Source organism: Physcomitrium patens, chromosome 16, assembly GCF_059467195.1.
Source record: "Physcomitrium patens ecotype Gransden chromosome 16, ASM5946719v1, whole genome shotgun sequence".
In the NCBI taxonomy this organism is placed as follows: Eukaryota; Viridiplantae; Streptophyta; class Bryopsida; order Funariales; family Funariaceae; genus Physcomitrium; species Physcomitrium patens.
The window spans coordinates 2,171,718-2,243,806 of record NC_143425.1 but is presented as its reverse complement, the minus strand read 5'-3'; the positions used below and the strand labels follow the sequence as shown (position 1 = coordinate 2,243,806).

At 30.3% G+C, this 72,089-nt stretch overlaps 4 protein-coding genes across 29 annotated transcripts; 2 read left to right on the top strand and 2 right to left on the bottom strand.

The window, feature by feature from the left end:
• Positions 1 to 12,960: 12,960 nt before the first annotated feature.
• Positions 12,961 to 16,011, bottom strand: LOC112293832 (uncharacterized). Its single transcript, XM_024543738.3, has one exon. The coding sequence runs from the start codon at positions 16,009 to 16,011 to the stop codon at positions 14,092 to 14,094; it is 1,920 nt and encodes a 639-aa protein (XP_024399506.1). The 3' UTR covers positions 12,961 to 14,091.
• Positions 13,259 to 25,515, bottom strand: LOC112293830 (uncharacterized). Of its 21 annotated transcripts, XM_090256685.1 has the most exons (11): positions 24,958 to 25,426; positions 24,296 to 24,430; positions 23,919 to 24,122; positions 23,493 to 23,672; positions 22,995 to 23,251; positions 22,074 to 22,482; positions 21,672 to 21,800; positions 21,150 to 21,340; positions 17,593 to 19,328; positions 16,326 to 17,399; positions 13,259 to 16,065 (listed from the first exon to the last, which is right to left on the bottom strand). In XM_090256685.1, exons 9-10 carry the CDS (start codon positions 19,207 to 19,209, stop codon positions 16,329 to 16,331), a joined length of 2,688 nt encoding a protein of 895 aa, XP_090112811.1. In that variant the 5' UTR covers positions 19,210 to 19,328; positions 21,150 to 21,340; positions 21,672 to 21,800; positions 22,074 to 22,482; positions 22,995 to 23,251; positions 23,493 to 23,672; positions 23,919 to 24,122; positions 24,296 to 24,430; positions 24,958 to 25,426; the 3' UTR covers positions 13,259 to 16,065; positions 16,326 to 16,328. The 21 variants fall into 21 exon arrangements, with proteins under 21 accessions (XP_090112811.1, XP_090112810.1, XP_090112809.1 ...); XM_090256684.1 differs by lacking the exons at positions 21,150 to 21,340; positions 21,672 to 21,800 and adding an exon at positions 20,306 to 20,494; XM_090256683.1 differs by having other exon boundaries at positions 21,672 to 22,482; positions 23,919 to 24,430; positions 24,958 to 25,515.
• Positions 25,516 to 35,897: 10,382 nt separating this feature from the next.
• On the top strand, positions 35,898 to 38,989 carry LOC112293879 (26S proteasome regulatory subunit 4 homolog B). The gene is made up of 6 exons (XM_024543822.3): positions 35,898 to 36,682; positions 37,311 to 37,556; positions 37,773 to 37,942; positions 38,145 to 38,361; positions 38,494 to 38,634; positions 38,797 to 38,989. Exons 1-6 carry the CDS (start codon positions 36,200 to 36,202, stop codon positions 38,878 to 38,880), a joined length of 1,341 nt encoding a protein of 446 aa, XP_024399590.1. The 5' UTR covers positions 35,898 to 36,199; the 3' UTR covers positions 38,881 to 38,989.
• A 24,706-nt stretch (positions 38,990 to 63,695) lies between these two features.
• On the top strand, positions 63,696 to 69,917 carry LOC112293790 (uncharacterized). 6 transcript variants are annotated; one of them, XM_024543632.3, is made up of 11 exons: positions 63,696 to 64,640; positions 65,189 to 65,441; positions 65,739 to 65,888; positions 66,189 to 66,356; positions 66,564 to 66,722; positions 66,962 to 67,114; positions 67,269 to 67,430; positions 67,653 to 67,790; positions 68,136 to 68,319; positions 68,561 to 69,038; positions 69,465 to 69,917. In XM_024543632.3, exons 2-10 carry the CDS (start codon positions 65,234 to 65,236, stop codon positions 69,021 to 69,023), a joined length of 1,785 nt encoding a protein of 594 aa, XP_024399400.1. In that variant the 5' UTR covers positions 63,696 to 64,640; positions 65,189 to 65,233; the 3' UTR covers positions 69,024 to 69,038; positions 69,465 to 69,917. The 6 variants fall into 6 exon arrangements, with proteins under 6 accessions (XP_024399400.1, XP_024399398.1, XP_024399399.1 ...); XM_024543630.2 differs by having other exon boundaries at positions 63,717 to 63,926; XM_024543631.3 differs by having other exon boundaries at positions 63,919 to 64,054.
• Positions 69,918 to 72,089: the final 2,172 nt, after the last annotated feature.

Genomic DNA, 72,089 nt, shown 5'->3' with positions numbered 1-72,089 from the left:
TGATCCAACGAATAGACCTCTAGATATCATAGAAATCCTATCTAACCTCAAATTGTCAAGTTTTGAAACCCTCTTGTGTTAAAAACTAGATATCTCTAAACCATACTATTAGATTATCACAAAATTTTGTATACACTTAACACACCTAATAATCCAAATAATATCAAATTTTTAACTATAGATGTTATACCAATTGCATGAATTAGCCAAAATTACTAGCCTTAATTATATTATATAAAATCCAAATCACCAATACAAACCTTGACTTTGAATAACAATTGCTAAGTCTTCAAAAACCTTCAAAAAAAATCCTTATGCCTTTAAAAACAACTTTAAGCTAGCTCTCAAATTCTATCCTTTGATATTCAAATGAATTCCTATTTTGCCCTAGGCTATCATTTTAGTGGCTAGAGGTTTGATTTCGACCCTGTCTCACAAACGATCGATCCCCGGATATCAATCTAATCTATCCTAAGGATTTTTTAGTCCAATCCTAATCTCAATTTAATCTTAATACCAACTATATTAATTATTATCTCTTTTAAGCTAATTTTATCAATTTATGGTCTTTTTAAGGTAGTAGAAGCATCTCTACAATCTAGAAGGTAAAATTACTAACTAACCTTTAACCTACTAACTATTAAGATAAGAAAATAATCTAAGAGGCTTTTATAAAAGCCATATTTAGATACTTTAAATTATAATTGAACTAAGATAATTAGATATTAATTAGAAATTTAATTTTGATTATAATTTCACTATATAATTGTATTATATGACGACATCAGTAGGTATAAATGATATGCATTGGATTGATTTGTATAGAAATTGAAAATGGTCCAAGCCTTCAATAGTCCAACTTGTCACAAGGACGAGTAGTCTTGATATTGGGATAAAGCAACCATACCTTGTCACTCATGTAGAATGGTGGTTGTTCCTTCGATAGACATTCGCATTGATCTTTTGTTGTTCTTGAGCTTCTTTTAACTATGCCTTCATTGTTGCATATAGCTCTAATAAATGATTTTCCAAATCTTTCTCCACAGGATTATCAACTTATGAAAAGTCAAAAGTATCAAGTCATAGATGATAACCATAATTGGCAAATAAAGATGTTTGTTTTGTAGAAGAATGTACCATGTTATTGTAAGCAAATTTTGCCAATGGCAAAAGAGTTTTCCAATCATCTTGTTGGTAGTTGATGGTACATCTTAAATACTGCTCTAAAACTTGATTAATATGCTCTATTTGTCCATTAGTTTGAAGATGGAATGTCGAAGATAGTTTTATCCATTTTTAAAATCTTGAAAAGAGTCTGCCAAATCTTGATATAAATTGAGTTCTCCTATCTAATATTATAGCTTTGGATAATCCATGATAGCGATAGATATTATCAAGAAAGAACTTAGCTATTTCTTCACCTGTGATAGATTTTGTACATAGTACAAAATGTACTATCTTGGTAAAATGATCTACTATCACAAATATGGAGTCGTAAGAACTTGAGATTAGAAGAATCATGATAAAATCCATAGAAATAGAAGACCATGGTTGTTCTGGAATAGGTAATGGCTGAAGAAGTCTGTAAGATTGATGACAAGGAGTTTTTGATCTTGAGCAAACATCACAAGATTGTATAAAATCTTTGATTGCCTTCCACATTCGAGACCACCAAAAATCCCTGAATATTAGTTTCAAAGTTTTATTATACCAAAATGTCATGCTATTGGAAAGTCATGACGAGCTTGAAAAACACATAATTGAGCTTCACCTTCTAGAACATATAGGCGTTTCTCAAAATATAGTAGATTGTTCTTGAATTCAAACTTAGATGTATCATGAGACTTTGAAGGGTTTTTCTTAATATCACAAATAAGAAGATTAAAAGACATACTTAATTGAATTTTTTTAATAAAAATTGAATCAATAATTAGTCTTGATTTCATTACTCGAAGATGAAGATGCTCTAGCTTCAAGAGAATTTTCCATTGTTGACCAAAAACAACATCTCCTTTCTTTGGTATAAGGTAAGATCGTCTAGAGAGTACATCTGACAAACTTTGTTATTTTTTCAGTCGATAAGTGATCTTGATTTGAATCTTGACAAAGACATACTCCAATGGGCTTGGCAAAAATTTAAAACACATACTGACATAAAATATTCAAGGTTCTTGTGATCCATATATATAGTGAGTGGATTAGGAGTACCTTCTAGATAATGGCGCCATTCTTGAAATGAATCCATGATTGCAAGAAGTTCTTTGTCATACATCTTGTAGTTGATCTTGGTTACTGAAAATTTTCTAGAATGAAAAGCTACTGGGTGAAGTTTATCATCTGTTCCCATTTGTGACAATAAAGCATCCAAAGTAAATTTTGATACATTTGTTTCCATAAAAAAAATGGCTTAAAAAAATCAACGTGATACAAGATTGGTGTAGAAACAAAGGCTATCTTCAAAGCTTTAAATGCTACTTCTGCTTGTTGATTCCATTGAAGTTTGTCTTTACAAATCAAACATTGTCGTAGTATGTGAAGTCTTGCTTGAAAATGCTACAGGCACTTGGCTGTGGAAGGTAGAATAGAAATTGCAACAACAAAATTTTAACTCTAATAGAATACTAACTAAATTCTAATTAGATCATAAAAATGCTAAGCAAGCTTTAATCAAATTCAAAGAAACCTCAAAAAAATTACAAAAAAATAATAAAAAATCTTAAAAAAATATTAGAATGATTACAAATATATCTCAAATATATCTCAATTTAATCTTAATTTAATCCTAATTAAAGTCCTATTAGACTTCATTCAAATTTTAGGCCAAAAACTGACTAAATTTTAAATCTTAATCAAATCCTAATAAAATCCTAAATCCTAAATCAAATCTTAATCAAATCTTAAATCTTAAATCAAATCCTAAATCCTAAATCCTAAACCAAATCCCAAACTTTAAATCAAATCCTAACTAAATCCTAACCAAATCCTAAAAAAATCCTAAATCTTAAATCAAACCCAAATCTTAAATCAAATCCTAACCAAATCCTAACCAAACCTTAAATCCTAAATCAAATCTTAAATCCTAAACCAAATCCTATCCAAATCCTAACCTTAAATCAAACTCTAACCAAACCCTAATCCTAAATAAAATCCTAATCAAATCCTAACCAAACCTTAAATCCTAAACCAAATCCTAAATCCTAAACCAAATCCTAATCAAACCTTAAATCCTAAACCAAATCCTAAATCCTAAACCAAATTCTAAACCCTAAATCAAATTCTAATCAAACCTTAAATCCTAAATTAAATTCTAAACCTTAAACCAAATCCTAACCAAACCTTAAATCCTAAACCAAATCCTAAATCCTAAATTAAATCTTAATCAAATCTTAAATCTTAACTAAACCTTAAATCCTAAACCAAATTCTAAACTCTAAATCAAATCCTAACCAAAACTTAAATCCTAAATCAAATCATAAACCCTAAATCAAATCCTAACCAAATCTTAAATCCTAAATCAAATCCTAAATCCTAAATCAAATCCTAATCAAACCCTAATAATTTCTAAAATAGATTTAAACCTCAATAATTAATAAATGAATCATTGATCTTAATTAAAATTTTCCATACTTCTTAAAAATTAAATTGAAAACAACCACAAAAAATTTGAAAAATATCAGAATTACCAAATAGGCGATAACTTCAAAAACATGCTTGGATATTGGTTGGCATCTTTCTCCAACCTTGATGCCAATCTTCCAAAGCCAATATTTCTTTTTTTCATCATTTGATTGATCTCAAACTTTTTATATGTATAGAAAAATAAGTCTACTATCTTTATTTATAAATTTCACTCCAATCCAACTGGTAGATTGCAAGAAATCTTAAAAAACCCTCATTAGACCTAAAATTTTAGTTTTTAAGTTCTTGACCTTTTTAAACCTCAATAACCTTCAATTCAACCATTGAATTGAGCTAAGATTAACAACACATATTAAGCACAACTATGACTAATAATCTAAAAAATTTCACTTGTATATTTATTACAAAACTCTTGAAATCACTAGAAACATCACTCCTATTTTATTTCATAAATTTCAAGTCATCCAAAAACAAACTTGACTTTGTAAAGCTCTTACAAAGTCATTACAAATCCAAATCATCCAAAACCAATGCTCATAAAAACCTTCTCCAATTTTCTCTCAAATTCCATTCTTTGATTTCCAAAATAATCCTAGAGTTATCGTCGAGACTCAGTTTTATACCTCAAGGTTTGATTTTGACCCTGATTCATAACTGGCCCTCTCCGGATATCAATATCTAGTTTTTCTAAGTAAATTTTGCTATAATTTACTCTTAACTTCCTTCTAAAGATACTTATATCATTTATTTTTCCAATCTACTTTGTTTTGTCTTATTTATGGTCCTACAAATTAAATAGAAGTCACCTTTCTAAAAAGGCAGCATTGGGTCTTTTTAATTTTACTACCTTTTTGACTATTAATTATATTTCTAAGATAATTTGTTCTAATACTTTGAACTAAGATCTCCTATATTATAATAATTTTCTTATTTTTTTATCTATTAGTCATGTTACATCACAACAACGTGTAAGTGGAGCTGCAACTTGAGAGAAGTCTTTGATGAAGATCCAATAGTAGTTGGCAAATTTCAAAAATCATTGACATCTCTTATCGTTTATGGAATCTTCCAATCCATAATAGCTTGAATTTTCTTAGGATACATCATAAATCCATCATTTGAAATGATGTATCCTAAGAAATAAACTTGAGTAGTATAAAATACATATTTTTCTATCTTGGCATAGAGTCCTGTATCTCATAGTTTTTGTAACACATGAAGAACATGGAGTTTACATTATTTTATGTTCATGTTCTTAGAATAGATTAAGATGTCGTCTAGGTAATAGACAACAAAATCATCTAAAAACTCTCGAAAGACATCAAAGATCTTATCTTAATTTAATTTTTTATCTGAAAAAAGATTTCAAATCTTGAAAAACTATGAAGCTTTTTTAGAAGCGTTTGTGGAGGCATTTGAAAAACATGACAAGGCTTGATGGATGAAAACAAAGATTTATTCATTATATCAAAGGTCATACTTTTTATTAGTTTATGTATCTAATTTTAAGCAATTAGCTTGTAACATCAATTGAGATGAACAAGCTTTTATGAGCCAATTCTATTAAAAATTAAGAGATAATAAGAAAGATATATTATTATTATTTGATCTTCAAACACTCAATGAAGCTATTAGCCAAGTAATGAAGTGTAATAATTAATTATTTTAATGTCGTCAAAATCAATGCTCATGGACTTTGACAAAACAACATAATAAAAATTTGTACTTTGCTACTTCAAAAAATACATAAATTCCATACTTTGGAATTGAAGATATATAAATTGATGCAATATAATTTGAACCTCTTATAGTAGAAGAAAAGAAGCATCAATTTGAATAAGACTTATACTTGTATTGTGGTAAAAAAGGCTACAAATCTAGAAACTATTCAAGAAACAATGTACAAATAGGACTAAGAGTGTAATCGTTCAAAGAAACAAAGAGGCCCAAATACAATAGGAACTATGTGGCTAGATATTTTAATACCTCAAATTCATCAAGGTTCCTCTCTTCCTACCTAATTAGCTTATTTTTTTATTATATCTTTATTTCTTAGCTTAAAAAGACTTCAAATAAATATCTTATTAAATTCAAGAGCATCTGCTTGCTTTTTAGATAAGTTTTTCAAACTTCATAAACTTCTTCTCGTACTAAAATCAAAACCTATACATGTAGAAGTAATAGATGGTCAACTTTTATCTTTAAACAATGTTACTCATGAGACCATATTACTAAGAATATTATTTGACGGTCATAGTCACAAAATAATATTCAATATTATTATAACTCTGTCTAATCCTATCATTCTAGGACTTTTGTGGTTAAAAAGATATAATCCATCTATAAATTGGAAGTATCATAAGATTGAATTTCTTATGGAAATCTTTTAGACAAAACCTATTAAGAAGTCATCAACAAGAAAGTCATTATTTTTAGGAGCAAGGGCTTTTATGAAGATAATTAAGAAAGAAATACTATTTGTTATTTATGCAATTCTAGCTTATGAAGAAGCAAGCTTACTAATAGCTATTTTAGAATAATATAAAAAGTTTTAAGATATCTTCAAAAAAAAAAATGTTCACATATTATTGAAGCATCAATTCTATGATTATACCTTTGATCTTTAAGAAGAGGCTCAACTACCATTTGGCCCAATCTGCAACCTATCACAAAACAAGCTTTTGGCGTTAAAAGATTATATTAATAAAAATCTTGTAAAAAATTTTATTTGGCATTCCAAATCTCTAACAAGCATATCAATACTTTTTATGAAGAAAAAACATGGATCTTTGCAAATGTGTATTGATTATCATGGCCTTAATAAAATAATAATAATTAAGAATTATTATCCATTATCATTGATATTAGGGCATTTGAAACAATTTGGTGAAGTTAAGATCTACACTAAAATAGATCTTTGTAGAGCATATAATTTGGTACAGATTGAAGAAGGAGATGAATGAAAGATAATATTTTGGAAAAATTATGGATATTTTGAATATAATGTCATGCCTTTTGGATTGACAAATACTCTAGCTATATTTTAGCATTTGATGATTGATATTTTCTAAGAATTTCTACACAAGTTTGTTGTCTATTTTCTTGATGATATCTTAATCTACTCCAAGACTCCTGAAGAACATAACAAATATGTAAAAATAGTCTTATAAAAGTTATAAAATATAAGATTAAATGCCAAATTGGAAGAATATGTATTCTATGACACAAAAGTAGAGTTTTTTTGGATATATTATATGTAATGAAGGCCTATTGATGGATCCAAAGAAAATATAAGTTATAATAGATTGGAAAACTTCAAAGTGAGTATAGAACATACAATGTTTCCTTAGATTTGCTAATTTCTATGAAATATTTATCAAGAATTATTCCCAAGTTGTTGCTTCTCATACTTGGTTGACATTTAAAGACAAATTGGAATACGAATCTCATGCACAAAGGGTTTTTTAAGATTTGAAGGCATCTTTTACTACAACTCCAATCTTAATGCATCAAGATTTCACAAAGATCTTCTATTTGGAGATTGATGCTTCAAACTTTGCATTAAGAGCAATACTATCATAGATGGAAAATGATAGAAAGTTCCATCTAATTACACTTTATTCTAAAAAAAATTGGCTATAGAAATTAATTATGAAATTCTTGATAAAGAACTTTTTTCAATTATAGATTCTTTTAAAGAATGGCATCATTTATTAGAAAGCACTATATATCCTATGATTGTATATACACATTACAAAAACTTAGAGTATTTCATGAAAACTCAGATTCTAAATTGCCACTAAACTCATTGAAATATGTCATTATCTCGTTTTGATTTTGTAATTATATATCAATCAAGAAAGCAACAAAGACTATCAAATATTTTATTAAAGAAATTATATCTTGTTCTAAAGGCCGGAGAAGAAGCATTTGATTAGTAATATATTATTATCTTAAAGCTAATCAAACCCTGGTCAAATCCTAAATAAATCTTAATCAAATTCTAAATAAATTCTAATTAAATCCTAAACAAATCTTAAATAAGTCCTAATCAAATCTTAGACAAATTCTAACCAAATCCTAGTCAAATTCTAATTGAATTCTAATCAAATCCTAAACAAATCCTAACCAAATTCTAATCAAATTCTAAATACATCCTAAAAAAACTAACCAAATCTTAAATTAAATCAAATCCTAATCCTAACCAAATCTTAAATCAAATCCAAAATCCTAATCTTAATCCTTAATCAAATCCTAATCAATTCCAAGTAATTCTTATAATGAATTTAAATCTCAATAACTAATATTTGAACCATTGATTTTAACTCAAATTTTACATATTCTTTATCAATTAAGTTAATAATAAGTAAAAAAAAATAGAAATGATCAAAATTATCAAATAGATGATAATCTCAAAAATGTACTTTGGTGTCATCTAGCTTTCTTCTCTGACCTTGATGCCAATCTTCTAGAGCCAATTACTCCTAATTGAACCATTATTTTTCTTTCAAAATTTACACACCTGCTAATAATCAAGTTGACTACCTTTATGAAAAAAATTATTTTAATCTAACAAGTAATACGATAGATATCTAAGAAAATCTCACTAGTCCTCAAAATCCTAAATTTTGAGACCATAACCCATAAAAACCTTTACACTCTTCAATCTAATTATCTCATCAAAACCAAATTTATAATACACATCAAGCACAATTACATCTACAAACCTAAAAATTTTCATCTATAGATCTCTTACCAAACTTATGAAATTGTCTAAAACATCAATTCTATTTTATTTTTCAAAAAGCCAAAGTCACTAAAAACAACATCAACTTTGCAAAGATCTTACAAAGTTATTTGTTATCTACCTAAAATCCTCAAAATTTATGTCTATAAAAACATTATCAAGTCTACTCTTCAATTCCATTCTCTAATCAACTAAAGAACCCTTGAACTATGATAGAAGCTCGATTTTGTTCTATGGAGTCTAATTTTGACATAGGTTTATAATTGGTCCTCTCCGAGTATCAATTCTTAGATTTTTAAGATAATTTTTGCTATAAATTACTCTTAAATTCTTTCTAAAGGTGCTTATATTGTTTATTTTTTTAATCTATCTTATTTCACTCTATTATTAGTCTTATAAAGTGAATAGAAGTCTATTTTGTAAAAAATACAACATTAGCACCTTTAATTTTTCTACCCCTTGATTATTATTTATTTTTCTAAGATAATTTATTATAATATATTTAAAACATGATCTTCAAAAATATGATATTTTCTTCACCTTTTCACCTATTAGCCATTTTACATCATAACACCATATGGCTGAAATCTTGTATAACTCCTAATAAAGATCTTATTCTCTCTTGAAATCCTTCACCAAGTTTTACAATAGAAGTTTATTTAAGACCAAAAAATCATGAAATCTTAGCTTTGTTAGATTTAAGAGCCTGAGCACGTTTTATATATAGAGATTTTTTCAAAAAATAAGATATATTGTTAGTTAAAAAAAACTAAACCTATACATGTAAAAGTGATAAAAGATCATTCACTATCTTATAGAGATGTTACACATGAGATTGTTTTTTTAGATGTAGAAATTAAGGATCATAATAGCATAATAATATTTAATATAATAAGATTTTTTTCTAATCTCATTATTTTAAGATTATCTTAATTAGAAAAGTATAATCTTCAAATAGATTGGATTTCTTGTAACCTTAATTTTGTTAACAATTCAATCCAAAATCCTATTAGTCAAGTAGAAATACATGAATCTAGTACATCCAAATCTTTACTAGTAGGTATAAGAGCTTTAATGCATGCCACAAAAAAGGGTTATCTTTTGCTTTATATGCCATGTCTATTTCTGATAGTGAAAAGATGTCAAGTAATCTTTTTAGTTAGTATCAAGATTTCCAAGACATTTTTGAAAAGAAAAATGTAGATATTCTTTGAGAGCATTGTCCTTATGATTGTTCTATTGATCTTCACGAAGGAGCTCAATCACTATTTGGACCAATCTATAGCCTATTACAAAATAAATTGGCTGTACTCAAGGTGTATATTGATGAGAACTTAACTAAGAATTTCATATATTATTCTAAAACTCCAACTAAGGCTCTTATCTTATTTGTGAAGAAAAAAGACAAATCTTTGTGGATGTGTATGGACTATCAAGGGCTCAACAAGATCGCCATCAAAAATAAGTATCTTCTACTTTTAATTTTAAAAAATTTTGATAAATTCAATCAAGAAAAGATCTATATAAAAATAGATCTATAAAGAACATATAATCTAATATGCATTAAAAAAAAGAGATGAATAAAAAACTATATTTTGAATAAAGTATGGACATTTTGAATATAATGTCATGCCTTTTGAACTTACAAATGCACAAGCTGCTTTTTAATATCAATTAAATGATGTATTTTGAGAGTTTCTTAATGATTTTTTTGTCTGTTATTTGGATGACATCTTAATCTATTGTAAAAATATAGAAGAGTATGAAAAAAAACTTAGATTCATGGTGACACCAAAATAGGTTGAAATATCTTATTCATTTGTATGAATATGATATTAATGAACATACATGGGAGCCAATAAAAAAATCTTGCAAATACAATAAAGAAAGTTGAAGCTTTTCATCAACAACATCCATCAAAATCAAGATGAAAAATAGCAAATCTTTGCTATGAAAGAAATAAGATCAAAAGAATATACCAATTTATCTTTTGTTCTTCTTTGTAGCTTCTATATAATTAAGGAGATAGAGAACCAACAACCAATAGATTCAACTCAAGATCTTTCATTTGTAGATTTACTAGATGAGACATTATCACTATCACAACTTTCAAGATGACAAAATCAAGATGAAGATCCTTAAGAACATGTCCTTCCTCGAATAAATGGCAAGATACAACATGATTGATATCACGACCTTGAAAGAGAGTCCCAATGTTTGATAATTTTATTAAAGGTAGAAATAACTTCTGGCGATATTTTAAATGTTTTATTTGAAAGAAGTTACGAAGGCCTCAACAATGATGAAATAATATGGTGGTCTTATTACATTGATATGAGAGACTATTGATGGCTCAGAGGGCCTATCAACCATCTTCAAAGAGAACAAAGATTGAAATATGTGGCAAATATAATTTGCCATATCTTAAATTTTTTCAATATATGAAGATTGTTCTTCATAAACTTATCCTTAAAAAGGAAGTAATATCATGGACATACATAAGTATTCTAGTAAATACCTATATGATTAAGTAAAAGTAGATAAAAGTAAATAAAAGAAGGGTTAATTTCATAAGACCTTTTAGAAAAGCTTCTTAGAAGCTTCATAGATGCTGCTTGATTTTACATGTATTTATAATTGATTGATAGGTTAAAAACTTGATCAACAAATTATCCACGAGTTCATAGCTTGGAAAATAAGCTAATTATATGGCACATATATAAAAAAACTTGCCTTAAAAATTAAGATTCATGTCTTACAAAGTCAACATATTTTGGAGGTCTTATAGGACATTACCACGTAGCTTCTAATTAAGAGTATATATAGAGGTAAGAGTAAAGCCTTCTATATTTTTTTCAATATCTTTTTAGATTTTAGTCTTCTTTGAAGAATTTTTAGTCTTCTTATTTTTGGCAATAGCCATTTTAATTCAATATTATATCATCTTTGAGTGACTTTCTAGTTTTTTTTAATGATACAAAAATGTATTGAGGATTTTCTATCTTTGAGATTTCTATCCTTGACACATAGATGCTGCTTTGATTTTACATGTGTTTATAATTAGTTAACATGTTAGAAATTTGATCAACAAGTTAACCATATGTTGATAGCTTGTGGAATAAGCTTATTATGTGGCACACATGTAAAAAACTTGCTTTGGAAGTTAAGATACGTCTCTTACAAAGTCAACACATTTTAGAGGTCCTACAGGACATTGCCATGTAACTCTTAGTTAAAAGTATATATATAAGAAAGAGTGAAGCCTTCTTTATTCTTATCAATGTCTTTCTAGTTCTTAGTCTTTTTTTAAGACTTTTTAATTTTCTTATTTTTTGGCAATAGCCATTTTAATTCAATATTATATCTTTGAATGACTTTCTAGTTCTTTTCAAGGTTACAAAAATATATTGAAGATTTTCTTTTTTTAAGATCTATGTCCTTGATATAAAGTTGTTTTATCTTTTAAAAATATAAAAACTTCTTAAGAAGCTTCTTAATACCTAATATATATTGGGATCAAGGCTAACAAGATCCTTAATCTTGACAACACATCTTTAAAAACTTTAGTTTAATTTTCTTGGTATTGATCTTATATTCATCTACTTTAATCAAGTTTCTCTTAGCTTTTTTATTGAAGCTTTTTTATTCAACTTCTTATTTAGACTCTTGTATAGTATATTTATGATAATGGTAATCGAACTTATCAGAAGAGAGAAGAGTTTTAATATTATAATGAAGTAACCATGCTTTACAACTAACGTGGAATTGAGATTATTTCTTGCGATAGGTATCCACTATTTTGTGGTAATACAACTAAATGATAAAAACTAAAAATATGGATATGATTATAAAAAAATCTAGTAGAAATATATAGTAAAATAAATAAATAAATAAATAAATAATAAGAAGGTAATAAAAGTTTTAATCTTAATGCTATATTTTTATAAAAAAGACTTTTAATTATTTTATAGAAGTATAAATGAACCAAATCTAAGTAGATAAAATAATCAATTAATATAGGCATTTTTAAGAAAAAATTAAAAATAGGTTTAAACAAAATTTATCTCAAATTATTAAAAATTGATATTCGAAGAGAATTGATTATGAACTAAAGTCGAAATTAGACGTCAAGATACAAAACCATGCACCTATTGTGACTCCAAGATTCTTTGATTAATTAGAAAGTGAAATTTGAGAATTTTAGAATTTGAGATTTTGAGAATTTTTGCAATGAGTCAAGTTCTATCTAAGATTGCATTCTTTCCAATATCTTGAAAGGTTTACTCAAGTTGGATTCACAAATACACTTTTATTTGGAAGTGTTCTCTCTTAGTTTGCACCATTAATGGAAAAAGATTCATAACTATTTTATGATTTGAATTCATTTATAGAAGTATTTATGGCCATGTTTAAAAAATATGATCAAAAAAAGATAGTAGAGACGAAGCTCTTATTTTTACAATAAAGATCACAATTAATATATGCTATTGAATTCCAAAATCTCATTAGCAACATGGACTAGAATGATAAAGCTCTTATCAATCAAAGATTTATTATTGATAATACAAAAAATAGATTGTTTAGAAAATTTTATTTCTTAAGCCATTGCATGTAATACTTAATTATTTAAAAAGCATCAAAAATAAAGATTTGTTAAAAAAAAAAATTAAGTAATAATAGCAGCTTCTAAGTTTTTAATTACTTATTTGCTAAGGTGAAAATCAATACAAATTGTTACGACATATTTTAAACCTTTCATTGAGCAAAAAATGACTCAACATTATTAAGAAGATTTGTGCTTATATTATAGAAAATCTAAGAATATTGCTCAATATTATCCAAAAAAAACAATGTAATTACAAATAAAGAGTATGATTGCCAAAGAAGATAATATATTAAAAATCAAGTTTTTTCACCTACAATAGGAACTGTGCAAATAAAATCATATATAATTTCTAATAAAGATCTTATTTTCTCTTCAGATCCTTCACATTGTTTTATAATAGATGTATGTTTAGGACCTAAAAATCACAAAGTTTTTATCTTATTAGATTCAAGAGCTTCAGCTTGTTTTATAGACAAAGATTTTGTTAAAAACCAAAAAATATCTTTAATTAAATAAACTAAATCTGTACATATAGAAGTCATAAATAATTGTTTGTTGTCTTATAAAGATGTTATATATAAAATTATTCTTTTAGATGTAACAATTTAAGATCATATGAATATAATAATATTTAATATCATAAGATCTTTTTTCAATCCAATTATTTTACAATTATTGTAGTTAAAAAAGTATAATTCTCAAATAAATTGGATTTCAAATAACATTGATTTTTTTTTATAATTATTAAAAAAAAAGTAATATTATGGATATACATATTTACTCCAATAATTACTTAGATAATATGAGTTAGTAGAAATAAGTAAAATTAGATAAATTTGATAATATCTTGTGGAAGAGTTTTTTTTTGAAGCTATATAGACATAGAGTTGCTTTTATATGTGTCTATAGGTGACTGATAGGTTAAAAATTTGGCCAATATATTAATCACATGTCACACATATTGACTACTTGTGGTACAAATTGAACATATAGTGCACATAGAAAAAACTTCCTTTGTAAATTGAACATTAATCTTATAAGTTAGACATGTTTTAGACATGTTAAATATAAATATATAATTATAATAATATAAGCTTGATCAATCACTTAAATTAAAGATAGTGAAAGATATGAGGTTGCTCAATTTATTAGGCAATGATGTTAAGCTTGAATAGTATGATATGTCTAGGGTAGTCAAAGATATAAGGTTGCCCAATTTTTTTGGCAATAATGTAAAGCTTGAGCAGTATGATATATCTAAGATAGTCAAAGATGTGAAGTTACTCAATTCATTTGATAATAATATTAAGTTTGAGTAATCACATATATAAAAGGAAGTCAAAGATGTGAGGTTGTCTAATTCATTTGGCAATGATGTCAAGCTTGAACAATCAATTATATACAAGGCAGTTAAAGATGTGAGGTTATCCAATTCATTTGGCAATGATATCAAGCTTGAGCAATTACTTATGTCTAATGTAGTCAAAGATGTGAGGTTGCCCAATTCATTTGGTAATAATGTTAAGTTTGAGCAATTACTTATATATAAGGTAGTCAAAGATGTGAGGTTGCCTAATTCATTTGGCAAAGATGTTAAGCTTGAGCAATTAGTTATATACAAAGTAGTCAAAGATGTGAGGTTGCCTAATTCGTTTGATAATGATGTTATACTTGACCAATTAGTTATACACAAGGTTGTCAAAAATGCGAGGTTGTCCAATTTGTTTACCAATGATATTAAACTTGAAAAATTAGTTGTGTCTAAGATAGTCAAAGATGTAAGGTTACCCAATTCATTTGGTAATAATGTCAAGCTTGAGCAATATGATATATTTAAAGTAGTCAAAGTTGTGAAGTTACCTATATCATTTGGCAATAATATCAAGCTTGGGTAGTATGATATATTTAAGGTAGTCAAAGATATGAGGTTGCCCAATTCATTTGGCAATGATGTTGAGCTTGAGCAATATGATATATCTAAGATAGTCAAAGATGTGAGGTTGCCAAATTCATTTGGCAATGATATCAAGCTTCTGCATCTTCTCATATTCAAGGTAGTCAAAGATGTGAGAATGCCTAATTTATTTGGCAATAATGTCAAGCTTGAACAATCACTTATATCTAAGGTAGTCAAAGATGTGAGGTTGTCTAATTCATTTGGCAATGACGTCAATCTTTTGCAATCACTTAAGTCTAAGGTAGTCAAAGCTTTGAGGTTACCCAATTCATTTGGCAATGATGTCAATCTTTTGCAATCACTTAAGTCCAAGGTAATCAAAGATGTAAGGTTGCCCAAATCATTCGGCAATGATGTCAAGCTTGAGCAATCATTTACATATAAAGCAGTCAATGATGTGAGGTTGCCCAATTCATTTGGCAATAATGTCAAGCTTGAGCAATATGATATATCTAAGGTAGTCAAAGATGTGAGGTTGCCCAATTCATTTGGCAATGATGTCAAGCTTAAACAATATGATATGTCTAAGGTAGTCAAAGATGTGAGGTTGCCCAATTCATTTGGCAACGATATCAAGCTATAACAACCTTTCATATTTAGGTTTTCTAAAGAATTCAAACTTTTTATTGACATTGGCAATATTCTTAAGCTCTCACAATCTATCAAATTGAGTTTTTTCAATGATTTCAAATGCTTAATTGTATTTGGTAACATCTCCAAATTTGAACACCCTTCTAAATCAAGTTCTAATAGTGTAGCCATCTCAAAAAATGACTTTGGAAATCTTTTTATAAAAATACAATTCTTTAATTGCAAGACATTCAAAGTCTTAAATCTCTTCCAAACATCTTTGTCATTTAGCATATATCTTGCTTTGTTTAATACATCATCTAAATAAGATCTACCTATTATATTTAATAGAAAATATTTTAAGTTGAGAGATTTCTTTATCAATACAAGAAATATGCCTAATCTTCTTAGGTCATGTCTTGATTTTAGAGCATTATTATAGCTTAACAATCGAAGTACTGGAAAACAAACACTTCCAATTTTATCAAACATATCATTGTTTGATTTGTAGTAATATAATCCCTCCACCTATAAAACAACATAATTCTAATATACAACAAGATTAAAATTTTCACATGAATAATGCACTTCTTATACATACAAAAGATTACAACAATGTAAAGTAAATAAATCAATAAATAACTTTGAATCAACATATACATCAACATACACCTCAATATACATCTCAACAACACAATAACACCTAAACTATATTATTATGCCATATCTCCAAAACCTCAAATGCAAATCTTTATTATTGTTATTAGTTGTATGCTTCCCATATAGATAACTATTAAATACGTTACCTTCTATGAAATTCCATGAAATGTCTCCACATTCATATTCCACATTCGTGTGTCCTTATACTCCATTTCCATTTCAACAATATTTCTACCCATGTCTTGCGGTTGATCATGCATTCTTATAATTCCATATTTGTATACTTTTACCAATGATTGATGCATCAATGTATTTAAAATATATTCTATATCTTCTTCATATATCATTTCTTTATTTCTCGTCCATACTCGTATTGCTCTTTCTTTCAACATGCCTTGCGAACAAACATCATTACAAAAGAAACAACATATGTCCAAAAACATATTCTTTTCTTCAACTTTCAAGTTGTCAAAACTTACTCTTAATATATTCCAAATCTTATGGTCACTATTCTCTTCATCTCTATCCAACTCTCTTCCTCTTTTTAATCTTTGTAAAGCTCGCTCCCAATATCTCAACCTCTTCTTTTCTCTTAAAAATGCACCCATGACTTTCAAGCTTAATGGTAGGCCATTACAAGCTTTTACAATCTTTTTGCCAACTTCAACAAGTTCATGAGGCAACTTGTCTTGGAATCCACAAGAATAAGTGACAAACAACCTTAAACTTGTTTCTTCATCAAGTTCTTCAACATTCACCATACATATTTTGGTATCACAATGCTCCATTATTTTCCAATCTCGAGTTGTCATAATCAATGTGCTACCATTGCTAGCAAATATATCATCCATTGATACAACATCTTCAACTTGTCTTTTATTCTTCACATTGTCAAATACTAAAATGACTTTCTTTTTAGTCAATACTGATTTCAACATTTCTTGAGCATCCTTCAAATCCTTTGGCATTTTTTCACCTTCAAGTTGTTCTAAAATATTGCAACACATTTTGTAACAATCACCACCACTTTCAATGCACTCAACAAAGCATGAGGCATCATACATGTGCTTCACAGAATTCAATGTGGCCTTTGCTATTGTGGTCTTCCCTATTCCACCCATTCCAACAAGACACAATGCCTTCATATTACTTGCACATAGTTCTCTTATTTGTGCTAAGTGTTGTGTTCTACCAAACACTTCTTCTTCAACTTCATCAACCTAAAATGAGACAACAAATCATCCATTAATAGAAATAATATTAAAATAATAAAATATATAAGAAACATATTCCATTCTAATATAGTTTTACAAACTTGTGCTTATATTGAAGTATCTAACCATCACCATAGTATATAAGTATGTGTACAAACAAAACAATCAAATAAATCCACTCAATCTTATGTGTATATACCATGTATTTTGATCTAAAGCTTATCAATGGCAATCTATCAAGTTGTGGTTGTAATTCTATATTTGGATGACTTTTCTCTTTTGATGCACCAAAACAAGGTGCCTTTTTTTGAACTTCTCTAGCTATAAACTTTCTCTTCAACACAATCAATCTTTCACAAATATTCACAAACTTTGGTCGTTGCAAAGGATTCAAGCTCCAACACTCTTTGATAAGCCTAGTCAATTCATCACAATTTGAAGGTAAATTTGGTCTTTCACCATTTTCTATTCTTTCTAATATCTTTTTCATTGTGTTGGCATCATAAAATGGATCTTTTTTAAAGAACATCTTACAACATACCATTACAAATAAATAAACATCTGCTTCAAATGGACATATTGTCATTGTTTGAGATTTGTTCTTCAATACCTCAGGAGCCATGTAATTTGCACTCCCATACACGTGCTTGTTGTTTGTAGCTTTTGGATTACTTCCCACTTCAATCTTTGACATCCCAAAATCTATCACTTTCACAGTAGCATGTTGAACAATTCTATTTGAAATCTTCTTTTCTTTTATATTTAGCAAAATATTGTCAGGCTTCAAACCACGATGCGCAATATGCATGTCATGCAAGTAACACATCCCTCTTGCAATTTGATACATGATATCAATAAGAAAAACATAAGATAATTCTCCATTTTTTTCAATCATTTCACTCAAACTTGTTTGCATCAATTCCATCCCCAAGTATAACTTCCTTGTTTCTTTTGTTTTTAGTTGCCAACATTCTCCACTTTCCTTTGCATTACCTTTCATTGCAAAAAAATACTTAATCAAGTTTGGATGGCTCAAACTTGCTAGAATGCCCACCTCTTTCATAAATAACTTATCATACCCAACATCCATCTTTTTAACTGCACAATCAATTCCTAACCAATTTGACTTGTAAACTTCTCCATAAGCTCCTTCACTTATATGATCTATGATTTTAAGACTTTTTATGTTTGATGATAGTTTCAAAGCATCCAAATTTCCTCCTTCCATGCAATCCAAATCTTTTAACCTTTGTAGTAAATGTTGTGCTAATCCATTTTTTTGAAAATGTTCTTCACTTTCAAGAATTAACCTTTTCAATAAATATTTTTCATCATCTTCCACATCATCACAAGTTGAAACATCAAAAATACCACTCATGTTAACTTCAAATTTGTTAGGATTGTGCTTCACAAGCATTTCACTTGCTACATCACAACAATTCTTCAAATCCCAAAGTACTTCTCTAAACGTTTCTTTGTTCTTCATTTGAAATATAGCTACTTCACACCAATTGTCTTCTCCACAACTCTTTACCAATAAGTAAGCTTTGTTCAATACAATATATAACTCACTTAGTAAAGGCCCATATTCTAATCCATTGCTATTGCCTCCCAATAAGCATTCAAACACCTTCATTACATTTTCGACTTTCTTGTATTGATTTTCACATTGATTTCTATTCAATATGTCTTTTTCCTTCAATAAAACCTCCAATGCTCTAACATACTCTTGACATTCTTTCCATAAATCTCCTCCAATGCCTTGAATATTTGATATTGTGCCAATATCTTGTATACAATCTTCATGTTGTTCCATATTGGCTAGAAATCTTTGCTTTCAAAAACTTGATACAAATATTTGTATCTTTTTTAGACAATCCTTGATTGATTCCAAAAGATATGCTATGAAGAGCCACTTCTTGTTTCAATTTTATCCTGTCACCACACATCCACCAAAGCACATTATATTTATTATGTATTTTAAAATATTTTTTGCATACTTGAACAGAAACAGAGAACTCGCGAACTCGCCACTTCATACTCGAAACCCTTGACCGACGAGACGGACCATTCAGTCACAGGGCAAAGACGATCGCGACTGGAAAACAATTTCAGCATCACTGCTTTACAGCTACGTCGATCACAAAGTGAGGTGATATGAACAGACAGCACGACCCAGACTGAAAATGAAAGGAGACATTGTTGTTTTAAACCTCGATTATCATATGAATGGTCATGGTTTCCACAACCAAACTCAACTCTTAATGTAGACGTCGCACTCGTGCTCACGTTCACCAGTCTGACCTGTCTCACTGCTGAGGAGACTCGAATGAACATTAAAAAAACGTCTATATTTCTAATCAAGCATCCTCTTCAAACTGTCGCAATTAACGATCCAACTACCTTACGAATGAGTAGTCTTTTTCTTATAAGGAGGGGTCTTGGTTATGTCTGAGAGTTTTGATATCCTTTTCTTCCATGCCTTCCTAGTCTATGAAAAATTCCTTACAAATAGCAACACGCACCTTGAATATCATGAAGGACACGACTGTTATTACGATTGTTACTGTTGTTCGTCTTCCCGTATTTCAGAGGAATCTCTTGCACGTTAGAATTCCCTCTTCAACCAAACGATATCAATCGCATCTACACGACGTTACATGATAGGGGTCTGATAGACAAGAAGAGGCTACATCATACTAGACATCCTCCCCGAAAGAACGCTTTAAAAGCCCGTTCCTGAGTTGTCTAAGCACCAAGAAATCCCATCTGTACTTTTGCACTTCCGGACACTCCCATCAAAGCGAGCCTCACCACACATGCATGCTCAAATCCAAAAACTGCAGCCATCGAATACAACTGTAAAATGCATCCAAGCCTCCCGATACAGCACTAACCAGCAACAACCTCACCTCCACAAAGGAATGGGAACTAAAAGCCGAAACGTAAAGAACAGCTTAGATTCATCCGATGACACGTCCGGAGCCAAAAACATAAGCGTATATACGATTGACTTCCTTTTCAAGTCAATCCAACCACCGCGGTTGCTTCAAACGGGCTTCATTCCTCTCTTGTGTACAAGCTTCCATGTCACGACAACTCTACACACACCACAAACCCGTCTTCCTTGATGATGCAAAAAGAGATCCAAAACGCATGAAACAGGATCTCTCAAACCACAACACCCCAGTTCATACTAGTATCCCCTCTCATGCCACGCACCTGGAGTTCTCCTCCGAGCTTCAAACCAAACGCACTCTCAAGCTCAAAGACCAGTCCACAACACACACAACCTCCTCCCAAAGTCAACACCACCGCTCAAAACCCTCTAAACTTCCTCTGCCACACGATACTAAAAATCTACACTGGCAACAACCCCTCAAACCCCTCAAAACCAGCCCATGCGGGCGTCAAACGGGGCCCAAATTGGGCACCTACATCACAACGTGTAAACCAGGGAGCACAGACATCGACTGGCAACAATAGCTACGGCGCTGCCTGAGCCGCAACCTGGCGTAATTTGAGCCCGAAGAAGGCCGGAATGGCTATGGCTGGTTCTGGGTTCCAAGTAAGCAACCAAACCACACTTGCCTGCAACAACTTTGAACGTAGTACTAGTTGCGTAGTACTAGTTGGAATCTAAAATCACAATCCAAAACAAGACGAAGCCTACTCCACAGTGCCACAAACCACTGCCACTGCTACAATCATAACACCGCTGGGGGCTAGGCTAGGGTTTGCCTCACTAGTGTATACCTTCTACATGCGGCAGCAAGGTGCGACCAGCCCACGACGCTAAACAAGGCCACGCTGTTGGGCTCTACGCTGGGGTTGCTGGCGCGTCGAGGCTGATCCCGCGTTGCTTCTTCCCCACCACAAGAAGAAAAGTTCTAACCTAGGATTCATCCCCACCCTTCGAGTTCAATCTGCCTCTGTTGCCCCTGCCCCTTACATATTAAAAAGAAGGAAAAATGTACATGTAAATACATTTATGCATTGGTTTGCACGCCAATTGGGATTTTTGTTGGGTAGCTTATAGGTGGCATGAACACCCATGCTGGAGACATGCACTGTGGGGCCGTTTCTACTGGCCTCCTGATTGTTTGGGGTGAAGGTTTCAATCCCCAGATCCCCTCTTACCCCAACCCACAATGCTGTTTCTCACTTTCTCTTAATATCAGTACTAACGAGAAAGAAAAACAAAGAAGTAGTGGAAGAACCAACAGGAAAAACACTTTCAAAATAAAATAAAATAAGAGATACAGAAAAGAGATTTACTTGATGTCCAGAATTGACTGACACACTCTCATGCAAGGATTTTGTACTTTGCCAAGAAAACTCAGGTTGAAGCTTTTCCACATGTACTATACGAGTGGCTGCTTGTTTACTTCAATGAACATTTCCTAGCTTCAGAACAAGAGAAAATAGGTACAATACAATGGACTGCAATTATTTAGAACTAATACAAAATAATGATATCACACCAAGAAAATTTTGTTTTAAAAACTTGATGGATGATAATAACAAAAAAAAGAAAGAAGGAAAAGTAAAACCATAATGAATGTGCTCAGTGTTCTTCTTTACCTACATGTGAAACCCCTTGATAAAGCTGGAACACCTAAAGCTGGAGAAATATCGGTGAGTTCAGGAGAAAAGTGAAAGAAAATAGAAGAGACGCACCTCTTATTTTTATAAGGACAGAAATGCATCCATCCTGATAAGATTATGACACCTTACCGGCATGAGCATTGCTACAATCAAACTGTGTGTGTGTGTGTGTGTGCAGGTGTCCCCGTTCACAGTATTGTAAAAATCACAATCCCAGCAGGCTTTTCCATTGATTACGCCGGCAACCTATATTGCTAAGGGCGCTGTAGGATAATTAAACTGGCTACTAAAGGCGATTCAATATATACACCTTGCAATCCAAGCAGTGGCTTAGGAGGTTCCTGATCAAATCGACGTACAAAATTCTTGAGCTACCCTATTTCTTTGTTCTTTTTTCTTTGAGATTCCCATGCTGATTTTCTGAAAGAAACTTTTTGTCTTCCTTCCATTGCACTGATTCCCCCTGTCTCAAGCATGCAAACTGTATCCAAATGACAAAATCATACAGCAACATCAGCAGAAATTAGAATTCGGTTTATGGAGAACTAGCCCAGGTTATTTGCTTCTCTAGTCACCTGAAAACTTACTTACTCTTCGATTATGTCCCTAGTTAATGTTACATATACAATTAACAGAATGTACTTTTGAGACATAAAAGCATGTGAAGAAACAACCTTAAAATTGATGATTTGAGCATTTAAGTTTATAAACTTTCTGGGTTCATTATACGCCAATTACACCTCTTCAACAATTTCTATCCTCTTAAAAAAATTCCGACATCATCAGATATAAAGTATCAACTTTGATTTTGCACAAAACTCTAGGTCACATTACGGGCCAAATACAAATGCAATCTAAGGTAAAAAATTCATTTTTCTCATTGAAATTGAAAGAGAACCTGAAACTATAACCTCAATGCCTTGGGACCTAAAGAGTTGGAACCAAACTTTCAAAAATTGTATTTCACTAAATTAAGTAGGAGTTGTTCCGCACCAAAAACAAAGGTTGTTGTGACTAAGAAAGTGTATCATCTCATGGATTTCTTGAGGTATTTGTTATTTTTCTTCTTTTTCCAAGCCTCAACTCTCGACCTTTGCAAGCTTATGTACATCAAGATGCTGATATCAAAAAGAAAAAATCATTTCCTGATGAATCGTTCATCCCCACTGCCGCTGGACCGATTGCAATCAGGCCAGCAGTCATGCGCACATCGCCACGCCTGGGCTGCTCTAAGCAACGGTGATCGGTTTCTGGCATCAAAAGAGTTAGTTGCTCCACACAAGCCGATGGCAACATCCTTAACCAATGAATCCGATCTGACCTCAATTTGGGGGGGGTTGAACTGCTCTCACTAGCATTGAAGTTAGTGTATGAGACGGATCCAAAACTTCGACATCGGATAAAAGTCAACCTATCTTCACAAAATTGAGCCCTGATGATTTTGCTAAACAAAATGGTAGTGTATTGTCGTGAGAGGCTGTTAGCCCTAACCTTAGGACTGGGAATGTGTCGTCGAAGGTCATTCACAGCATTTCCAGGCTTGACGTTTATCAGTTCATCGGGGACTCCCGCGACTTCTGCTACGGAACTTTCCTCATAAAAACCCCAGATTCGAGTTTTCTTTTGAAAAAAATGATGTCATCCTGCTCCCTGCTACGCAGCAGATGAAACCTCCACAAAGAGACGGAAACGAACAACATTAAAAGCAAGAAGTTCAAGAAGTTTCTCCCTATTTTTATTCTTTTAAAAAATGATGAATCATTACTTCGAAACGATTTTCAAGTTCTTGAAGAGCCCATGTGTGCACTCCTCCATCATCACTAAGACCATCCAAGAATCCGAGTTTCACATGTACACAACACAATTCAATCACAAGCTGAGACGCCACCATTGGATGTAGCAATGTAGATCACTTACCTCACAGCCTGAACAACCGCAACAGTAATGAATGTCAATTCAAACACTCTCAGCCTGAGAATAAACCTCCTCAATTTAACTGATTGGTGCCGATGTTGTTCAGGGAATAGTGTCCTGTGATGCAGCCTCGACAACCCTGCTAAGCTCTACATTTCGGATAGATCCGCTCAAAAACAGGATCTCAAGGTGGGGGCAAACCATAGCCTGCAAAAGCAAATTGAATGATGGTCATTTTTTTCTGTGCAATAAAGACTAAAGTTTCCATGCATCACTGAAAACGTTCATTTGAGCCTTCTCAATGTAAAGCAAATTCGGTACACAAGCAAAACGAGAGAGGTATAGTATCTGGCAGTAGTCTAGAATGAGTCGCTCCTAACATCGAAAGTTTGCCAAAATCGCTGACACGCCATCCCCTTAAATAATGAGGATCCAGCCAGATCCAGCTTCCTAGTGGTGCACATTTGGATTCGAACGGTGGTCCAGGCAGCCCAAGTCCAAGAGACTCCCTGCCACTGGAAAGTTAAGCACGGATACCTATTAGTATGTGCATAACAATGCAAATGTGCTTTGACATGAGTAACATAAAGTTGGCCAGTGCTCTGTTCAAGAACAGTTGACACAAAGGTCAAAATTTAAATCAGAACTAAACCAGGAATATCGATAATGCAATTGGAAAAACCATCTCCTCAGTTTCAAGAACCGAATGCAACGCGATAAAAAGCACGAATTGGTTGGGGTGCGGTGTGCATCTAGGTTAGGGTTTGGGATCGTGACCACGAAGACAATGCCAACCGAGCTTAACCACAAAAATTATAACACAATCGACCCATTAAATGTGTTTCTACATAAACGTACAGAGATTTGTGCAACATGCAATGTTAAAAAGTACAGAGATGGGGGAATCTGAAGTTCAATTACTTCTGGAAAAAGGTAAGAGCAGTAAAGCCTACGACAGATTCATGCCAAATAACTAACCCTTACAAAGACAATTCTGGTTCTTCAGTTGAAGCTGCGAAATTGAAGCGGCAAGTCTGGTTACCTGTGCTACGATGCGACTTCGCAAATTTGCTGCGGGTATCTCATCAAATTGTCGAGTTTGCAAACGGAGGCGAAGTGGTGTAGTGCGAACAAGGCCTCAGGAAATTCGGCACGCGCACAGCGTGGACACAACATCAACAGGATTTTTCAGGTAGCCAATATTGAGTCAAGTACAACAGCAGAAAGGTCAGTGTAGCGATTACACTGTTCTCCGACATCTCTTTCTCCATCAAAATCTCGCCTTCGTCCCGCAGATAGCTCCATCGAGCCAACTGAACTCCCCGCAACGCCACCCCAAGCACTGAATCTGTGGCGTATCCACTATTCCCTTGTGAACGCAGAGCCCTGCCACCTCTAACTTCAAAAGGAGGTCTCTCCCTTAGAAAGCAACCTTTCATTCAACGCAGAACCCAATTCAGCGGATACCATAAGACAGGATGATGAACTCTGCAAAGCAGGATTCACAGGACTTGGCAAACAGAGAGGGCACAGGATGGTTGTCCTTCTTTCATATTTTTCATGAGAGGGCGTGGAGAGATGCGTGTTTGGAGAAATGTCTGAATTTGGAGATCAATGTGAGATGGCTACTAGTGCATCAATGAGAGGATGTAATTTGTTGAGAAAATAACTAGAAAGTAGAACTAGTTTTTTCTGAAGAAATGAAAAGAAAGCAACAGTGATGGATTGGAACTGGACAAGTTCCTTGTGAGCCTGTCTCGAGGCCTTGTTCTGAATTCAACTATATAACAAATAGAATTTGCAAATCAACAATTGATACTGATATAATTTGGCAAGGATAAGGGAACGAGAGCTGACGGGAATTTTCTTTTCTTGGTGTTGATCTTCTTGTTGCTATTATGAATCATGGTTGTCTTTGTCAAAAATTTGTTAAGCTAGATAGCACGATCACTTTTTGGATGATTTGTTTATCAAGTTGTTATTTGTTGTAAAAGTAGTTGGTAGTTCATTACATATAGAACACAATTAACAAGTAAATACTGATACAATATTTTTGATGGAATTTTTTGGTAGTGCACTAAGTTTCAAAAAAAACTACATCTATATTAGATGCCTATATTGAATTCATTTCTAATTTTTTATTAGGTCTATTATTTTGATTTCTTGTATATGTGTTAATAAAAAAATATTATAAAAAATTTGTAACCACTAAAGAAACAAAACTAAGATTGTTTGATTTAACTTCAAAAACATAGATATCTATATTTAATTATATATAATTTTTTATGTATTTTAGAATAATTAAAATAATACAAATCAAAAGTCAAATAAAGTATATAAAATCAAAATTTTAAAAAATTAAATACTGGTAATGTTTGAATGATAATTAAATTTTGTCAGAAAGATTCATAGTCGATTTTTTACAAGAATTAGGACTTTAGTTTGTTAATGGTTGTAGATGTTTGCATAATAGGTTATTTGTAACTGCTTTTCTCAATTTGAGATGCATTTGATAGAACTACATTAAGTCTTATTGATGTCTTTTATACATTTTAAAATAAGAGATTTATTTATTTATTTTTGTTGATGTTATCTAATTTGCATGAATGTTTTAAGTATGAAAATATAAATACAACAATATCTAAGAAATAATGAAATGGTAATATTATTATTTTTTATTTTAAGTATAAAATTTCTAATTGATAAAAATAGAAAAATCATTAGTACATAAAAATTAGGAAATTAGTAATTATTTTTACTAGTGATAAAATTATTACTTTATAAATTCTAACAAAAAAAATCAAAGTTCCAACAACATTGCTACATGCCACTCCAATCACAAGAATTTAATAAATTTTAAAATTTCCAACCATGTTTAGTTCTAAGTATTCTTAAATTTAGAAAAAAAAATAATACACAAAAATTATAAAGTATATAAACTACTAATAGAAGAAGAAACAAATTGCATAGGCATTAATAGAATCCTAAATAAATTCTAATTAAACCTTAAAAATCATAATTAAACTTTTATCAAATCCAAAAGGAATTTTAAAGAAATTATAATAGAAACATAAAAAAATCATAAAATAATTCTCTATTAAATCTAAAAACCATAGATAAAAATGAATTGAAAACATAATAAAATATCAAACTCAAAAGAATAATTTTGCAACATAAGTATCTAACTTGCACTTAAATTTCTTTTCCTCCATCTATCCATCATCCATGTATGTTTATAAACATAGATGCCATGTAGCTACTTCAAATTATATGAATAGTCTCAAATAGTGTCATGTTGTAATATAATTATATGGTGAAATAAAAAAATATGGATTTAATTATAGAATAATCTAGTTAAAAGATATAATAGCAAAATATGGATAAAAAAAGAAGAAATTAGTAAAACAATTTAGTATTAATATTTTCTTTTTATAATAAGTCTTCTATTTATTTTATATAGCCATAAATAAGGCATAAAAAGTATATTAAAAACATAGATGAAATAAAAATCTTTAAGAAGGAATTAAGAATAGTTTGTAGCAAAAATTACCTCAAGATACCAAGAATTGATACTTGGAAAAGACTAGTTGTGAATTAGGATCAAAATCAGACCATGAGGCACAAAATTGTGCACCTATGGCAATTCTAAGGTTCTTTGGCTAATTGAAGAGCAAGATATAAGGGCTTACTTCAAGGGATTGTTTAAGCTTTATTTTTAAGTAATTTGGATTCATATTGAGTTTTTGAATGCTTTTTAAAGTAAAATATGTATTTTGAGGTTTCAAATTTTGAAAAATTAAAAGAGGCTTACCTATCAAAGAATTAGTGAGTTTTGTAGCAAACTTACAAATAAAATTATATGAGTTTGTTATTGTGCTTGTCTTGAATATGCTTCATAAATTTGGATTCAATTAAACAATCAAATTGAAAGATATGAAAGTTTTATTAGATTAGAGACTTGGATATATGAATTTTAAGGTCAGTGAGGACTTTTACAATCTTAAGAAATTTGCTTCTTTGATCAAGGCAAAAATTTGTGAGAACATATTAGACTTTAGTATTTACATATTTTTAGAATTGTAAAATAATTAAACAATTCAACAAAAGATTAATTATTGTTGAAAGATCAACATTTAGATTGGAGAAGGAAGTTAGCCAATATCCAAGGATTTTAGAAGCTCTTTGTCTCAATTAGTGAATTAGATTTTTTTAAATAAAATTATGCTTGTTACTTACTTATGGATTGATATATGGGTGAAATTTTAGTTAACATCAATGATTCAATAAATAACTATTGAGATTTTTAAACAACCTACATTTAGCTTAATATCTTGTTGGTATTACTTAAGTAGATTTTACAAGTACACTTTTGTTTGGAAGTATTGTCTTTTAATTTGTACCATTGATAGAAAAAGATTCAAGACTATTGTATAATCATAATGCATTTTGTAGGGCATTTACTACTACATTTAGAAATAGCATCCAAAAAAGAGTTGTAGAGATCAAATTTCAATATTTTTAACAATGCTCAGGTTTTGTTGCCATATGTCTTGCTAAATTTTAACAATTCAAATATGATGTGGATTAGAATGCCAAAACTCTCATTAATCAATTTTAATATAGATTGAAAGATAATGTAAAGGACTTATTATTAATAATTCCAAAAGTTAAACTTTTAGAATAATTTATAATAGAAGCAATTGCATGTGACAATCAACTATTTGAAAGACATTTAGAGCAATGACTTGGTTAGATAGGAGCAAATTGAGCTATGGCACCTACTTCTAGAGTATGTATAATTGTTTATTAAGACTTAAACTTATACAAATTGATACCATTGAATTTAAGCAAATAATTATTATATATATATATATATATATATATAAATCTATGCTTGTATTGTAAAAAATTAGGCCATAAGATATAAGATTATTAGGTAAAATCATATGGATTTAGAATTCAAAGCACAAACTCAAAGATAGAGAGGTTAGGAAACAAAGACGTCTAATTACAGTAGGAACCTTGCACTAGATGATTCTATACTTCAACCATTAAATATAAGTCTTATGATACCATCAAATCTTATACTTTGTTTTAAGTTTTTTATTTGAATTAAAACATAAATGTGTGACTTTTTAGTCAAAATTCTTTAAGATATTGGAGCCTCAACATATTTTATGGACAAATATTTTTTAAAACATCACAATTTGGTACTTGTAAAGAAAAATTGTCCAATATCAATGGAGGCAGTTGATGGTCAATTAGACTCTTTGTATTTAGTAATAATCATTTTAATTCTTCTCTATTTAACAGATATCTCTTCTTCAATGACACATAAAAATATTGTCTTTGAATTTTTTCTAAATTCATATCTTTGACAATTAATGATATTAAAAAATTAAATGCCATAAATTGTGATTAAAATAACTATATCTTATATAAAATATTTAATTTAATTAATAAATTATTTCCAAAATTCAAAATATAAATAACAGTTTTTTTTAATAAATATCTATTACAAATTTATTTTAAAAAATAATAAATCTAATATTTTAAGCTGACTAATTTTTATTAAGAATGATTTATTGAATTTTTTCTCTTCTATTATAATATATAGATACAAAAATTTATTTTAAAAAAAATAAAAATTGGTATTTTAAAATTTTAAAACAAAACAGAATACTTATTTATATATTTCTACAAAAAATTAGTAAATATATTTGATATAAACTAATAATAAATATTCTTAAAATAAAGCAATATTTTTTAATTTTATATTAAAGTCATATATTTATTTTTTACAAAATATATATAATTTATTAATTTTTGTATTAAAATTTTTAAAATTATTTTACATAATTTTAAAAATCTATTAATTAATGTAAAAACCTCTTCATAAAGCATAAAATTTAAACTTAAAAACATTTATTTTTTGACAAAAAACTTAAATTCTAATAAAACTTAAAATATTTTTAATTTTGAATATACATAATCTATTTTATTAAAGCTATTGTATGTCTGTTTCTTACCTTATTGATGATGTTTCTTGATGTTTTAATTGCTTAAAACATTCACATTCTTCTTCTTTTTCTTTTCTTAATTTAATTATGTTTAAATCCAATGGCATTGAATTCACAACTGAATCTGCAATTTGAATCTGACTATCACAAATTTTGCTTTTCGATTGCAAGTTTTAATGGGCAATGAAGTGATTCTTTAAACTCATGATAAAAATAAATGAGTTTAAATAATGTAAATTTTGAAAATAATGAAAAATTTTACAAGCAGTAATAGTATAGATGCCATTGTGGCCTTTGCAAAAGCTAGAACAACATATGGTGAATTCTTGACATATTTCAGCCTTCTTTGCTTGAATTTTGAACTGGCACAAAAGAATAGAGCGAATTCTAATAATGTTTTATAGAAATTTTGCAAGTTGAGAGTTGTTAGAAGATGTTTTACATGAGTAATATTAAAAAGGTTTATATATAAAAAATGATATGTTTGATGTATCCTTGACAAGAGAGAAGATATGATTCTCTTGTTATAACTCAAAGCTTTTAAAAAAGTCATCTTCTTTTTCGTATGAGTAGTTGATTATTTATAGTAAATACTCATTTTTTCAAAGTACCCATGTTTTTGTTGTTTTTCATTCTACATCTTTATCATTAATTATTATAGTTTAACTTGTTATGGTCCACTAGTGTAAATAAGAAGGATTTCATTCAAAAAGATGCAATTTTTAAGTTGGTATTATTGCAAAGTAACCACCACAAGTCTTTAAAAAATCCTTGAGACAAAATTACTTTTAGATGGTGATAGGAGTATCCTTGCTGCACATATTGCAAAACAAATTTTACAACATCCATTGATTAAGAAGCAAAAAGACTGCAATAGGCAAGTACACTGGTTTCAAGCTTCAATATTTCAACCAAAGATAAAATAAAATAAAATAAAATAAAAAATTAAAATTAAAATTTTGTTATATAGGACCTTTGAAAATGATGTATTATATCTTTTAGACTCTATATATAATGACTTGTTATCATTGGTTGGAATTTGGTAACTTACAAATTTATTTATAAGGTTGAATGATGTGTAAGTTTATCAATTGTAGATTCTTATTCAGCTCATCTACTCTCTACTGCTTGATCCACAAGAATTGTTTAAAGTCCAAGACAATAGAATCCATACTCTTCCATTCATGCATTCAGCAATGGTTTGTCCACCAACACCTGAATACATTGCAATGTGCATTATTGGACACTAAAAGGATAAAAAAAAATTGAAAAACAAAAAGAAAGAAAAAGTCAGAAATGTGCTACAATGTGTTGGTATTACCAAAACAATAAAGAATAAGAGAATAAACGTTTGCATGACCATGAAGCTTAACAATTGGTGTGTATAAACAGATCTCATAAAGAACTTAAGCAACTAAATAACCATGAAGCTTACCAAAGACTTCAACAAATGCTCACTTTTTTGAGAAATGAAGAAATTCAACAACATTGCCTACTTAGTAAGACATGTAAAATCATTGTTGATAAAAATTAATTAATTAATTAATTTAATTAAATTGTTAGGGACTTTTTAGATATAGTAAATAATTTTTTTTCCTTTTTTAAAATGGATAAGTTGTGCTTGGAATGTAAAGCCAAGAAATGACCTTATGAAAATTTTAATTTAACTTTTCAATAAAACAAAGTAAAATTGACTCTATTATTACCTTTAACAATGTATTTTCAAAGATTACTCAATAGTGATGAATCACATATTAATAATATATACTTCTACAATAGCAATTTTATCTTTGCATTATTAAAAGCAAAATGAGATCAATTTTTTACTAATATAAGTGAAGGTGTTTATACATTTTGTACTCAAAGTGCAATTTATCATTGCATAAGAAGTTTGTTGCTTACTAAATATAAACTGCTTTAATTTATTCAAATGTATTTTTTTTAGCCATTTGGATTTTAAAAAAACCACAAAAAAGGACATGCACCATTGCTCTTAGTGCTGATAAAGTTGCTGCAATAATTGTTGATGGAGATGTTACTTCTATTAGAAGTAATATCATTCTTCGTACTGTTAAAAGCCCTCTAATTATGATTGATGAAGTGCATGGTGCATATAAATTTTTTATTCTTTCTATTATATTTTTCTATGACGGACACAGTTGGAATTTAAATATATCCCAAGAAAGAGTAGAAATAATAGAGCCCAACAATAATAACTATACAATAGAGCAGAAAGAATCTAAGCATAATAGCTCCAAAAAAAAGACTTGAGTGAGTGCAATAGATTATGCTTTGTATTACTTACACTTTCATCAATCTAAAGATGGTTTTATTTACTATTGCAGAAGACTTTTTAGCAATATATTATCAATCAATATTTAAAAATTAATTAAATGCATTTTTGTTGATTCCAATTTAACCAATGTACAATTTATATTGATTTGTATAAAGGATGATTGACCACTTATAAATTGATGGTTATTTGGCAAGTTGAGAAAAGCGTATTGTTTGATCTTCTTCTTCTGCAAGAAATGATAGATATATGCACCAATGATGTTAAGATGCAATGAATATAATAAATTCTATGGCAAGCCAAACCTTTTTTTATATATTTACCTCCAATCTAAATTTAACAAAGCTTGTAGAAAAATTACTAGAAGAACAAATAACATAATATAATCTTGATTTGATTACTAAGGCATTCAAAGAATTGTTGATAATATTGTTGTGTTATGTGAAAATTGACCTAAAAATATATTGAGCGTACGGTTGTAGAAGGATTTAAACTTATTTTAGAATTTGAATTACAACCCAAAACAATAGACCAAGCATTTAGAAATCTCCTTTGGTATTTTTGAACAATCCAAGTAAGCTTATAATTATCTTAAATGTATCTTATTAAATTATAAAAAATCCTCTTTAAATTTTATTATCTTTTAACTACTTTTAAAATAATCTTCAAACAATCTTTAACATAGTTTAAGTAAATCTAAATCAAATTCTAGTCAAATCCTACAAAAATTCTAAATTTTAAATTATAACGCTAATCCAATCCAAACCAAATTTAATCAAATCCTAAATCATAAGCCGAAATCAAATTTTAAATCCTAAAGCAAATTAAAACCTCAATAACTAATAATTTAATTGATGGATTAGACTCAAAATTTGCACATCTTTCAATCATTTAATTAAAAAAAGCATAAAATTTTGAAAAAGATCAAACTTACTAATCAAAAGATAAACATCTCAATCTGCTTGGATATTAGTTTGTCAAATTTTTTTATCTTAATGCCAATCTTTTAGTTCCAATATTTCTTATATTTATTGTCCAATTGCTTTCAAACTTTACAAAATTGTTAAAAATCATTGTTTGCATATGATATATAAAATTCTATTCATATTGTTTGTGTTTGTCCAATAAGCACATTATTTAGATATCCATCAAGTTTATAGTATATAGTGCATAGATTTAGGAGGTAGACTTGCAATCATTAAATATTTTAATATTTGTATCAAAGTTTAAAATTGAATATTTTCCAACATGCTTTTAGTAATAAAATATATCAAGCATCCAAATATTGCTTAATTTAATTCAAAGCTTCTACATTATCTTCTTCTTACAATGAGATTAGCAATTAGTCAATTGTATAGTCATATTCCTTGTAGATATATTTGTAAACTTATTTTATGATAGTTGTTGTAGAATACATTTCAGTATTAATGCTACAACCAAAAATATGCCAAAGAGATGGCTTGTAAGAAACTATTTATTAGTTGTCTAGAACTTTGTCTATAATTTTGTAATTGTTTCTGCTACAAAAAAAGAGTATTCATTGCTATCTTGCAAGTCTCATCTTAAAATTTATTTAGGTATTATTTTTGACAAACACCATCTATCATACATGGAATATTTAGTTTGAGATGTTTACATGGCAAATAAACCATACAATTTGTGAAAATAGCATAAAGTTGGAATTGAGTCTCAATGTTTGGAATTTCACCTAAAATAACAAAATTTTAGTCAAATAAATTTGATTTTTTTTTTAATTATGATGAAAGACAATAAAGAGATGAATATATAGTAGACTATATTTTAAGGATTTAATAATATAAAAATATAAAATATTTTATCAAAGAATTCTATCTTTTAGCAAAAAGATATTTAATGTTATTTTGTGGTAAGATAATTATTAGATAATAGAAAATAGAAGATTATATTATAGAAGAACTTAATTAAAAATATTATTGCAAATTATCTTAGAAGTATATATAACAGTCAAAGAGGTAGAAAAACTAATAAGTGTTAATGCTTCAAACTATACTTCAATGGTGCATGTATTTTTTTTAGTTCTTTTTAATCCAAATGGGTAAGGAATAGTCACCATGGAATTAAACACTTACATGCATGAACTATTTGTACAAAAGAAATGATGCAAAAAAATTCTTTCCAAATGTCTTGTAAAAGAATCTAATTTAAATAGAAAAATATTTCTTGGCGGGAATTAAATTGAGCCTTGAAAGTAATGTCATGAAAATATATTTGACTAAATTGAAGAAGTTTACTTCTAGTAAGCAACAAACTTCTTGTGTAATGATTAATTTCTCTTTGAATACAAAATGTATAAACACCTTCACTTATGTTAGCCAAAATTTGATCCCATCAAATTTTAGTATCACAAAAGAATTAGAATTAAAAAAATTGCTTAAGCTTGCTAAGATATTTATATGGCATAAAGCTCAAATAATCAATAAAGCGATCTTTGAAGTTGAAGATAAGTTGCTTTGTAATATAACTAATATTGATCAACTATTTGGTAAAAAATCTTGCAAAAAATTCTTAGTGAAGAGGTAGAATTTCTTATTACATACTCAATTTTCTATAATGACAATGATAATCATGTAATCTATATAATTGACTTTATAAATATTTTTCTATAAATAGATTGATGTTTCATGTATTAAAGGTGAAGGTTGGAGCTCCAATAATTGTATTAAAAAATATGGCAAGAAGAATATGCAATAGAACATGACTTATTGGAATACCTTTTATTTCACGTGTCATCATTGTTAAAGTTGTAACTTGTATTGAAGAAGACAAAAAGGTCTTTATTTTCCAAATAAACTTGAAACCTATCAATGAAAATGTTTTTTAAAAATTAAGGCAGAAATAATTCTCAATCAAGCTTTGTTTTTCCATGACAATCAATAAATCTTTAGGCCAAACAATCCTTGACTTAGGACTTTATTTGCCAAAATTCATATTTGATTATGGTCAATTATGGGTTTCATTGTCCTCCATTGAATCTAAAAATAGAACATCACTAATTTAAAAAATTAATTCTTTATATATATATATATATATATATTTATAGCAATATTTTTAAAATTGACATCTATTGTCATCTATTGTAACTATAAGACAATAAAATCTTTACATTTGTTTTTTATACAATACAAAGCATGGGCCCCAAAACTAGTTATATATTAAAGATAAAATATTAGAATAATTTAAATAAATTATAATTATATTATTTAATATTAAATTTATAAAAAATATTTAAATAAAAATAAAATAATTAAAAAGTATTACTTATGTAATCAAAATTCCAATATATGTATTTTTTTTTCAATCTTTAGTTGATTATTAGAAGATTCAAGACTGTTTTACTGATATAATAATAACAAGTAAATATATATATATATACATATATATTATTATCTCATATTTTATGTTAAAATAAATATTTAATAGTTATTGAAGGCTTTGAAAACACGTTCCATCTTCCATTTTTTGAAGAAAGACGGAACTTCCGACGAGATGCTGCTTTTTCGTCGAGAACGCAACTAAGCTGGTTCGTCGTGGGTATTGGATGAATGAATAAACTTATACATCCGTCTATCATCCATGAGAAAGCCCTGTCAAGCTTCGAAACTCTTTTTGTAAGCTTCGTTTTCTCTTCTCTTCCTTGGCCATGCCTCCGCCATAGCCACCTCCCATTCTTCAAATTATCCCTCTCTTAGAGAAGCTTCAGCTGAAGCTGTTCACGCTACTTGCTTGTCACGTGGCTTTCTTCTGTGATCAGCTTTGTTGTGTTTTTTTATTTCCATCTCTTTTGAGCTTTTCTCGAGGTGTGAAAGTGCCGCTAGGGCTTCTGATGGCTTGTTGCTTGGTTTGATTGGGAATCGTTGAATTCATGCGTGGTTGGTGGCGGTGCTAGTGGCGTTAGGGTTTCGACAGTGAAGAGCATTGAGTGAGGGAGCGAGATGGGACAGGGGCAGTCGGGAGGGTTGCCCAAGCAAGGGCCTGGTGGAGACCGCAACAAAGGAAATGGCGAGAAGAAGGAGAAGAAATATGATCCTCCGGCGCCACCGACGCGCGTGGGACGCAAGCAGCGCAAGCAGAAAGGCTCTGAGGCTGCCGCGCGGTTGCCCGTTGTGACGCCTGCTACGAAGTGTAAGCTACGGTTGCTGAAGCTGGATCGTGTGAAGGATTACTTGTTGATGGAGGAAGAGTTTGTGACGAATCAGGAGCGGCTGAAGCCCCAGGAGGACAAGAACGAGGAGGATCGGTCCAAGGTGGATGATCTTCGGGGGTCTCCTATGAGCGTGGGCAACTTGGAGGAAATTATTGACGAAAATCACGCAATCGTTTCGTCTTCCGTGGGGCCCGAGTATTATGTGAACATTTTGTCGTTCGTGGACAAGGATCAGCTCGAGCCCGGTTGCGCAATCCTCATGCACAATAAGGTATGCCTTCCCAAATCTAAGAAGTTTTCAGCTTATTTGCTCTTCAATTTCTTCATTGCCAAACCCTAAACTATGTTCTATCACACTTGCTAGAATGTCCTTGGATGTGAAAGTGAAACAGTGTGTAGGGTTCTCAGTGATTCATTAGTTGGGAGGTGGCCAAATTGCGTTTCTTTGAGTGTCTATTGTCTCGGCACAGGAAATCTGTAAGTTGTTATCTCAATTTTCAAATTGTTGGGCAATCGTCGATCGGTATTTTTAGGGTCTATTTAGAATTGTTTAATAGGTCAAATTAGGGTTTTGGTTCACATATGTGTTAATCAAGTGGATTTATTGAGTGGTTGTTTAGAGAAGGACATTTTTTAGATGACTGTCGTGCTCCTTAGGAACCAGCATCTGGTCACAAACTTGAATTTTAAAGAATTGAGGGGGAACTCATGTTTGCAGCATCGGGTTTCGTTTCTGGATCGTGATAAAATGTTAAGAATGTTCCGCTGTTGCTTGTAGCCAATATTTGACGAGCCACACGAACTATGCTTGATTAAGCTGACTTGGAAACCTGGCTGTATCATAAACCATAATTGCTTTTGGAGCAGCTTGTTGAAACGAGTGTTGAACTTCTGTGCAGGTCTTATCAGTGGTGGGGTTACTGCAAGATGATGTGGACCCTATGGTATCTGTAATGAAGGTAGAGAAGGCTCCACTAGAGTCTTATGCTGATATAGGTGGATTAGATCCTCAGATTCAGGAGATTAAAGAAGCAGTTGAGTTGCCGTTGACACATCCGGAGCTGTATGAAGACATTGGTATCAAGCCCCCCAAGGGAGTTATTTTGTATGGTGAACCCGGCACTGGGAAAACTCTTCTTGCTAAGGTAAATACGTTTGGCAAAGGGTGAGATCATGTAATTCTTGACTTGCTACCTTGTCTCTGTACAGAGAAGTTCTGCTTTGCTAACAAGGTGACCTTTGTTGGTCTTGAAGTGTTCAATAATTGATCTTAGGATCTGTTGTTGTTTGATAATCTGTAATGTCTTCTACTCATGTAAACTGATCAAATAACCAAGTATTTGATTAAACTTGCAATGCAGGCTGTTGCAAATTCCACGTCTGCCACATTTCTTCGTGTTGTAGGAAGTGAGCTGATACAGAAGTATCTAGGAGATGGACCGAAGTTGGTGCGAGAGCTATTTCGGGTGGCTGATGAACTGTCTCCTACCATTGTTTTTATCGATGAAATTGATGCTGTCGGTACAAAAAGGTAATTCTGGCCTGCTTCTCATTATTTTTATTTGCGGTGTTTCTCATAATGTTTCGATTCTTGCAACCACACTCTCAAGGTTGCCACTGCACTCTTATCTAAGTTGAAAGCCGACTTAATATGTACATATTTCAAATATTTAAGACTGTTTTGTCATGATCAAATATTTGAAATTGAAAGCGGAGTTGGTGCTTTACTGCAGATATGATGCCCATTCCGGTGGAGAGCGAGAAATTCAAAGGACTATGTTGGAGTTGCTGAATCAGTTGGATGGTTTTGATGCTCGTGGTGATGTTAAGGTTATATTGGCTACTAATCGAATTGAAAGCTTAGATCCGGCCCTGCTTCGGCCTGGTAGAATCGATCGCAAGATCGAGTTTCCATTGCCTGATATTAAAACCAAGAGAAGAATTTTTCAGGTGATATTTCGATAACCTATGATTTGTGGTCGAAGCGTAATTGCTTGAGGTATACATTCATGATGAACCTTATTGACACCTTTCCCAGTAGGTTTTGTTAAGACTGTTTTGTTATGATCTTGATCTGTGCAGATACATACTTCTAGAATGACAATGGCTGATGATGTCAACTTGGAGGAATTCGTGATGACCAAGGATGAATTCTCTGGTGCTGACATTAAAGCTATCTGCACGGAAGCTGGTCTTCTTGCATTAAGGGAGCGCCGTATGAAGGTGAGCTTGCCATTTCTTTGTATTCTTTTATATGTATTTTTAATGCGTCTCGTCAGAGGTTACACTTTTTTAGTTGCCCTCATGGCTGTATAATTGCAGGCTTTGAATTGGCTTGTTTTGATTCTGTGACTAAGTATTGACTGTGGATTCTTAATGCCACAGGTGACTCAAGCGGACTTCAAGAAGGCTAAGGACAAAGTGATGTACAAGAAGAAGGAAGGTGTACCCGAGGGGTTATATATGTAGAATACTCAGTCAAGTGGTATTCGTGTATATTTGCCTTCATGATATTAGGTTCAATGATATACTGGCTGGAATCTGTCTCTTAATTGAAATACTGACTCCTTGCGTATCATTTGACGATTCAAACTATCAAAATGCCTGCGGTGAGAAGGAATTGCAATTCGTCAGTTTCTTTTGTATTTTTTCTTTTAAACAGTTAAATGTTGTATTTTCGTTCTGACACAACTTTGATAATGTTGCGCTTTTTTGTAACGTACATGCGCGTGCGTTCTCCATGTCGCATCACCCACTAGTTATAGTTCCCTTAGCATTTCCACTGTACCTTTTGTACTTTATTCTGACCGGAATTTCTTGCACACGATGTGGAGTAGGTTTATCGGACACGTTAGAGCAGGTTTATTGTGTTTTATCCCTACATTTCAAATTAAATAAATTACAGAAAAAGTTGGTGTCGGAGTAATAGATTTGGAGAATTAACATAGTGGGTAACAAGTTAAAGATTCCTGTGTGCCATTTTGGGTGACATACTAGGCAGAACCTTTGACAAGCTTTCTTAAGGGTCCTGTTACATCCTTAAAGAACCTTCTTCCACTACATTGATGATTTACTCATTGTTATCGACCAGTTGGCTGTGATGTTTGATTCTTGTCATTCTGTGATTTCCATATAGCATTTGGGATTCTCTTCTTTACAGATTCATATACACATTTTAAATGTAGGATGTCAAGCATTAGTGTGAAAAGATTGAACATGAGCACAGATGCACATGAACCCCTCCACCATCTGTTTGTGTATATCATGCAACTGGCATCATTCAAGTACAGTATCTCAGAAGATGTATTGGGATTGAATTTGGTATGTATTTTAAAGGATGTAATGAAATGTTTTTTCACTAACTTGTCAACATTGTAATCCAGCTTGATTGAATTGAGTTTGATTAAAATGCTCAGGTTGCTGTTCTTCAAGAGACAAATGGTGAAATACATGCAGGCCTAATTGGATTTCTTGTTCAAGGACTATTGAAAACAAGCATGCTTTCTTTTAAATATTTGAATCTTGCAATAGTTTCAAAATAAATTTGTATCAATAAGTGTTTCAAGTTAAAGAGAAAACACCCTGAAATCTTGAATGTTTGCATACATATTATTGTAGAAAATTTTAAAATCTTTGGTTTACAATTTAAATGCAGTTCTTTAATAAACAGAATTTTAAATACCATTAATAATCATTATATAAAGAAATTCGGGAAATTAAAAAACCCCATTTTAAAAGATTATGCTAAAACCTTACTTTTTAAATTACCTTTTCTAATCTACTTGTAACTTTGATTGAGATCATTTAATCATTTGGATTATATATGTGCTGTTTTTACAATAATACAATATGTCAAGATTCTTAATATTTCAAAATTATATGTAATACATATATAATAAATGTCATAATTTCTTGTTAAATGTTAGTTTTAAATTCTGAAATTCAACAATAAAAATAAACACTGCATATGTTATAGTTATTATTATTACCACCAGATTTTTATAAAACCTCTGCATCACCAATCTTATATGCACTATGCAGGGTCAAAATTAATGTTTGACTATTACTTAATTTTTAATTGATGGATATAATATTATATTTGTCTGCAGGGTTCCAAAATAATACTACCTCATTCTGCAACTTGAGTGCATTTGATGGTGTGACTATCCACCTATTTAGCACATATTGTGCTTCAAAGCTCTGATCAGTAATTCTAACATCACTTATGCTTTACAAACAACAAATTAAAGACAACTTTTATTTGTATCGTATTTTTTGCTAATTAAAAAATTCAGGTATTTGCACATAATTATAACAATCTTACAAGAGTGAAGATGTCACCAATTATGAGGTTTTTTCCTAACTTTACCTCTTTAAAGAATTCTTTGCATCTTATTTGAAGAGTCAAAAGAAATAAAAGATAAAAGTTAAATAAATAAATAAATAAATAAATATATATGTGTTAAAATACAAAAATGGGATATATCCAATGTAATGATGAAATGATAAAAGTACACCAAACTATTAAATTCCTTATATCTAAAAAAGCAAAGAGAAGAGTAATGAGAAGAAAGAACTCCTATTAGAATTAGTATATTTATACTTTTATTTATGATAACACTAAGATATTCTAAAGTTCTATTTAATTAATTTTTCAATTTTAAAACCAAATATGTATTTAGACATCCATAATTTATTCCATCTCGTTAGAAGAAAGTTTTGTGGTCTAAGTATTTTGTCAATATCTTTTTAGTCAATTTCTAACTGATTTGACCATATTCTAACAGATCTTTTTAGAGCATGCTACTAATATAGAATTTATTTTATATTTTATTTTTAAACTCATATTTTTTTTTCTAAATCTATGTAATCTATAAACAAAGTTTTCTTAACAAGGACTAAATCTTACAAAAATATTTAAATTGAGATGATAAAGCTTTTACAAAAATAGCTTGTTTCAAAATAAAGGTTTTTTAAGGTCTCCAATTTAAAGAATTTAAAGTTAATTTGTTTAAAAGGAAGGTGTTCTAATTCTAAATGTTACATGCTTGATACCAATCTAAGAATCTATAGAGAATAGATTATAGCTTTTAGGGATGATACAAAATACAAAAAATATCAAGATGAGAGTTATTTTTTTTATTTTTTTTAATTCTTTTTCTCTAAGTATAAATTGCTATACTTTTGTGTCATATAAGCTATATGAATATGGCTTCTTTGTGAGAATAAAGGTTGGATTAGATGTCAATTCAATTAAATAAGAAGTCTTCATCCAATAATAAACTCTATTTATATACTTTAAGGTTAATAGAAGAAATATTATTTTGAATTAACTTTCTACTAAGTTTTAAAAAGTGTGTTATGAATTCTTCATCAATAATATAAGAATAATTTTTTTTATCAAAGATTAATTTGTTAAGTAAATTGTAGAAGAAATCTATACTAGATGCTTATATTTTTTTGGCTTTGCTTTTGCAACCACTCTAATAATTTTCAAAACTTTTGTCACATAATTTTTATTATTAATTGAATTATGATTTTTTTGCTTTAAAGAGATTTTTTTATTAAAGTAAAGAATTCAAATTTAGAATTTGATTCAAAATTATTATTTTTTAATAAGTTGAAGTAAGACAAACCATTTATTTTCTTCAATATTAATATATTGAATAAAAAGTTTAAACACCACTTTGAATAAAGATATGTCACCAATTTGTATAAGCCAATTTATTTTGTAGATTTCGATAAGATTTTATTATAGTAAAATTAATGATTTGAAGAGCTAAAAAAATAAATGTGAAAGAAGTTCTATAAAAAACTATAATAGGATAGAATTTGATATGTGGATATTGCTACTTCTATAATGGTTGGTATTATTGGATCTTTATAAAGATTTTTGATACAATGAAGATTCTTTAAATATTAGATTGTGGCTTAATGAAGTTGTAAATATATATGAATTAATAGAAATTTAAGATCCTACCATAAGAATCAAATTCAAACATTATAAAAAAAAAAGTTTAAGAGTTAAGCCAAAGAAACTTATACACTTGTATCTTTGTCATGAACATACATATTTACTCCAACAATTATTTAGATAATATGAATAGATAGAAATAGATTAAAGTGAATAAATTTGATAATATCTTGTAGACAAACTTCATAGAAGCTTCATAAATGCAACTTTGACTTTATACATGTATATACTTGATTAATAGGTTAGAAACTTAGCCAATAAATTAGCCACATGTTGCACGTATTGATAGCTTGTGATACAAGCTCACTATGTGGCTTACATATAAAAAATTTATTTTTTAAGTTAAGACATATGTCTTGCGAATTGGACACATGTCAAAGGTCCTATAAAACGTTGTTATGTAGCTCTTAGTGAGATAATATATATAGAAGAAAGAATAAAGCCTTCTTTATTCTTATGAATGCCTTTTTAGTCCTTAATCTTGTTTCAAGATTTTCTAGTCTTTCTTTCTTTAGCAATAAGCATTCTAATTTCAATACTATATTAGTTTTGAATGAATATCTATTCTTTTTAAGTGACTTAAGAATGTATTGAGTTTTTATTTATTTAAATTTTATATCCTTGATAATATGATAAGAGTACTAACTTATTGTTCTTGTTTTATTTTAGAAGTAAGTGGATTATCTCACTCTTATTGTTGTATTTTGAAGGTTGCAGACTATCCACTTTTGAACTAATATTTAATTTTCTAACATTGATTTTTTCTTCAAAGAGAGAATTATCTCCCTTTGTAGAAATTTTCATTTGATATTAGAGGTTGTGGATTATTCTTATCTAATTTGAATTTTGAATTTGTTTAAATTGTATATAGAAGAAAAAAATTTAGATGCTACTTTTTGTAAAAGTGAGAATAGATTTCTGACTATTATAAATTTGTATAAGCTTGTCAACACTCTTAAAGTCGAACTTTCACGTATTTTTAACTTCAATCATGGAACTAGTATTTCTATGCCTGTGAAAAAAGTCAACAATAAAGTTCAAAGTTTGCCAAAAAATTATGCAATTGATAAAAATAAGTAAATTAAGTTCACAATTAAATCCAAAAAATCTTGCTATTATAAGTATGAAAGAGACAAGGATATGTATCTTAGAGAATTTTGATGGAGCAAGATCAAAGTTTCAAAAGTTTCTATAGTAAATGAAGCTCTATCTAAGATTATATCTTTTCCAATATTCTAATAGATTTATTAAAATCAAATTCATGAGTGCATTTCTATCTAAGGATGTTTTTACTTGATTTATATATTGGATGGAAAATAATTTATAAGTACTCTATGATTTTAATTTATTCTTAAAAATATTTACAACCACATTTAAAAAAAGTGATTAAAAAAGAATAATACAGACCAAACTTGTATCTTTACAACAATAATTATATTCAACCACCATATATACTGTAGAATTCCAAAATCTTGCTTGTAATGTAGATTGGAATGATAAAACTCTTATCAATTAATTTTGATACGGATTGAAAGATAATATCAAAGATTTATTGTTAACTATGTTGAGAGTAGACTTATTGGAGCAATTTATTGCTTAAACTATTGCATGAAATAGTTGACTCTTTGAAAGATGCTAAGAATAAAGATTTGGTTCAAGAAGTACAAGTGAGGTCATGGTAATACCTTCTAAGTTTTTGAAAGCTAATTAATCAAGGCTAGAACCAATATAAATTGATACAATACATTTCAAACCTCCTATAGATCAAAAAAAGACTTGACATCAATAAGAAAGTTTGTTCCTATATTATAGAAAATTCAAGTACACTACTTAATATTATCCAAAGAAATAAAGTAATTATAAAATAAAGAACATGGTTGCCAAAACAATGTGTTAAAAAATAAGTTTTTCCAACCACAGTAGAGATTGTCCAATTAGAATCTTATGCAACACCTTCTAAAATTCTTATTTTCTCTTTGGATTCCTTTCTTTATTTTATAATAGAAGTTTATTTCGGATCAAAAAATCACAAAGTCTTTACCTCATTAAATTCAAGAGCCTCAACCTATTTTATAGACAAAGACTTTGTCAAAAAATAAGAAATATTCTTAGTCAAAAAAATCAAATATATGAATATAGAAGTAATAGATGGTTTTTTGTTATCTTATGGAGATGTTATTTATAAAACCATTTTTTAAGATATAACAACTAATGGTCATAATAACTTAATAATATTTAATATAATTAGGTCTTCTTTCAACCTACTTATTTTAAGATTATCATGGCTAAAGAAATATAAATATCAAATAGATTAAATTTTTTATAACATTTATTTTTTTCATAGTTTAATCTAAAATTATATTAGTTAAATAGAAATTTATAAGTCCAATACAACCAAATCTTTATTGGTAGGTGCAAGAACTTTCATGCATGCTATAATAAAAGGATTACTTTTTGCCATATACGCCATACTTATTTTTCATGGTGGAAAGACTACAAGTGCCATTCCAAGTTAGTACCAAGATTAATAAGATATTTTGAAAAGAAGAATGCAGATATCCTTTTAAGGCATAATCCGTATAATTGTTCAATTAATCTAAAAGAAGAAATTTAATTACTATTTTGACCAATCTATAGCTTATTACAAAATTAATTGGCTACTTTCAATGATTATATTGATGAGAACTTAACTAAGAACTTCATATGTCATTCTAAATTTCCAACAAAAGCTCCTATCTTATTTGTGAAGAAGAAAAATAAATCATTGTAGATGTATTTGGACTATTAAAGGCTTAATTAGATCACCATTAAGAATAAGTATTATTTACTTTTAATTTTAAGATTTTTTTATCAATTTAATCAAACAAAGATATATACAAAAATAGATTTATAAAGAGCATATAATTTGATATGCATCAAAGAAGCAGATGAATATGAGATTGTATTTAGAACCAAGTATAGACATTTCAAATATAATGTTATGCCTTTTGAATTCAAGATTGTACTAGCTGCTTTTTAATATCTAATAAATAATATTTTTCTGACAATTTTTTGATTATTTTATAGTTTGTAATTTAGACAATATTTTAATTTACTCTAAGAATATAAAAGAGCATAAATTTCATATTTGTTGTGTGTTACAAAAACTTAGAGATATAAGATTGTATACCAAGATAAAAAAAAAGTGTATATTTTTTTACTACTTAAGTTAAATTTTTAGGAAATATAATTTCAAATGATGGCTTCATGATAGATACTAAAAAAATCTAGATTAGAATAAATTAAAAGATCTCAAAAAAAATCAAAGATATGTAATATTTTTTGAAATTAGCCAATTATTACTAGATCTTCATCAAAAACTTCTTTCAAGTTGTAGCTCTACTTATATATTTGACTTGTAAAGACAAACTTGAGTGAAGTAAAGAAGCTAAAGAATCATTTGAAGTTCTAAAGATAGTATTTATTTTTGTACCAATCTTGTATTAAGTCAACTTTTCTAAGACATTCTTTTGAAAAAAATAAATTGAATTTTATCTTGGATGTGGTATTGTCTCAAATAGGAGAAGATGAAAAACTCCATTTAATAACTTTTCATTCAAAGAAATTTTTAGCAGTAGAGAACAACTATGAGATCTACAACAAAGAGCTTTTTATAATTGTGGATTCATTTCAAGAATGATGTCATAATTTAGAAGACACTTTTATTTCAATTATTATATATATGGATTACAAAAAGCTTGAATATTTCATATTAATAAGTATTCTAAATTGTTGCTAAGCCCATTGCAACATGTTTTATAAAGATTGATTTCAAAATTACTTATAGATCTGAAAAACAACAAAGTTTGTCAAACGTTGTTATTTTATACCAAAAGACAAAGATACAACTTTTAATTAATAAAGAATAATCCTATTAAAGCTAAAAAAATTTCATCTTTCAACAATGAAATCAACATTGATTATTGATTCAATTTTTTTAAGCAAGTTCAATTGAATATGACCTCTAATCCTATCAAGGATATGAATCTCAAAGAAAGAGAATCCTCAATATACTCTTCTATCACTGAAGAGAAGTAGAAAGTCATTTCAAAGGTGATGTAATATTAACTAGAATGGCTATTGCCAAAAACAAGAAGACTAGAAAGTGTTGAAACAAGACTAAGACTCGAAAGGTGTTGACAAGAGTGAAGAAGGCTTCACTCTTGCCTCCATATATACTATCTAACTAAGAGCTACGTGGTGATGTCCTATAGAAATTCCAACATGTATTGACTTTGCTAGCCACATATCTTATCTTGCAAGGCAAATTATATATGTATGCACCACGTAGTTGGCTTCTTCTATACGCTACTACACAGAGCTAACTTGTTCTACAAGCTACCTATACATGGTTAGCTTTTTGTCCAAGTTTGTAACCTATAAACACATCTAAAGTCAAAACCACGTGTATGAAGCTTCTAGGAAGCTTGTCTAGAAGACTTTATGAAATTATTATATATTTACCTACTTCTACATAATCATATAAGTAACTACTGAGATAAATATATATGTCTGTGATATTATCCCCCTCTTCTAGAGACGAGTTCCACAAGGAGCGGTCTTCATATGTTGAGAAAGTTCAAGATGTGGCGAATTATATTTGCTATATACGCCAATCTTTGCTCTCTTTGAAGATGGTTGATAGGTCCTCTCAACCATCTATAGTGTCTCATTCCAGGGCAAGAAGACCACCCTATTATTTGGTCATTGTTGAGGCCTTCATAACTTCCTTCAAATAAAACATTTAGAACACCATCAGGAGATGTTCTTACTTCTAATAAAATCACTAAACATTGAAAGTCTCTTCCAAGGTTGTGATACCAAACACATTATATCTCACCATCTATTCGAGGAAAGACATGTCGTTCTTGAGGATCTTCATCTCAATTTTTTCATCTTGAAGGTTGTGACAATCGCAATGTCACGTTTAATAAGTGTACAAATGAAAGCTCTTGAGTTGAATCTATTGGTTGTTGGTGCTCCATGTCATTACAAATATAGAGAAGCTACAATGAAAGATAGAAAGTAGAATATTACTTTTCTTTGATCTTCTTTCTTTCATAGCAAAGATTTGCTATTCTTCATCTTAGTTTTAATAGATACCATTGATAAAAGACTTCAACTTTCTTTATTGCATTTGTAAGATTATTTGATGGCTCCCATGTGCATTCACTAATATTATATCTACGCTAATGAATAAGATATTCTAACCTATTTTGGTGCCACCTTGAGTTTAAGACTTCTTCCACCTCAAATTCTTGGTTATTATCTACTTCTATAGGAGGAGGTGGAATTTGTCTTCTTCTCAAGATATTCACTGTCTTATACGGCTCCAAAAGAGATATGTGAAATACAGGGCGGATCTTCATAGACTCCGATAGATATAATCGATAAGCAACAGGATTGATTTGTTCACAAATAGGAAAAGGTTCCAATCTATGATATAGTATCACGAGGACGAGTAGTCTTAACATTATGACAAAGTAACCATACCTTCTCACCCATATTATATTATGGTTGCTCCTTGCGATAGGCATTTGCGTTGGTCTTTTGTCGTTCTTCAGCTTCCTTTAATTGTATCTTTATTGTTATATATAGCTCTGACAAGCAATTTGCTAAATCTTTTGCCACAAGATTATCAACTTTTGAAAAGTCAAAAGTATGAAGATGTGGATGATAACCATAATTGATAAAAAAAGGTGCTTGTTGAGTGGAAGAATGTACCGAATTATTATATGTAAACTCTGCCAATGGTATAAGAGTTGTCTAATTATTTTGATGATAGTTGATGGTACATCTCAAATACTACTCCACAACTTGATTTACCCATTCCGTTTGTCCATCAGATTGAGGATGAAAAGCTAAAGAAAGCTTTATATCCACCTTTAGAATCTTGAATAGGGTTCTCCAAAATCTTGATACAAATTGAGACCTCCTATCCGATATAATATTCTTTGGCAATCCATGATAGCGATAGATATTGTCAATGAAAAGCTTAACTATTTCTTCACTTGTGATAGATTTTGTACATAGTACAAAATGGGCCATCTTGGTAAAACAATCTACTATCATGAATGTAGAGTCATAAGAATTTGAGATTACAAGATTCGTAATGAAATCTTTAGAAATAGAAGACGATGGTTGTTTTGGAATAGGTAGCAGCTAAAGAAGTCTGTAAAGTCGATGACGAGGAGTTTTTGATCTTGAGCAAACATCACAAGATTGTACAAAATCATTGATTGCCTTCCACAATTGCGGCCACCAAAAATCCTTGGATATTGATTCTAAAGTTTTATTGTACCCAAAATGTCCTACCACTGGAAAGTCATGACGAGCTTGAAGAACATGTAATCAAGCTTCACCTACTGGAACATATAGGTGTCCTTCAAAATATAATAGATTATTCTTGAATTCAAACTTGAAAGTATCTTGAGACTTAGAGGAAGTATCCTTGATATCTTGAACAAGAGGATTAGAGGACATGTTTGATTGAATTTACTTCACAAATATTGAATCAATAGTCAATGTTGATTTTATAGTTCGAAGATGAAAATATTCGAGCTTCAAGAGAATTGATCTTTGTTGATCAAAAGATGCATCTCTTTCTTTACGTGGAAGATAAGAACGTCTAAAAAGAGCATCTAATAGACCTTGTTGTTTTTTGGGTCGATAGGTGATCTTGAAATTAAATCTAAATAAAAACATGCTCTAACGAGCTTGACGGCGATTCAAGACATGTGTTGACATGAAGTATTCAAGGTTCTTATGGTCTATATACACGATATCATAATATGTGAAGTCTTGCTTGAGAATGCTCTGAGTACCTCATTATGGAAGGAAGAATGGAAATTGTAATAACAAAATCTTAATCCTAATAGAATACTAACAATGCTCTAATTAGACCATAATAATGCTAAGCAAGCTTAATCAAATTTAAAAAAAATCTCAGAGAAATTTCAAATAAACAGTAAGAATTCTTAAAGAAATATTAGAAGGATCACAAATATCACTCAAATACATCTCAATTCAATCTTAATTTAATTCTAGTTAAAATCCTATTGAACTTCATTCAAACTTTAGGCCAAAACTAATTGAATCTTAAATCCTAATAAAATCCTAAACCCTAAATCAAACCCTAAACAAACATCAAACCGAACCCCAACAAAATCCTAAACCAAATCCTAACCAAATCCTAAACCAAACCCTAAACCAAACTCTAAACCCTAAATCAAATCCTAACCAAATCCTAATCCAAATCCTAAATCCTAAATCAAACCCTAATCCAAATCCTAAATCTTAAAACAAATACTAAATAAATCCTAAATCCTAAATCAAACCCTAATCAAATCCTAAATCCTAAATAAAACCCTAAACCCTATCCTAAATCCTAAATCAATTCTTAACCAAACCTTAGTAATTCCTACAATAGATTAAAATCTCAATAACTAATGAATAAACCAATGATCTTAACTCAAATTTTGCACACTTCTTAGCAACTAAGTTGAAAACAATTATAAAATTTTTGAAAAGAATTGGAATTACCAAATAGGCGATAACCTCAAAAACGTGCTTGGATATTGGTTGGCCTCCTTCTCCAATCTTGATGCCAATCTTCCTGAGCCAATATCTCTCTTTTGCACTATTCGATTGATTTCAAGATTCTCATAAACATAGAAAAATAAGTCTAATATCCTCTTACAGAAGTTTTATTCCAATCCAACAAGTAGATTATAAGAAATCTTAAAAACCCTTACTAGACCTAAAATTCTACTTTCTGAGACCTTAACCGACTTAAACCTCAATATTCCTTAATTCAACCATTAGATTGAGCTCAAATTCACAACACATAATAAACACAACTATAACCATAAACCCACAAAATTTCACCCATAGATCTACTACAAAACTCTTGAAATCATCCAAAACGTAAACCCTCTTTTATTTCATAAAACCCAGGTCATCCGAAACAAACCTTGACTTTGCAAAGCTTTTACAAAGTCATAACAACTCTAAATTATCCAAAATCAATGCCCATAGAAATCTTATCCAATCTTCTATCAAATCCCACTCTCCGATCTACCAAAGAGTCCCAAAGTCATTGTCGAGACTCAGTTTTGTGTCCCAGGGTCGGATTTTGATCCTGGTTCATAACCGGCCTTCTCCGGGTATCAATATCTAGTTTTTTTAAGTAATTTTTACTGGAATTTAATCTTAACTTCTTCCAAAAGATGTCTATATCATTTATTTTTCTAATCTATCTTATTTTGCCTTATTTTTGGCCCTGTAAAGTAAATAGAAGCTATTTTTTTTAAAAAGGTAGTATTACTATTAAAAGTATTACTACCTTTCTATCTTTTATCCATATTTTTCTACGTTTTCTTTTAACTTGGATCTTCTATAATAAGATCCATATTATCATCTTTCACCATATAGTTATGTTAGAACACGACAACAGTAACTATACTTGAAGTGCCTTCTAGATAATGACTCCATTCTTGAAATGAATCCATGATTGCAAGGAGCTATTTATCATAGATCTCATAATTAATCTCGGATGCTGAAAATTTTCTTGAATGGAAAGCTATTAGGTGGATTTTGTCATCTTTTCTCATTTGTGACAACACAACACCTGTAGCAAAACTTGACGCGTCTATTTTCATAAAAATACCTTGAAAAAGTCAATGCAATATAAGATTGTTGCAAAAATAAATTTCTTCTTTAAAGCATCAAATGATGCTTATACTTCTTTATTCCACTCAAGTTTGTCGTTACAAGTCAAACATATAAGTGGAATTGTAACTTGAGAAAAATTCTTGATGAAGATTTGATAGTAATTAGCAAAGCCCAAAAAACATTGCACATCTCATACTATTGTTGAAATCTTCCAATCTATGATAGTTTGAACCTTCTTGGGATCCATCATAAGGCCTTCGTTGGAAATGATATATCCTAAAAAGTCAACTTGAGTAGTGTGGAATACAGACTTTTCTAACTTGACATATAATCTTGCATCTCTAAGTTTCTGTAACACGCAACGAATATGAAGCTCATGTTCTTCTGTATTCTTATAGTAGATTAAAATATCGTCTAAACAACAAACAACAAAATTATCTAAAAACTCACAAAAAACATCATTTGGAAGATGTTGAAAAGTAGTCGATGTATTTGTGAGTCCAAAAGGCATGACATTATATTCAAAAAATTTATACCTAGTTCGAAAATCAGTCTTCCATTCATCTCTTTCTTTGATACGAACTAAGTTATATGCTCCTCATAGATCTATTTTCCTATAGATCTTTGCTTGATTGAATTGGTCAAGAAGTCCCAAAATCAAAGACAAAGGATACCTATTTTTGATGGTGATCTTGTTGAGTCATCGATAATCTATACACATTTGCAAAGATCTGTCTTTCTTCTTCACAAATAAGATAGGAGCCCTGGTTGAAGATTTAGAATGGCGTATGAAGTTCTTTGTCAAATTCTCATCAATGTACTCCTTTAATGCATCCAATTTATTTTGTGATAAGTTGTAGATTGGTCCAAATAGTGGTTGAGCTCCTTCTTGCAAATCAATTGAACAATCTTAAGGTCGATGTTTGGAAAAAATATATGCATTTTTCTTTTCAAAAATATCTAGAGATTCTTGATATTGCTTAGCAATACCACTCGATATTGTTTCACCATTAGAAATAGGTATAGCATATATAGCAAAAGATGATCCTTCTTTTGCAGCATGTATGAAAGCTTTTGCACCTACTAGTAAAAATTTGGACATACTGGACTTACATACTTCTACTTTACTAATGCAATCTTGGATTATACTTTTAAGAAAGTTAAGGTTATGAAAAATCCAATCTATTTGAGGGATATATTTTTCTAGCCATAATAATCCTAAAATAACCAAATTAAAGGGAGATTTTATTACATTAAATACTACTACGCTGTTATGATCTTTAATTATTATATCTAAAATTATAGTTTCATGAATAACATTTCCAGAAGACAATGAATGACCATCTATGACTTCTACATGTAGGGATTTAACTTTCTTCACTAAAGGTATTTTTTGATTTTTGGCAAAATCTTTGTCTATAAAACATGCTGGGGCTCTTGAATGTAACAAGGCAAAGATTTTTTGATTATTAGGTTTTAAATATACTTCTATTATAAAATAAAGTTAGGGGTTTGAAGAGAAGATAGGACCTTTACTAGGAGTTGTACATGATTCCTGCCACACGGCCCCTATTGTAGTTGGAGAAACTCATTTTTTGAGACATTATCTTCTTTCGTAATTATGCTCCTCATTTTGTAATTATATTGCTTATTTGGACAATATTGAACAGTGTGCTTAGCTTCTCCATAATATAAACACAACCCTTCTTGGCAATATCGAGTCTTTTCTTGCTTTGTCAAAGGTTTAAAATGTATCATATCAATTTGTATTAGTTCTAACTTTGACGAATACATTTCAAAAAACTTTGGAGCTACTGCCATTACTTGACTTGTTCCTCTCCAACCAAATCTTTATTCTTGACACTTTCCAAATAAATGATTGTTGCATGCAATGGCTTCAATAATAAATTGTTCCTAAGATTCTACTTTTGACATTGTTAATAACAAATCTTTGACGCTATCCTTCAATCCATATCAAAATTGGTTGATAAGTACTTTGTCATTCCAGTCCACGTTGCAAGCAAGATTTTGGAATTCGGTAGCATATATAGTGGTTGATCGTGATCCTTGCCATAAAGATAAAAGCTTGGTCTTAGCTACTTGTTCTCGGTCACTTTCTCCAAATGTGGCCATAAACACTTTTAGGAATGAATTCAAATCATAAAGGAGTCATGAATCTTTTTCAATTAAAGGTGCAAATCAAGAAAAACCCCTTCTTGATAGTAGTGCACCTATAAATCCGACTTGGATAAATCCATCGAGATATTGGAAAAGGTGCAACCTTAGATAGAGCTTGACTTGTTGCAAAAAGCCTTGAAATTTTGATCTTCTTCCATCAAACTTCTCAAGCATACTAATCCTTATCTCTGTCATACTTGTAGAAACAAAATTCCTTCAATTTGGTTATGACGTTAATCTACTTGCTTCTTTTAATTGTACAACTTCTTGTTGCAGACTCTGAACTTCTTTCATAGGCGTAGGCATAGTACTTCCATGATTCATGTTAGAAATACGTGAGATTTCTACTCTTAGAGTATTGACAAGCTCATGAACATCTGCAATAGTTGCAAATCTATTCTCACTTCACTTGAAAGTAGCATCCATAAACTTTCCTTCCATAGACAATTCAAACGAATTTAAAAGTTAAATTAGAAGAGGGTAATCCACAACCTCTAAAAACAAATTCCATAAAGAGAGATAATCCACTCTCTTTAAGGTAAATATTAGTGTTAGAAAATAAGATTTTTTATTTAAAGGTAGGTAGTCCGCAACCTTCAAAATACAATAATAGAAGTGAAATAATCCACTCACTTTTAAAACAAGGCAGAAATAATATGTTTGCACTCTTGTCAAATTATCAAAGACATCAATCTCGAAGAGAGAGAATCTTCAATATAATCTTCTATCACTGAAGAAAACTAGAAAGTCTCTCAAAAGGTGATGTAATATTAAATAGAATGGCTATTGCCAAAAACAAGAAGACTAGAAAGTATTGAAATAAGACTAAGACACGAAAGGTGTTGACAAGAGTGAAGAAGGCTTCACTCTTGCCTCCATATATACTATCTAACTAAGAGCTACGTGGCAATGTCCTATAGAAACTCCAACATGTGTTGACTTTGCTAGCTATATGTCTTATCTTGCAAGGCAACTTATGTATGTATGCGCCACGTAGTTGGCTTCTTCTATAAGCTACTACACGGAGCTAACTTGTTCCACAAGCTACCTATACATGGTTAGCTTTTTGTCCAAGTTTATAACCTATAAACACATCTAAAGTCAAAACCACGTGTATGAAGCTTCTATGAAGCTTGTCTAAAAGACTTTATGAAATTATTCTATATTTACCTACTTCTACTCAATCATATAAATAACTACTGAGGTAAATATATATGTCTATGACAAATCCTCTTGTTTATGATATTAAAAATAAATCTTTTAAAATCCATGATATTTTCAAATTTAAATTCAAAAATAATATAATTTATTTTAAGAATCATTTATATGTTCTAGAAGATGAAGCACAATTACATGTTCTTCAAGCTTATTACAACTTCCAAATAACTTATTATTTAAGATACAACAAGACTTTAGAGTTAATATCCAAAGTTTTTTTGTGGCTTTAAATATTGAAGGTAGTCAAAGACTTTATACAATCATGTGACATTTTTTCAAGAGTAAAAACACCTTATCATTGATTTTATGGACTTCTTTAACCATTACCTATTACAAAACAACCATATCCTTAAATTTCTATGAATTTTATCAGAGATCTTTCAATCTCAAGTTTTTATATTTCTATGTTTGTGATAGTAGATTATTTCACTAAGATGGCATATTTTATATTATGAAAAAAATCTACTATAGATAAAAAATAACTAAGTTTTTTTTTAATAGAATTTATTATTATTATTGATTTTCAAAAAATAATATATTCAAAAGAAAAATTTAATTTATATTAAGATTTTAGAAAATCTTTTTTAAATTCTAAAAATAGATATAAAACTATTTTTGGATTTTTATCCTTAAATTAATAGAACAAATGAATTAACTTTTAGAGCAATATTTGAGAAGTACCACCAACTATCAATAAGATGATTAGAAAATTCTTTTGTCATTAGTAAAGTTTGCTTATATTAAAACAATACATTTTTCTATTCAATAATTTTTTTTCTAATTATAATTATTATATATAGCTTCATATTTTTAATTTCTCAAAAATTAATAATCTTATTATAAAAGATTTCGCAAATTATTTATCAAAACTACATATAATAATAAAGTTCAAGAACAATAAAAAAATCAATGTAGATGCCTATCACAACAAAAAATCTCAATCCCATGTTAGTAATAAGATATAATTATTTTTTCATAATATCAAAATTATTTGCCTTTATGACAAGTTAGATTACTATAGATTTAGACTATTTCTTATATGTGAACAAATCAATCCAATTGCTTATCAGTTGCACCTACTAGAGTCTATGAAGATCCATCTTATATTTTATGTGCCTCTTATGAGACATAAAATAGTAGATATAATGCCAAGAAGAAGACAAATGCCACCTTCTTTTATAGAAGTTGATAATAATAAAGAGTTTGAAGTCAAAGAAGTTTTAGATTCAAGGTGGCATTGAAAAAAGTTAAAATATCTTATTTATTAGCATGAATATGATATTAGTAGATGCATATGGAAACTAGCTAAGAATTTTACAAATGCAACAAATTAGATTGATGTTTTTTATTGACAATATGTATCAAAATTAAGCTAAATATTAGTAAATCTTTGGTATAAAAGAAACAAGGTTTAGGAAAGATTGAATTCTATTTTCTATCTTTATTTATAGTTTTTGTGCAATTGTAGCTCTAAAGGGATGAAGAACTAATAACCAAAAGATTTTACTCAAGAACTATCATTTGCTGACATATCAAACAAGATATTATAATTGTTACAACCTTCAAGTTGGCATAATAGAAATAAAGATCTTTAAGAATAATATATTTTTCCTTGGATAAATGGCAAGATACAACAAGTTTGATATCAAGGCTTTGGAAGAGTCATTTGATTTATGATGATTTTATTAGTAGTAAGAAAAATTCTTGATAGTGTTACAAATATTTTGTTTGAAAGAAGTTATAAAGACCTCAATAATGATCAAATATCAAGGTGGTCTTTTTACCTTAGAATGAAATATTATTAATGGCTAAGAGGACCTATCAACTATCATTAAATAGAATAAAGATTAAAGTATGTAATAAATATAATTCTTTATATCTTTGACTTTATCAATACATAATCATTGCTCTTTATAAAACTTATTTCTAGATGAGAAGATAATGTCATTGATATATATATTTACTCCAAAAATTACTTACAATATGAATAGATAGAAATATATTAAAGCAAATAAATTTGATAATATCTTATAAACAAGCTTCTTAGAAGCTTTATAAATATGGCTTTTACTTTATACGTATTTATATTTGATTTGTAAGTTAAAAACTTTGCCAGAAGTTAGCCAAGTGTCACATGTATTGGTAGCTTGTGGTAAACGCTATCATATAGCGTGATTTGCTATCTGGAAATACACTAGGTATCTAGCTATAGAGAGTTTAGCTTAAACCTTTATATGAATCTTATTTTAGCTTCCAAAACTCCTTTGATTTGCATAAAACTCAGAAATATAACAAAATCCCTTCAAAATATATTTTTTCTGCGAAGGATTTTTTCTTCTTGAATTTTAGAAATTCATAACACTTGATCTAGCTGTTCAATTTGTTTCAAATTTATAGGATAGGTAGAAATCATCCTTAACTTTTATCAAAAAAAAACCAACTACAAATTCACTCTTGGTCTTCTCGCATCTAAGAAACCCTAACAGATGCTCTAAATCCTAATTTATAAGCATTTGAGCACTATTTTCTTAATATCTCAAGAATTCAATACTCAAATTTTATCAAAATTATGTACAAAGTTTAATAACATGAAATTACACATTTCTTGAAATTTTGAGCCAAAAGCTTATCAAATTGCTCAAGATATAGCTCAAGACACAACCACTAGTAAATCGGGTCACTTACTACCCTTTGATTGCATGTACTGACTTCAAAATCGAATAACTCCTTCATCCCAACTTGGAATCTAGCAAGCAGTATGCAAAAAGTGTAGCCGCAAAAGTGTTCTCTCTATTTGTAATCACCGATCCTCAATTGCCATCTATACGCATGCGTTATGTCAAAAATAGTGACAGTAGCTCCCAAATCAACACCTTAACTTTGAATTCCTATATCTCCTTCATATAAACTCCAAACCATATAAAATTTTTACCAAAACCATAGTCAAAAACCTAAACTTGTTGATCTTAGCCTTCAAAGCTCGAATGGATCCGAAAAACTAACCCTCATCCCTAATATGGCCTTGGGCAGCCTCCTCAAAGTCCATTGGTCATGATTTTTGACTAATAAGAATGGAGATTTTCATCATCCATCTCCATTCATCTATATTATTCCTTTTGCTAATTACTCCTTTTGCTACCAAAATTCTTCTTCAATCCTTTTTCTTATAGGATTTACATAATTTATACTCCAAACACCAAATAAAAGAACCAAAATAAGTTTTCAAATGTCACCAATGTCTAACAAAGGTGACTTTAAATATTAAGAAGTTAATATCAACCAAAACCAATCTTAAAAGCCACTATCAAAAGGAAATTAAAGTTATAAAAATTCCATAGTAATCTTTTTAAACAACCTCTTCTCAAGGTAATAATCAAATTATATTCTACAACGAACTAAAATCTACCAACTTGGCTCTCACCATGTTATTTAATAAATTATATATTAAGTACATAATTACATTATTTTTATATAGTAGTTGAACGACAACACGACAACGCTAACTATGTAGTGCACATATAAAAAACTTATTTTTGAAGTTAAGACATGTATTTCACAAGTTGAATACATATTGGAAGTCTTATAAAATGTTACCACGTAGCTCTTATTAAGATAGTATATATGGAAGGAAAAATGAAGTCATCTTCATTCTTATCATTGCTTTTCTAGTCTCTAATCTTATTTCTAAATTTTTTTAATCTTCTTTTCTTTGGCAATAGTTATTTCAATTTCAATATTATATTAGTTTTGAATAAATATGTATTCTTTTTCAATGACACAAAAATGTATTGAGTTTTTATTTGTCTAAGATTTATGTCATTGATAATCTTTAATTTTTCAATTTTATTCTATATTTTTTACCTAATACTCTATTTATAATTTCAAGTGTGTAATCAAAAAGATTTAATATCTATGTCTTATAAATAATTAGTTTAATAATCATCATTTTAAATTTTATGTATTATTAAATGTTTGCTTGAATATCTTAAAGAGCTTGTATCAACTGTTTAAATAAAAGTATTTTATTAAATTCTTCTTAATTAATGATATCAAGGCTTTTAGTATCACAATTATTTATATAGTTGGATATCTTTAATATAACAAGTTATCAAATTAGCTAAATCACTTTGGATGATATTAAAGATGTAATTTTTTTTCAAAAAAGTTTTAACTATAGATTTAATTTTATTAATAGTCTTTATAAATTTAGCCTATATGTCTAGAAAGAAATATAACAAAAAAAATAAAATATTATTTATTGTGATGGCTTTACTTACCTTATTAATTTTTATAGAAAAATATTAATTTAATTTATGTATCATTTTATTTATCAAGAATTGATTAAAATTATGCTTAGTTAAATAAATAAATAAATAAATAAATAATCTACTAGAAATATCTAAAAGCTTCATAATACTTGTATAAAAAGCCTATGTTCATTCAAATCTATTTATCAAGTATATTTTATTATATTTTTTTTATGTTACTTAAAGACTTTAGATTACGTTTGATTTATTTTTAAGCATAAATCTAATCCAAATTATTTGAATATTTCTACTAGAGTGCAAATAGTTTCTTCTTTACCTTGATATTGATGGTAGAGTCATATATAATATCTTTTTGTTACTGACATAATCATCATTTTTGCAAATTTGATAATATCTTATCGAGAAGCTTTATATATGTGGATTTGGCTTTACATGTATTTGTAAGTGATTTATAGATTGAAAACCTAACAAACAAATTGACAACTTATAGTACAAGTTGGCCATGTGGTGTATATATATGAAACTTACATTGCTAATTGAAAAAGTGTCAAAGATCCGAAAGAATATTGTTATGCACCTCCTAATTAGATATTATATATGGATGCAAGAGTGAGGCCTTCTTTTTTCATATTATTGTTGTTTTTGTTAATAATTATTGTTTCAAGAGTCTCAAGTCTTTTTGACATTGGAAGTAGTCATTTTAGTTTTAATGTTATATTATCTTTGAATAAATATCTACTCTTTTCAGGTAACACAAGAGTTTTTTTTTATAATTTGATATTTTGAAAATTCATCTTATTATCTAAAGTTACTTTTACTTTTGATAGTTATAATGTATTCTTGTTTTGTCTTTGTCTTTATTTTTTGATATGTTCTTCATTTAAAAGGCTTATATCTTTAAAATTAATAAAAAAATATTATATATATAACATTATTATATTAAATATTCAATTATTATATTATTTTAAATAATTTTTCAGACTTTTGTATATAACTTGTCAAAGAAAAAAAACATTCATACAATAAATTATATAAAAAAGAGTAATTATAATGTATAAACATAAAGATATGTATATACATGTATGAAATTAACAAAGAAAAAACACCACAACTGAAAATTAATCATACAAGTAATTAAGTTTGAAACTATTGAGGTATTCATAAACTATTTTATGAATTCTCTCTAATTTTGTATATAAGTGTTGACTAAAGCTCAATTGAATGCAAATTCTACTATTATGAATAATATCATACTTGTATTGAGTCTTGTATGTAGGCAATAAGTAGGCAATCAGTATAAATGACCTGTGTTCTAACTTATAAGATTTGTCCCTGAAAATTTGTATCAGCTATATATTATAAAAAATAAAAATAAAAATAATCATTTAATCATACTATGATCTCAAAATGGAAAATATAAGTACTTCATAGTATTATATTTACATATATTTCTAATTCTTTTTTAGTAAATGTGTATTCCAAATATTAGGCATTTTCAAATGTATGTGAATATTATAAGTTTTTGATCTATCTTGCATAATCTTTAAATGATCAGAGTATTTTATTCATTTTTTCTTTTTCTTTTTTTTATTATCTTTTATTAGAGAATGATTCAACTATATGTGAAATAAAATCATATATATGTTATAGTGGATATTATTGTATTTTTGCAAAAAGAAATGAAAAAAGAAATTAAATCAAAAAAAATATTATATATATAAGAAGTTATTAATAAATAATAATATATTTAAATAGTTTTTAAATAATATATTTTGATAACATTGAATGAAAATAAAACTAATATATATATATATATATATATATATATATACAAATAATATCTTTGTTACTAAATTTTATATCTTAATCATATTAAATAATTTTATAAACATTCAATTAACTATGAAATAATGTCTTTATGTTGAGTTTATGGTTTGACATTCATATCATGTGTGTATGTATATATATATATATATATATATATATTTTATGTACAATGATACATTTGTAATTCAATAAGCTTAATAGAGAAAGCAATTATTAATTAACAAAGGATATCATATTTGTAAACTTAAGTTGTTATAATAGCCCTTAAGGTCATTTGCATGGTTGCTTTAGATTGTTTGCAAATACATGCTTATTTAATAGTTTCATATATGTAAATTATACAATATATAGCTTTAGTTAAACAAAGATGAATGAGTGTGTGATTAACTTAAATAATCTTTAAGACTAACATTTTTATTAGATTCTTGTTGCTTGAATAATATGTACAAAAGTATAAAGATCATTAAATAATATTATACAAAAGAAACCATGCAAATGTCTTGATGCCAAGAAATAAAAGAAGGTCCTTGAATTTTTAGATAGGTGATTTTGTTGCTTTTTAAAGTGGTTCTTATTTAAATTATTCAAGTCATTTAGGAAAAGTAAATCAATTGACATGGAAGTTATTGTTTCATTATTTTTTTACTTTGATAGAAAAGATCTTAGCATATGCTCTAAAAGATGTACTTATATTGATAAAACATGGATTTATTTTTGAATGGCATTTGATTGTAGAATCACATGGGAGTAGATAAAATGGATAAAGAAAGACAAATCTTGGGTTATAATTACATTCACAAAAAGTACAAAAACAAATACAAAAAGAAGTGAAAGCTATAACATCTTATCATTCATAATGCAATGTAGTTTTTTTACTTCTGTAAGAAGTTGAGCAAATAGTTAAGATTTTATTATTGGAGTAACAAAAAGGTGTAGATAACTAGATTCTTATTTTATAAATGATTAGAAGACATAGAAAAAGAAATATTTTTGTGGTAGTCAATATTTGGAAAAGAAGAAAATAGATTTGATACATCAGATCAAAAGTGTCTTCTTATATTTTTTTTACACTTTAGCATGGATGAAATGTTTTAGTGGAAGTTTGGAAGTCCTTTGACGTAGTGTGTATGCCAAAGTTGCAATAGCCACAAGCATTCTTTGCAATGCATTATGGTACCTTTGTATTGTACAAGTTTTGATGCAATATTTGGCTCTAAAAAAATATTTGTAGTAGAAACCACATTTTTAGAACCTGCATGTTATTAAATGATAAATTGTAAAAATTGTATCAAATATTAGGTAATAGATATATTATATTATTTCATTGGAACATAGTCGGTGAAAATAAAAATATAATAATGGTTATTGAATTATTAATAATATAATAAAAATATAATAATGGTTACAATAATGGTTATTGAATTATTTTATATTATATTACATAAAAATTGTTATTATTATTATTATATATATATAAATTATTTTTACATGCCTTAAAAAATGTACAAGATATACTATATGTGATATAATAAATAAATAAATAAGTGTAAAAAAAATATGAGAAGACACTTTTGATCTGATGTATCAAATCTATTTTCTTCTTTTCCAAATATTGACTGCCAAAATTCTCATATATTGCAGATTTAATTAATTAATTAATTATATTCCTAAAATGTAGCATTCTAGAAGATTAAAAGATCCATATGATTTAGACCATGAAACCGATTTTAAGAAAATAATCTCAATAACCACTATTCTCTGATCTTTTTTTCTTCTTTTAAATGAATACCAAAGAATAGATTCAATTAAAATAAAATGTATTGGTGTTTATATATACATCATGAATATACGGAATCTGGATAAATTCATTCAAACAAAATAAACTGACACACACAAACTTTTTTTTTTTTGGACACGTAGGCAAATGAAGCCCATGCAGTGGCCTTGCCGACCCTTGCGACCCACCACGAAAGCCCCTACCACTGCAGATAACGTTCTCTACATTGGATCAGCGTTCCCTGCGGAAAAAACTCCTCATAGCATAGTTGAAACCCCAATTGGAACCCCAATGGGGAACAATTTATCAAGTGCCCACCACATCTGACATATATATAATTTTAATTTGTCACGATTGATTCCATGCCAACAGGTTAACATTAACTTGACTCTCCTTTAGTAACGGGACTTTTAACGTTAAAAGTTGGATGACTAAATTTATTTATTTTAAACTTAAATTAATTGTAACATGGGTAAACACATCTCAATTTGTTTCAAGGAACACCAAAATATGTGGGAAAAAATTGTAGGATGATGAATTTTTTGAGTACCAGAATATCGTATTTTGAAATCATCATTTTTGGCACTAAGTTCCAAAATTAACGAAATACTGAATGAAATACTTACATGAAGTTTCAAAAAAGGTCACTATGTGTGTATACGTACATATATACTTTTTTTTTTTTTTTTTTTTTCATAATTTCATCAATCTTCGTAGATTTATAAATGATTTAAATAAAACCGAGTATTTATTTCTTTCTATCTTTTTTGAACTGTCATTTGTTTGATTTAAAAATTTGTCATTATTTTGATTTAAAAATTTGTCATTATTTTGATTCTTTTATTCAGTTTAGTGTATAAGTATGTGATATTACAATATAATAATTTGAATTTTTTTTTAAACTTATTTAGTTTATCATGTTAAAGTAAAGAAAAATGATTCAAACTTATGTATAAACATTCTGAGATCCTGCTGTCGTTCTAATTTGTATCCTCTTCTGTTCTACTAAATTATGTAGAAGCACCTCTACGCTTAACTATTTAATTAGTATATAAATAAAAATAGACTACAGGAACTTGACCATGGCGTCCGAAGTGTTCAAAAGAGTAAGATTCATTTGAACGTTGTGAACATCAGTTCGAATGTTGTGAACCACGAGTGGCGGAGGAGTCGGTCTTGGAGTCCCACACCCACACGGTCATACCCAATACCGTAGGGGGTCATAAAACCGTGGGACTTGGCGGGGTTATCGAATTTCGCCCCGCGTTCGTAGGGGTGGCCGCGGGGAAACACGCGACGCCGCTCCCCCTTCGCCAATATGCTTTTTGCGTTTATTTTTCGTTTGTTTTTCGTTTGTTTGTTTGTTTTTTTTTTTCCCCGCTTCGAGGTGTCACTGAAGCGGGCTGTCGCTGGGGTTTGTTTGTAAACGTTGCGATGATTTCTTACACTGCTGCTGCTCCCTGTCCCTCACCGTCAACCAACCGTTGAGATTAAACCCTGTGCTGTGTTGGTTTTTTTCCCCTTCTCTTTCTCTGTGTCTCATCCATTCGCTCGCATTCTCGTAAGTCTGTCATCGCTCCCCCTCCTTCATCTCTTTCAAACCTTGCATGGCAACTGGTTTCGCCTTCGCCCCTTTCTGCGTTTCGGTGAATTTGCTGGATTTTTATTTGAACGGAAGTTGCATTTCGGGTACGACGTGGGAAGGGGTTGGGCGGAGTTCGCTGGGGAGGTTGCGGGTGGGGTTCGGGAGTGGTTTGGGTTTGGCCACGGGGTTTTGAGAGGGTGCCTTCAGGGTTTCTTAAAATAAACTGGATTTCTTTCGGTTTAGCTGTTGGTCGAATGGTTGAATGGCTCCTTGTGTTGTCGATTAGACATCTGGTTGCGTTCTGAAGGTTTTGCGGTAGGTTTGTAAAGATCGTTGGGAAAATTAGTGCAAAACTTCTTTCACATCCACGTAGTGTTTTTTTATGAGTTTCGCGGCGACATCAATCGGGTCTGATTTTTGGAGGGTTTAGTAATGATTGGAATTTCTCAGTTGAGGCGAATCCCCGAGCTTTCTGTCTATGTTGCTGACCCCCTCCCCCCCCCCCCAACTCTTCTTCAGAAATCTTTTTTTGTGGTTAATGCATGTGCTTGTGCTTTTCATTCTTCTCGAGCTTGACTTTCCTGTCGTGTTTATTATATCAAGGGGCTTTTTCTACCCTGGTAGGATATCGTTCGCATTTCTGCTTTTGACTAGTGATACAGTTCAGTGTCTCAAGTAACATGCGAGGAGGTATGAAAGTTTAGACTTATATATGTTTTTGTGCCATTGTGATGTCTCTGTTTTAAGTTCTATGTTGTCTTAATTGATTCCTTCTACAGTTTCTACGTAGTCTCCGCATCTGGTAGTACTGAACGATATTTTTGAAAAATGGCTTTTATTTTGGTGCTTGGCGTACCAACGCTTTTGACGATCTAGATGGAGCTGCTCCGTTTTTAATGCCAGCATTTCATGTTAAAGAATTTTATGAGCTCTTGTGAAGTTTATAAGCGCTTAATTTGTATGACATTCTGTCAATGTAGTCATTTTCACTTCTTTCCTTCACATTTTTCGTATGTTTCTTTACTTATAGTGGAGTAAATTTTAGTTAGACATCTTTTCTACGCGTAGGAGTTGTTTTTACAGGACTTTTAAAACTCTTTTGTGAACGTCTCTTAGAATGCCTTTTTCAGAACCCAGAAATTGTTCAGAAGCAGAGTCTGTGCTTGTGCAATTGCCATTCAATTATCGTTTGGAACTAACAACCTCATTCCTAATATTTAGTCGTGATTTTCTTGCAGTAACCTCTCAGTGCCGAGTCACAGCGCAGGACGATTCCTTCCACCATGAAGTGGGAGCGAGTGAAAGTGAAGTACAAACCGAAGGACATTATTGAGGGGAAGAAGTCACCTGGTCGCAAAGGTGGCACCGCTGGGCCCGGAAAAAAGTGGGGTCACACAGCAAATACAGTCAAGAATGGCCGCTATCTGTATGTATTTGGTGGATATGGAAAGGATGATTGCCAAACGCAGGACATTTATGTTTTTGATTCTGGTATAATGTTCGGTTCACTTGATTTCTTCAAAGTCCACATTTCACTGATTTTGTAAACATGAGACAGCATATGTTTAGTTAGAGGTTATGGAATCTTATAAAGTTTGCAGAGCTCATTTCTGTACTTACTGGTTTCCAGTGCAGTTTCCAATGCATGAATGAGTTCCTAATGATTCTTTAACATATCTCTTCTATAGGTTTTTATGTAGACTGGATCTCGACTCCTTTATATAAAAAGAAATACCTGGACTTCTGCTTTATGGTTGTCGTAACAAATCTATGTATTCAATGGTGCAGTGAAGCAAACATGGAGCAAACCAAATATCAAGGGCCATCCTCCAACTCCTCGTGATAGCCATACGTGTGTAACCTTGGGGAACAGCCTCTATGTTTATGGTGGTACTGATGGTTCAAGTCCGCTGGCAGACATTCATGTTCTGGACACAGGTAGTCCTTCGACCACATCAGGCCTTCTTATATGTGATTTACATGAAGAATCTTGTCCAACTGAGTGATATGAGGAGAATGTTGTGGATATTGCTTGAGTCGGTTTCTTAGCAGGGTCGAAGAGGTCATAGTTATGAACTTAATCTGGTTTCTGTGCTTTACCTTCCTGAATCATGTTTTTTTAAATACCTAGTGAATTCATGCTTTTTTCCTGGTTGTATTGGATTATTGAGGACAAGTTTTCAATTATGTAGTTGTTGAATAACTCTTATTCTTTTATGGTGAATTTGCTGGGCACAGTCACCAACACATGGTCTGTGCCCCAAACCACAGGGGATGCCCCATCTGCTCGTGAGGGACATAGTGCAGCCGTAATTGGAACCCGCATGTATATTTTTGGTGGATGTGGGAAAGCGAACGATGGTTCAGATGACTCTTACTTCAATGACCTGCACTATTTGGAGACAGGTATTACAATTCTTTCACTGGTTTTCGTCGTAAGATTTTGCTGTTAAGTTTGTTAATGCCCCATCCTCTCGTCATGTGGTGCGACGCTTGGACCGATACTCTATGAGGTCGGTGCGGAGACTAGTCTTTAAAATATTCTTGAATTTTTTTACTCGTTGCTGCCTTCTTATTACATTTTAAGTGTAGTTCCGTCGTGGCTGTGAGCAGCACATGTGCCGCATCATTGGGTAAAGGTATCAACCTCAGGGAGTCACCCAGCTGCAAGGGACAGCCATTCAATGTCTTCCTGGAACAACAAACTCATAATCCTTGGAGGCGAGGATTCACTGAATTCGTTTTTGTCAGATATTTATATTTTAGACACGGGTGAGCACTTTTAAATTCATGTCTTGTTTAACTCTTTCCAAGCTGCTGTAACGTTGCAGTCGTTTTCAGCATGACTGTTATTTTTCTTTTTGAATATTTTTGAAGGAGTTGTTTGGTTTCAGCTGTCTGGTTTTGTCGTCCTTTTATTAGCACTCATTTTTATTTTGTAGAACCTCAGTTTTTTACCCTCTTCTGGACTTATAGTGTTCTATCATTTTGTGTGGTGTATCACTTTGTAGACACGTTTGTTTGGAGAGAGTTGAGAACAAGTGGACAGAAGATAATTCCTCGAGCTGGGCACACCACTGTGGCTCTTCGAAAGTACCTGTTTGTTTTTGGAGGATTTACAGATGATCGAAAACTTTTTGACGATCTTCACGTCCTCAACGTTGGTAAGTTCTTCTTTTAACAATAATGTACAACTCTCATCATTGAGTACTCTGCCTGCAGTGATTGGTAGCTCATCATTTGCATATTGAAAACGTTAGGTTTTTCTTAATCTCACCTCTTGGGTCTTATAAGCTGGTATTTATTGCTGATGCACAGATAATGGTGTGTGGACAAAAGCTATAACCAGCGGAGTTGGCCCTTCTCCACGCTTTTCTCTGGCTGGAGACGTGGTAGATGCAGAGAGGGGTATTCTTCTATTCATTGGTGGTTGTAATGAAAACTTGGAAGCGTTGGATGATATGTATTACTTGGACACAGGTACTCGTCTGGCTAACTTGGACAACACTCTTCTATAAACACATGAAGGCTCTATAATTGTATTGGGTATTAAGGTCGAGGCTTTTGTGATGACGTTACCATCCCCAAATTATTCGTTCTTTTATTTCAGAACAGTGCTCCAGTGTTTCTGTAAACCATCAAGTAAACATGTCTAATACCATCAAGTAAACAAGTCTCTTATGTTTCTGTATCTGCTGACAGAGATGAAAGCAGAGAAGACACATTCTGAACCAAGGAGAGAGAAGTTATCACTGAGAAAGGAATTGAAGAGGAAGCGTCAAGGTGGTGATGGACTTAGTGGACCGGAAGATCATGGCTCACCCGTAGTATCTGCAGTGGGTTAGTGAACTGTCCCATCTGCTTTTTTTCTTTTGTTTATTTGTTTGTTTGTTCTATTTATTCTAATTCCTTACATGTACGTAGGACAGAAGAGCTTTAAAATTGATACTTTAATACAAGGTTAGCGTGTCCAAGTTTAACTTATATGAAGCTTTTGGTGCAATTTGAACTGTCGTCAACTGCATCCGAGTGATTTTCTAGTCAGTCATACACTAAATATTCTCTGAAAACATGAGCTCATGGGTTAATGTAGTGCCTAGAGAAGAAACTTGTTTACTTGATGGTATTAGACATCCGATTTTGATTTGAAGAATTAAATGAAGCTGTGCTGGAGACCATTTGCAGGTTCAAGCATGTATGGGATGTATGATGTTGTTCCGGTGGCTGAGCGCATCTTTGAAGCCAAGATCACAGATATCTTTCATTACGGGTTCACTATTGAAGCAAACATTGATAACAAGCCTCTGCGCGGGCTCCTCTTCTCTTACAAACCTGGGTTTGCTCATGCAGCTCACGACTACATAGCTAGGTTTGATATACTCACCTTTTGCGTTTGTATATGCCACTATAAATGTTATCTAAGAAGAATTACTCTACTTCTGTTGGTTAAATACTTAATATTTTAGTGGTAAAACAGATTATTTCGAGTATTTTTATTTGTTGTCAAATTTGTTTGAGGTATTTAATGTTCCGTCCTTTTCAGATTGAGCATTTTGATGGGGTTTCTCATATTCCCTTGATCATGTTCTGGCTTTACTTTTCAAATGCAGGAAGAAAGCAGCTGAAGAAGCTGCTCTTTCCAAGGAGCGTGAACTTCGTAGGCAAATGAGAAAACAAGCCCGTATCGCGAAGCAGCAAGCTAAACGTGCCGAAGCACCTCAAGCAGCACCACGGGCAGTTCTTCAAGCAGTTCCTCAAGCAGCGTCTCAAGCAGTTCCTCAGGCAGCTCCCCATTTCGTTTCTCCTTCAGTTCCTCAATCAGCTCCCCAAGCGGTTCCGCAATCAGTTCCCCAATCAGCTCCTCAAGCAGTTCCGCAATCAATTCCTCAAGAAGCTCCCCAATCAATTCCTCAAGAAGCTCCCCAATCAATTCCTCAAGAAGCTCCCCAATCAGCTCCTCAAGTAGCTTCTGAAGAAATATCACAAACCCCAATGGAGCCGACACCTACATTGCAACCTACATTGCAACCTGTGGCTGGTGTATCTGGGGTTCCAACAACCTCAACTGAGTAGTTTCAGATTTACGTTGTAAGTTAATCTTCTTGTTGGGCTTTCATTTCTACTGACGCTTTGCACGATTGTCTTATCTCGGTTTCAGGATTTCGTAAAATTCAGCTACTTAATCCATTGCGCTGCTTGATTAGCGTAGTAGTTTGTTCAATAATCTAAGAATTTCTCATTTTTCCATGGATTAGAGAAAGACTTCATAACGAAAACAACCAAAACGTATTTTGCCCATTTTAATCTCGAGATTAATATTTCTTGAGCCCAAGAAATTCCTATTAACTAATATGTTACCGAAGACGTTCTTGGTTAATGAGTCAAAAGCATAGCAATGGCCGAAACTTTGTCAATTGCTACGCCTTTCATACATCATGAGCGCTTCTTTGTCCCTATTTTTAAGCTGCTTCGTGAAACTATGGCGTCTAATGCGTTGTCGTTTGTGTGATGTAGCGAAGTGGAGCATGTAACTGTATCGGTGCTGAGTTGCCTTCAGTGTTTTGCCATACTATATGTTAGTGATTACTCTGCAATTGGATGCGCGGACTCTAGCGATCCCATTTTCGGCCTGAAGCCTACATGAGATCTGATTCGGTGGAAAAATGATGGCATATGCCTTAGGAAAGTTTATACGCCACGCATGGCAAAGAACGTTGGGGCATGTTTGCAAGCATCGTCCATCTAGATCTGAGCGAATTCGGAACTGAACAGTTGATGCTGAATAGTTACTGGATTTTACGACTTGTGAAAGTGCTATCAACTTAATTCTTGTTTCAATGATGGCCGTTTGCTAGTGACAACGAGCTCATTCAAAGACCTCTTTGTACATGCACATTTTTAAGAACTGCTGCGTTTGTTATGTTCTGGGAGACGCAGCAACTCAATCGAAATAGTTTAACTTTTCTAGGTCGGTGTGAGCCAGCCCTGTCGTGGTTTGAATGAGGCTGATCATGCTGAAATGTCTTGCCAACAAGTTAGTGTTTTATTCAGTCCAAATCTGTCGTGTTACAGCTGTCAAAGCTTAGATCCTGTGTTCATCAAATCGCTCGTATGAATTTTATCGCTGTTGAGTGACCATGAAACATGTAAATGGTCTGATTCAGACCCAAGACATGATCTACTGTGGGTTTGGTGGGTTGTTGCATGTGCACTATGATGCAGTGACCCTGAATTAATGTCATTCTGTAACTTCATACTATTTTTTTTACAGAATGTCATTTCTTAGTTTCTGATGTAGGAGACATTTTGAAATCCTCCTCACAATGGAGGATGGGTATTGTGCTGGACACATTATGTATATTCTTTCTTTAATCTTTAAAGAAAGGATATACATAATCTCTCTTATTAGAAAGGAGCTAGTATTGACTTCAAATGGAGTTTATGTTGAGTTCATTTGAAAATGTTTTTGAAAGAAAAGAGCAGATGAATAGTTCATATGAAGATGTTTATTAAGTTGTAGGTGTTTTTAAAGTGTGAGTGAAGTTCACATAGAGTTCTCCATCTCCAAAGTATGAATTTTTGAGAAATTATTAAAAAACGAACTACTTTTTAAAAACATTAGACATTGCTCTATCAAAACATAACTTTGAGTATTTATGCAAATAACAAGTCAAATTTCAATTGATAATAATCAATATTTTTATTAACGTATGATTCTTTTTATTCAAATAATTTGTTAATTTCTTATAGTGATTTGTTTTCAATGTGATCTTACTTAATTTTTATTTATTTATTTATTTATTAACTATGCATTGTTGTGATGTAACACAGCTAATGAAAGAAAGAGAAGAAAACGTTATATTATAGAAGATCTTATTTTAAAACATTATAGCAAATTATCTTAGAAATATAGATAATAGTCAAAAAGATAGTAAAACTAAAAAGTGCTAATGCTACCTTTTTGCAAAATAAGCTTCTACTTACTTTGTAGGGCCATAAATAAGGCAAAACAAAGGAGATTGAAAAATTAAATAATATAGGCATGTGTAGAAAGGAGTTAAGAATAGATTTTAGCAAAATTTACCTCAAGAAGCCAAAAATTAATATCCAAATAGGACCAGTTGTCAACCAAGATCAAAATCAAACCCTGAGACACAAAACCATGTGCATCTATAATGACTCCAAAGTTCTTTAGTAGATTGGAAAGCAAGATTTGAGAGGAGACATAAGGAGAGATTTTTGGACGTTGGTTTTATATCAATTGAATCAATATTGATTTTTTGATGGATTTTCAAAGTTAGAGATGTTCTCTATTGGTTTAGATTTTGAAAAATAAAAATATGTTACAAATTTGAGAATTTCTTGAGTTCTCTGGTGTGTATATGGAAGAATTTTGAGCTATATGTTGGTGTGCTAGTTTTTAATGTGTATGCAAATTTTGAGATCAATCGAGCAGTTAGATCTGTTGAGAATGTTTAGAAAGACACAATAGTAATAGTAAGTAATATACACACATACAAGAATAATAGTAAGTAATACATATACACAAGAATAGTAGTAAGTCATACACACAAGTCGATTTCTAAGGAGAGAGAGCTTCATACATAAAATTCTATTGATCTGGTTGTGTCTCGTATACAAGAAGAGAAAAAGGGAGAGGATAAACAATACTTTTCCACTAGATTCTAAATACTACAACTATAGTATTTATTGTGATCTACAATAAATATTAAGGAGAGCGTCGGCTATATTTAATGATCTCAACACTCCTCCTCGCTCATCATAATATTTACATAATATAAAATTTGTATAGAATTATGATCTATACTTTTTTGTAATCTTGTAAGATCAATAATTGTTGCCTCATTAAAACCTTATCTAGGAAAACCTTATTGTATTTAAGGACAAAACCATAGATGAAGGAAAAAGAGTACAACATCATTTTTTTTAATTATTTAAAGAGCTCATTAACTTTCTTATTCAAGAAAAGCAAGTCGCCACATACCAATGCCATAAGTAAGTCGACGATGGTTGCACAATGGGAGAGCTTTGGTGAATAGATCAGTAAGGTTATTTATAGATTCAATTTTCTTAATTATAAGTGCTTGATTAGTAATGAAGTCATGGATATAACTAAAA

Coding starts and splice junctions, on each gene's coding strand:
- LOC112293832 (XM_024543738.3), bottom strand. CDS start 16,011: ATGTTTGATAAAATTGGAAGTGTTTGTTTTCCAGTACTTCGATTGTTA.
- LOC112293830 (XM_090256683.1), bottom strand. CDS start 19,209: ATGGAACAACATGAAGATTGTATACAAGATATTGGCACAATATCAAAT. Junction 17,400..17,592: donor GCTTTAGATCAAAATACATG/GTATATACACAT, acceptor GTCTCATTTTAG/GTTGATGAAGTTGAAGAAGA.
- LOC112293879 (XM_024543822.3), top strand. CDS start 36,200: ATGGGACAGGGGCAGTCGGGAGGGTTGCCCAAGCAAGGGCCTGGTGGA. Junction 37,557..37,772: donor GGAAAACTCTTCTTGCTAAG/GTAAATACGTTT, acceptor CTTGCAATGCAG/GCTGTTGCAAATTCCACGTC. Junction 38,635..38,796: donor TAAGGGAGCGCCGTATGAAG/GTGAGCTTGCCA, acceptor TTAATGCCACAG/GTGACTCAAGCGGACTTCAA.
- LOC112293790 (XM_024543632.3), top strand. CDS start 65,234: ATGAAGTGGGAGCGAGTGAAAGTGAAGTACAAACCGAAGGACATTATT. Junction 65,442..65,738: donor CATTTATGTTTTTGATTCTG/GTATAATGTTCG, acceptor TCAATGGTGCAG/TGAAGCAAACATGGAGCAAA. Junction 68,320..68,560: donor GCTCACGACTACATAGCTAG/GTTTGATATACT, acceptor TTTCAAATGCAG/GAAGAAAGCAGCTGAAGAAG.